This window comes from Ictidomys tridecemlineatus, chromosome 1, assembly GCF_052094955.1.
Source record: "Ictidomys tridecemlineatus isolate mIctTri1 chromosome 1, mIctTri1.hap1, whole genome shotgun sequence".
Taxonomy (NCBI): domain Eukaryota; kingdom Metazoa; phylum Chordata; class Mammalia; order Rodentia; family Sciuridae; genus Ictidomys; species Ictidomys tridecemlineatus.
Genome location: NC_135477.1, coordinates 6908897 through 6980266, shown reverse-complemented (window position 1 = coordinate 6980266; position 71370 = coordinate 6908897). Strand labels below are relative to the sequence as shown.

General features: G+C 49.5%; 1 protein-coding gene across 2 annotated transcripts; it reads right to left on the bottom strand.

The window, feature by feature from the left end:
- Positions 1-50640: 50640 nt before the first annotated feature.
- Oat (ornithine aminotransferase) lies at positions 50641-70597 on the bottom strand. Of its 2 annotated transcripts, XM_005320751.5 has the most exons (11): positions 70459-70597; positions 65468-65553; positions 63060-63287; positions 59365-59589; positions 59165-59260; positions 56933-57060; positions 56021-56143; positions 55158-55286; positions 54149-54262; positions 53172-53316; positions 50641-51792 (listed from the first exon to the last, which is right to left on the bottom strand). In XM_005320751.5, exons 3-11 carry the CDS (start codon positions 63256-63258, stop codon positions 51632-51634), a joined length of 1320 nt encoding a protein of 439 aa, XP_005320808.2. In that variant the 5' UTR covers positions 63259-63287; positions 65468-65553; positions 70459-70597; the 3' UTR covers positions 50641-51631. The 2 variants fall into 2 exon arrangements, with proteins under 2 accessions (XP_005320808.2, XP_077880814.1); XM_078024688.1 differs by lacking the exon at positions 65468-65553 and having other exon boundaries at positions 70459-70544.
- Positions 70598-71370: the final 773 nt, after the last annotated feature.

Sequence of the window (71370 nt, the reverse complement as noted above, 5' to 3'; positions counted from 1 at the left end):
TCCCAGCCACAGCTGCAGGTGCTGCCCCTAGCCCTCTGTCACTCTGCAAAAGACCAGTCCCGCTTTTACCCAGAAATCTCCAGGGAGGGCTCATCAGAGCGAGGACCTGTGCACATTGCAGGGGCTCGGATTCCTAGACCTGCCGGGGCAGCAGACCCTTAGGCTGGTGCTGTGAATGGACTTCTTGAGACTCCTGCGGAGGGGCACTCCTGCTGGGAGGCCCCAGAGGACACTTCCAGGGTGAAGTCAGCAGGCCCCGGTGACTGACTAAATGAGCTCAGAGAGGCCTTGGGCATGCACAGCAGGCTCCCAGGACGAGATGTCAGCAGTGGGCAGAGCCAGGATGCCAAGGGGGACTGACATGCTTTCCAAGGCTGCAGCCCCAAGCCAGGCTTCTAGAGGATGCCTCTCTCTCTCTCTCTCTCTCTCTCTCTCTCTCTCTCTCTCTCTCTCTCTCTCTCTCTCTCTCACACACACACACACACACACACACACACGCTCCTCCCAACCCCCACCTGGTAGATGCACCACGTCACTCACATATGAAGATGCCCCCCTCATGGGCAAGCCTTGTTCACTCACCGTCCCAAACAGAAAGATGGCAAAAGTGGCGAGCTCCACCCGCCCGTGGGACTGGGAGCCAGAGTGGAGCCAAGTTCCAGGAATAAAGAGAGACTTGGAAACCCAGGAAGCCCCGCCAAAAAGAACAGGAAACTCACCCGGACACCAAGGGGCCAAGGAGGGTTGTGATGCTGTCTGGGAGTTTTGTTGTTTGTTTGGAGCACCAGGGATGGAACCCAGGGGTGCTCCACCACGGAACCACATCCCAACACTTTTTGTTTTTTATTTTGAGACAGGGCCTTGCGAAGTCGCTGATGCTGGCTTTGAACTTGCCAGCCACCTGCCGCAGCCTCCCGAGTTGCGGGGACTAGAGGCCTGCAGCTGTTCACTTGTTGAGAAACAAGGTCTCACTAAGTTGCCCGGGCTGGTCTCGAACCCCTGGGCCCAGGGATCCTCTCCCACAGCCTCCTGAGCAGCTGGGACTGTCGGTGAAGGAAGCTTTCTAAGCATCAGTGTGATGGTCAGAGGTTCTGATGGGCTTTCAGGCCTGTGCCCCGGGGAGCATGGTGGAGGGAGAGGTTTGTCACAGTGACTAGTTCCCTGGGGAGAACTGTGGGGCCCCAGCAGGCCACAGCTACAGAAAAGGAGAGGATGGAGGCCCCAGAGGACACGTCCAGGGTGGCGTCAGCAGGCCCTGGCAGCTGACTAGATGCAGCGCAGAGAGGCCTGGGGCTTGCCCAGCAGGTGGGGGACGGGTGCTGACAACCCAGCCGGGGGCGCAGGAGGAGGGACAGGCTTGGGGACTAGCTGGTCCAGGTTGTGAGTCTGTCTGTGCTGCAGCCATGAAGGAAACACCTCCCGCTGGAGGTCAGGCCCACCCCCACCCTGCAGCAGGGGCCAGCAGGGACAGTGTGACATGGCTGCTGATGAACCAGGAGACCTGGCGAGAGGGCAGGGCCAGGTCTGCCTGGGAGCCCTGAGGTCCTCATGGAATTGGGGTGCACATGACATCACCTCCACTCCCTCCTGTGGGCTGTCTTGCTGGGCTTTTGTCCTCCAGGCCTAAGAAGCCCCTGGTGTGCTGGCCTGTCACTTGCTGTCCCTCACAGTCTACCACAAAGCTCTCCAAGTCTCGCCCGTCCCTCAGCAGTGACCCAAGCCTGTCCTCTCCTTTCCTGCCCAGCTTGGACCCACAGGCCATGCACCACATCGACTCCCTGTCCCCGTGGAGGGTGAGCCCGCATAGATCCAGGAGAGGGATTATTTTTGAACCTGTTTGCAAGGCAGATTTCTCACAAGCACAGAAAGGCGTAGCGCACCCTGAAGATGTTTTAAAAGCAACACGACGGTTCAGCACTTTCCTCGCCTCTTCGCCCTAAACGTTTAGACTGCTGAGTGCCTCCCTCCCCGAACCAGCGTTGGTGCCAGGCCTCGGGGACAGGTGGCATGGGTTGGGCTGCCATGGCATTTTGGGGACCCTAGAGATTCAGTGTGTCCTGAGCCAGCTGGCAGTGGCAGGCCCAGGACATACCAAAGAGAGGGGCAGAGCCCTGGGCCCCAGGAAGGGCCATTTATCCACCTCGGGGTCAACAGACTTGGGCTCTCTCTCCTCTACGTCCTGCTGTCCCCTCCTGGGCTCCCTGTCTGCACAGCCTGGAAGAGGGAAGGAAGGCCTTTCGCACTGCCATCTTCCCTTCCTCACTGTCCCTCTGTCCCCAGATCCTGAGGCTCTGCCCTCTTAGGGCTTCTCCCCTTGCACAACATTATCCTCTTCCATATCTAGCGTTTCCTGCTCCACTGGAAGGACCTGCACAAAGCAATGCGTGTCCGTCATGCTCTCCCCAAGAACCTTCTAGAGCCCCCGCCTGCACAGTTGGCCCACCTCTTCAGCCTTGCAAGTTCTGGCCCCACTACCCCAGGTCCTCACACCCCTCTCCTGGGCCTCAGCTCTGGTCTCTGCTCGACGGGGGGCTCCGTCTCCTCTCCTTAGCTGTTCTGACGCATCCTCTGCCTGGCCACACTCTGATTCTCCCTGATCCCTGAGGAAACAGCCCCCAGGCCCCCGTCCTTTCCTGCTGCTCTGAGGCGTCACCCACTTGAGCCCAGCTCTCCCGCCTTTGCCTTTTCTCCTCCTACCCTGCTCCCCCCCAGGGAGGAGGGGCCCTGGTCTTCATCTCTGAAGCCCCCTGGACAGTCAAGGCCACAGATCCACCCAGAATCTCAGGAGCAGCTTCCGTCTCAGGGCACGCACAGCATCTGCCCCTGAACTCGCGTCTTCCCCAAACTCCCCGGCACCCAGCCCCAGGCATCCTGCCCCTCCCTACGTGGCCCTTGGCGTGCTCTGTGGGACAGCACACCCATGTTTTAACCACGTCGCCTATGACGCGTGTCTTTCCATTCACAGCGTATTAGCAAGAACTCGCCACACGGCCTCTCCCCGGGCAGTGGGAGATGCAGCCACTGGGTGAGGACCCACTGCCCATAACAGGGCTGCCCTGCACAAGGGACCTTCGCCCATGCCCAGGAGCAGGAGCAAATGAGGGCCCTAAGGGTGTTGACCTGAATGCACCCAGGGGTGGAGGGAAGGGGGGAAGAAGAGGGCAGAGGGGAAGGATCCCCTTAACATTTACTGAGCACCTAATACCTGCCAGGTGCAGAGCAAGGCACCACACTAGAACCACATGGTGTGAGAGAGGGGACCCCGACTTGAAGCCAGACAGGCCAGGTTCGATTTCAGTCTCCAGGTGTAGGTGAGCCCACGGCTTTTCCCACGGCCTTGTCTGACTTCTCCACAAAACGAGAGCATGCCTATCCCCAGGACCCAGCACCCAGGAGGTACTCGAGGGCAAGGAAGTACTGTTTTGGAGCTTAAGTATCTCCATGATAGGAAAACTGAATCACAAGTTGCCTGGGCCACTTGCCCAATTAATAGGTCGCCTGGTCAGAATACACCCCCAATCTGCCCTCTCACCAAGAGAGCACACAGCTCCCCAGGTCACCCCAAGTCATCCTCCAGCTGGGACCTTGTTGACGCTCAAGGAGCTGGGCCCCTCCTGAACTTATGGCTCCCTCCTTCATCTGACCTCTCGCCTGCAAAGTCCTACAGTATGGGCCTGGTGCTGTCACCTCCAGCCACACGCTCTTGCAGGAGATCTGCTAGCAGTTCATAAAAACCCACCATCTTCTTCTTCCCAGCCTTCTAGCATACACCCTTCATTGCCTGCCCCAAGTGCCCCACCTTCCCCTGTGACCCTATCCGAGATTTGGGGGCCATTGGTCCCCTTCCGCATGCACCATCTTTCAGAGCCAAAACTGCAGACAAAAAGTCTCCCAGCTGCCCCCTTCCAATCCTTCCTTCAGGTTGATGCCACAGATGAGCCACAAGGGGCACAGAGACACACACACACACACCCCACTACAAAGAAAGCAAATCAAAACCCATGTCACCAAGAGCCAGCCTCACATCTTCCCTGCAGGATTCCAGGGGTCCCTCCATGTGCTTCCATGAAGGGAGAGGCATGGTGGGCTCCCAGACACGGGGGTGCAGACCTGACCCAGCAGCAAGCTCAGAGCAGCAGGTCCAGAGGCAGCAAGTAGGTCCCAGCCCTGCAGCTGGCAGCTCCCTAAGTACTGCCCATGATCAAAAGAGAAGTATCGGTCCCCTCCCCTGCACCAGGCCCGCTGCAGGCCTTAAGCTTCAAGGATCTGCGGAGGAGGTGAAAATGCAGAAGGCACACGTCCCTGCCTGGAAGAGGACCTGCCACCCCCAAACCTGCTTACCTCCCTGGCAGCTGGCCTCGTTGGTGTGCCGGTTAGTGGACAGCTTCTGGCACAGCCGAGCTCGCAGGTTGTGGGGTGTGCAGAGAAGGCCTCGCCCACTGCTCCCCTTCCTGGGTACATCTTGCCTGTGTTTGATCCTCCGCCAGCAAGGCTGGGCCTGGGCAGGAACCATGGGCAGGAGGCCAGGCCAGACTGGGCACCTATAGCGGCACACCTCCTGCCAGGCCCTGCGGCTGGCTAATGTTTGATGCCGTGTCGTCTTTCATCTGCAGAGGCGCGCCCAGTGTGGCTGAGGCGAGTTCAATCACCGGAGCACAGGAGGGAGATGCACCTCAGTGCTCTGCATCTGCACCCGGGCTGCTGGCAGGTGCAGTCCTGCCAAGGAACAGGCGCCCCCCAGCCGCCCCGTGGACACGCCCAGCTCAGCTCTCCCAGCCCTAGCCTCGGTCCCTCCACCATGCTGTATGGGGGAGGGGGACATCTGTCGTCTTCAGGTTCCCAGGTGTCATCTTCACGTCCCAGTACCTGGCCCCGCCGGGCCTCCTGGCTGCACACGTTTGCTAGACGTACCACCTTTTGCCAGGCTTCCTGGGGCCGGGTCCTGTCTTGCAGCTGCAGATGCTGTGGCCACAGGTCCCCACAGCACCCTGGGGCTTCAGGGCCAGAGTCGGCCCCCTCAGGAGTCAGGCTGACACCCCAGGCCCACAGCAGAGCCACCCCAGGCCTTCAGCACCAGGAGAGGGATTATCGTCCAAGGCCAGGCAGAGAGAGGGATCAAACTTCACTCAGCTGCCAGCCAAGACCCAGAGCACAACGCGACCTGGGCTCCTCTCTCTGCCCCCAGGCTGGGCTGTTCCCTCTACAGCCGACACCCCTCCCACCCTTCTGGAGGCTCCTTCCTGGTGGCCTTTCAGGTCCTGCCTGCCTGTCGCCACCTCCAGGCAGTCTTCTCAGACCACCCTCCAATCAGGGATAAACGCCCCCACCCGCTCCCAGGAAGCCCCCTGCTGCACCATCGCTCTGTAAGGAAGAGTTGCCTGCCCCCACTGCAGGCTGGGAGTTCCACAGGGACTTGCAAAGACCTTGCCTGCTGACCACAGGCCCTGACGCAGCACTTCATAGGTCACTGCTGCCCAAGTAAAAAACAAAAGAATAAAAGATACTGGTGGATGGGTGAATGGGTGCTGGGCTGGCCGGTCCTTCCCAAGGACCTGTGAATCCAGAAAGCTCTGTCCTCTCCCGCAGCTGCCCTCGATAGCATGTGGGGCCACTCCTGAGCTCCAGGCCACCCACTCCTCAGAACCAGAGCTGGCTGGCCAGGGCTCAGGCCAAGCCTCTCCTACAAGGGGATTGGCTGTGTGCCTGGTGACCCAGGAAGGCCAGTCCTACCACCTCCACAGGTACAGGGACGAGCCAACAACTTCCCGCACTCACTCTGCTGCGCACATGTCACTCCCATCCCCATGTCCCCCTGCAACAGTGCTTGCAGACCCTGTCAAGACCCTGGCTCCACCTTTATGGTGGGTACTGATGGAGCATGGGGTTCCCTGCCCCAACCTTCTGCTGCACCTCAGGTCAGGGCCTAGGGCCTCTATGTCAAGAATCAGCCACTCATACCTGGGCCCACAGCTCAGACCTCAGGGCCCAAGCTTCCCTCCTAGACCATTCTACACTCCATCCAGTAAATAGGCATCCACACGCTCCCATCCTGTGTGAAGACCTCCACGTTCCCCACCTGGTGTGAAGACCTCCACGTTCCCCACCTGGTGTGAAGACCTCCACGTTCCCCACCTGGTGTGAAGACCTCCACGTTCCCCACCTGGTGTGAAGACCTCCACGTTCCCCACCTGGTGTGAAGACCTCCACGTTCCCCACCTGGTGTGAAGACCTCCATGTTCCCCCACCTGCTGTGAAGACCTCCATGTTCCCCCACCTGCTGCCCAAATAAAAAACAAATGAATAAAAGATACTGATGGATGGGTGAATGAGTGCTGGGCTGGCCAGTCCTTCCCAAGCACCTGGTATGAAAACCTCCACGCTCCCCAACTGGTATGAACTCCATGTTTTCCCATCTGGCATGAAGACTTCCATGACCCTCCCCACCTGGTGTGAAGACCTCCATGTTCCCCAACTAGTGTGAAGACCTCCATGTTCCCTACCTAATGTGAAGACCTACCTGTTCCCCCATCTGGTGTGACATCCTCCCTGTTTTCTCATCTGGTGTGAAGACTTCCATGTCCCTCCCCACGTAGTGTGATGACCTCCATGTTTCTCCATCTGGTGTGAAGACCTCCATGTTTCCTCATCTGGTGTGAAGACCTCCATGTTTCCCCATCTGGTGTGAAGACCTCCTGTTTCCCTATCTGGTGTGAAGACCTCCATGTTTCCCCATCTGGTGTGAAGACCTCCATGTTTCCCCATCTGGTGTGAAGACCTCCATGTTTCCCCATCTGGTGTGAAGACCTCCATGTTTCCCCATCTGATGTGAATCATTCATGCTCTCCCACCTGGCGTGAAGACCTTCATGCTCTCCCGTGAAGTATAAAGACTTCCATACACTCCCCCTCTGGTGCCCTCCCAACACTCCACACTGTTCAAGCTGTTTCCCTGGCCAAGAAGACCTTCCAATGCCTCTCTGACTGCTGATGTCTACAGACCCTTCAAGGGCCTGCCCTGACCTTCTCCTTCCTGAACCCTCTGATCATCCACCCAGAGAACCTCCTCCTCTGTCCTGACTCCTCCCTCCCTGGGATCTTCCCATGAGGGCATCTTCTCCCCTCCTTGCTTCCTATGGAACAGGCAAGATCTCCAGGGAGCACCCATCTGGTTCCCTACCTGAAAGCCTCAGCCTCACCCAGCCAGTGCCATCACAGTTGGCTCTGCCTCACTCTCTGACCTGGACCTTGCTGCCCAGGCCTGGCACCCCTGTCCACCTCCCACTGCGGGTGCCAGGTTCACCTCCGCTCAGCTCAACAGATGGGTGACTCAGCAGCTGTTCTCTGTTTCTGGATTTCAGTTTGGCCCTGGATCCACCCCTCTGATCGGTCTGTACCCTGCAGATCCTCCACTCGCAGCCCAGTTTCTGCCTTCAAATCCTCTACCCTATTCCAAGCCCTAGACTCCTGCTTATTAGGGAGGACAGAAAGTGGACCTCCCAGATGGGACACATGCCCTCGGGTCAATGTTATTAGTTCAGAATTCCTTAGCCCTCCCCACCCTACCACGGATCCCTGTGGACAGAGGTATTTTATCCCTCCCTGTGGCCAAGTTTTACACTGTATGGACATATAGTCACACAGTGATGAACAGAGATGGGTTCTGAGAAACACGTCATTAGCCACACAGCATAGAGCATAGTTTACAAACTCAGATGACCCTGATGATGTCATCAAGCGACACGATCTTAAGGGACCAACTACATATGTGTGGTCTGTCGACTGAAACGTCCCTCTGTAGCACAGGACCAAACCACACTGCCTCTCTTCATCCATTGATAGGTACTTGGGCCATTTCTTCTTTGAGCACTGTGAGCACCCCTGTGCGTGTCGGTACGTGCCCAGGTGCTCCAGTTTCCTGGATGCACACCTGGCGTGGAAGGCCATGTTAGGGAACCCCTGCTTAACTATGGGAGGAACTGCCACTCGGGGGCTTTCTCTCCCTCCTGCTGTCCTTGACTCAAGGATGGTTTTGAGCCCAGACCTGCTAGTGGCCTCCCCACCCACACAGAGACTGAGACAGAGGCAAACCAAGGCGATAAAGGGGGAAGGGAATACTAAGCCCTGAAGACACTTGGACCAACTAACCCCTGGGGGTACCAGGGTGGAAGTCAACACTGCCTTCTCCATGCATTCCCTCTTGGCTCACCACCGAAACTAGCCTGAGCTGGTTTTCCAGCGCTTGACATCCAGAGTCTTTACTGAGCCTGGGCCAGCCTTCAACTGTGCTGCCTGGGCTCAGTGCAGATCTCCTGGCGTCTCTGGACTTCCTCACTCTGGTTGGGATCCCAAGGAATCCACAGTGGGTATCCAGCCCCTGCTCACAGACTAGGCTTAGATGAGGGGGTAACCAGGAACCACCGTGCAGGTGGGAGGTAGTCCGCAGCCTGCCTGGCCTCTGCTAGACCAGGTCACTTGCAGTAGTGCTCGTGTCTCAGGGAGTGATGTGTGGCCCTCTCTGTCCATGTCACATATTTGACTTTGACCTCTCCTCTGCCCAGTGGGTCTTAGCTCACTTCCCATACATGGATGCAGGCCTTGTCTTGCTTGTCTGCACTTCCCAGGCCGGGGGAGTCTAGCCCAGGCCAGCCAGCAAGGCTGTCTGTGGCCTGCAGTTCCGTCCGTGAGCTCCATGACTTTGCCCAGAAGGAATTCACAGATGAGTTTCCAAACCTAACTCAGGTCTGCTCCACAATTACTGGAAAGGGTTCAACTTGAGACGGAGCAGTGGCCAGAATCCAGGGTTGCCATGGCAGTGTTTCCATCTCTCAGGCAGAGCCAGCCTCAGCCAGGAGAAACACCGGCACAGCCTTGCCAAGCAGCTATCTGTCTCTCACCACGACTTGCTTGGTCACAGGAATGCAGGAACCGCCCCTGCCTGGATTTAGGCTGGAAATTCCCGAGCTCTGTCCCCCACATAAACCTTCTGGGCCCTGCTGACAGGCAGGCACAAGTGCTTCTGCAGAAGGCACAGCAGGACAGCCTGGAAGGGAGCGTTGGGAAGCACCATCTCGTGCCTCCCCAGCCCACCTGGGGAGCGGGGCACAGGCACTTCCCTGCACTTAGACACACAGGGCCCATCGCTCCACCATCGAGGGCAATGGAAGGGTCCCGCGAGGCTGGAACCTGCAGCGCACCTCGTGCCCCCAGAATGGAATTGTTGGCGAAGGTTCCCGGGGTTAATTAAAAGTATTGAGGAGATGCAGCGGCAGGAGTGCCAGTTTCCTCCCATGTTCTAGGCCACTCCTAGAGGCGAGAAGTGGAAGGAAGCCACGCTGGCAGCGCCCCACAGAAAATCCACGCGGAGGACTCGTGACCCAGGGTCTGTGCAGAGAGAGCTCCTCGTGGACAGGAGTGAGTCCCACCCATTTCCTGCCCCTGTGCCTTACTTAGCTCACAGGTGGACACAAACGACTCCTTCCATGATCTTTGGGGAGTGCAGGGTCCTTTGCTAAGGAAGGGAATATGCCCCCCAAAAGCCTCCTCCAATGAGACTCTCCAACACATTTGGCAGTCGGGAGGATAAGGGCCAGTAATCCTGCATCCCCAAATCTCCTCCTCACCCCGCTGCGCCCCACCTACTCCTCACCTCGGTCCCATCCTGGCCAACCCCTCTGCCCAGACCCCCCCCAAGAGTCCCACTTCTCCTTCCTCACCCCTAGCCTAGCTGGTCCCTGAGTCCCCCTGAGCTAACCCCGAACATGTGACTAGGAGGGGAAGGAGCAGGGAGAGTTGGGGTCCACCCAGGTCCAGTCTCAGAGGGGGTGTTCCCACCCGGCCCTGCCAGACGGGCTGCTCTTGACTCTGGAATGTCCACAGGCCTCATCTCCTGGCTCTGTCCTCCCACAGGCTCCCCCCGTCACAGCACTTAACCCTCAGCCATTCAGGGCACCAGGGCCCCAAAGGTAAGGAGGTAAGCAGAAGGGCCTCATCCCAGTCTGGGCTCAAAGGAAGGCCCAAGGCCTATTACGCCTGGGTCCCCAAACAGCACACACGCGCACCCACACACACAGAACTGAGATGAGCAGAAGGCTCTGGAGAAATGAAAAAAAACACATCAGCACTTTACACTTTACCTTTCTGCCTTCTAGAATCTTCTCTGCCACCTGCCCATACAGCCTCATCCTGTTTCTTGTTTGGAATGCTAATCCCCAGAACCTGGGTTCTTCCAGGGCCTGCCCATGACTGAGGCTCCATTCTGCTGATAGAAAATAGACACCATCTCTGTGTCCATCCAGGGGCAGGGAGCCACTGTCCCCAGGTTCACTGCACAGACCTGCTTTCTTCCTTCCCTGGAGTCCCCTGGGCCTTCCCACCAGCAATCTTGCAACAGGCCCAGACACCAATTGGTTCCAGTGCTTCCAAGAAGCCACGAAAGTTTGCCCGTGAAGACTTGAGCTTCAGGAGCTACGGCAGACTAGGTATCCTAACACTTTTCTGCACTGGGTTGAATAATGTCCCCCCAAAACTCATGGCCACCTGGAGCCCATGAACATGGCTTTATTTGGAAACAGTCTTTTCAGGTGTAACAGTCTTTTCAAGTTAAGATGAGACATGCTGCAGAGGGTGGGCCCTAAATCCCATCACCCATGTCATTATGAGGAGAGGGAGATCTGGGCACAGACACAAAAGAGAGGCTGAGGTTGGAGGCCTGCACCCGTGAGCCAAGGAAAGCTAAGGTGGCCAGCAGACACTGGGAGCTAGAAGAGGCAGGAACAGGCCTCCCTACCACCTCTGAGAGAGCACAGTCCTGCAGTGCCTTGGTTCCACACTTTCAGCCTTTAGACATGGAGAAGAGAAATTCCTCTGGCTTTAAGCCACCCACGGTATGGCTCTCTCTACCAAAACTCTTGAAATGCTGGTTAAATAAAGCAGCACCTACTCAGATGAGCCCACAGTGAATCACAAGCCAGATATAAAAGGGGATTGGAAACCAGAACAGTGATGATGTCGTCACAACTACCTGGGGGACAGGGCTGAAGTTTTAAGAACCACACAGGGACAGAGGTGAGGCCCTCAGTCCCACACTGAGGCCCACGTACACCTCCACTTACATCCAGGACTCTCGAAAGAACTCATCCTCAGTGAAAGACCAGATGGAAAACAGAATCTGCCCCTGACAAAGGGAGATGACAGAGAAACTTGCCTCTTCCCCTGTAATCTAGCCTGCCCTCAGACACGATTGGGATTAAAACGTATTACATGTACTTGCAGAAAACTTCAAGACAAGAAATTAAGCAAAAGTCATTCCCAGATATGCCTGGGAGGGGGGGAAGCAAAAACAAATACCCCCAGTGAGCACATCACCGCCCCCACGACCCACAGGAGCCCACGACCCGGAATTAGGAGCTACATGAGAAAATGCATGGCATGCAAGAATCAAGACAGAGGACACCCAGAGCTAGACACCAAAGTCAGGAGGGCTGTGAGACAGCAGGACAAATAAGCATGTTTAAAATGTTCAGAAAAATAACACAAAATTACATGAAGAATAAGACAACTCTTTGCGGGGGGGCAGTTTCTGGGGATTGAACTCATGGGCACTTGACCATTGAGCCACATTCCCAGCCCCAAAAGAGACCAGGCAGACTTGAATTTGAAAAGGAATCAAATAAAACTTACAGAGAAGTGGGGGTGGGGGGGGCGATAGATGGAGCTAAAGAGATAATTAGTGACCTGAAGAGAAACATAAAGAAAGTACCCAGGATATACAAAGAAAGAAAAGTTGAGAATAAGAACACATGTTGAACAAGATTTCAGCTACAGTCCCAGAAAACAAAGAATAGAGACAATGGAGAAGAAGTGATATTGGAGAAAAGAACTTTCCAGAATTGATTTGAGACATGAATGCTCATATTCACAAAACTTAACAAATCCCTTGAAGAATAAATGCAAAGATTGCCATGTCAAGACAGACATCAGAATTCCAAGAAAAGAAAAAAATCTTACAAACATTTAGGGAAAAAAGGCTGCTTACTACAGTTAGACTGGCAATGGACTTCTCAATGACAACAGCAGATACAAGGAAGCCCATGGAATGTCATTTTCAAAGATCAGAGACCAAATGTGTCTTCGCTAGAAAAGTACGTCTAAGACACGGCTCAGAAATAAGGGCAAAACGAAGATAGTTTCTAAGCAGAGAAACACACATTTATCCATGAGGGAGTAAGGGTGGTGGCAGAGACTCCCCAAATCCCTTGAAATGTAGACACTGGACAGAACGTGGGAAACAGATGTCCTAGGATGACCCAGGTGACTGAGAAAAAGGAAACAAAAAAGCCAGACCCCTGTTATCCAGGCTGTGTGCCCGCAGGTAACCGCTGTCTGCAGAGGAAGAAGAACCCAGAGATCTTCAAGTTCACAAGTTGAAGAGATGGAGGTTCAGGAAGACGGGGGATTTGTAAGGAAGCCTACTCAACAGGAAGAAGCCTTAGAAGGAAAGAAAAGTCAGGATCTGGAAAGGGTCCACAGGAGCCTGGGCTGCACAGTCACTAGTGTGTGAAATAGATGACACCGAGCAAGGCCAACAAGAACAGCTTCTGCAGAAAGAGAACTTGCTGGTGAACTGTGGGGTGAGCAATTCCAAAGGCTTACCTGGGCCAGGCTGACCAAGCTCCCGTCAGAGCAAAGAGATGCTCAAGGCATGGGGCAGTCCATGGAGGATGCCGAGGGCTGGGCCTTCAAAACAGGGCCTAAAGCAGCCTTTGAATAGAAGATATTTGGTACTTGCATAAATACCATAAAAACACACTCAAACAGTCAATTAGTTAACTGCAGGTCTGAAAAAGTTCAACACTGGTTAGAGGAGTACAGCAAATCCAGGACTCCATATAAAATCCACAGTCCATTATCTAATCAAAAAGTATTACATACACAAAGAATCAGGTGAATGTGCTCCTAGACTGAAAACAAAATCATTTGATGGGCCCAGAAAAAAGAGAGAGGATAGAGCAGAAAAAAGACATTAAAACAGCCACTAGAAAGGTCTCAAATCAGTAAATTAAACTCCCATCTTCTGAAACTAGGAAAAGTATACAGAATAAACTTAAAGCCAGCAAAGGGAAAATCCTAGAGATAGCAGAAATCAGCAAAAATGAAAGCATAAAAGCAAGAAAGAAAAATCAATGAGGCCCAAAGACGGCTCCTTGAGAAGATCAATAAAATTGATAAACCTCCTGCAAGACTGACGAATTAGAATAGAGAGAGGACCCCATCACTCCATCGGGAATGAGGAAGGGACACCATTGCAGAGTCCACAGGCATCAGAAGAACACAGGCCACTCCACACAGAGAGGTGACAGTGGCAACACAGAGCCACTCCTGAGAACCGCTCCACCTCCTCCAAGAGGAAACAGTGTCCTGACCAGGCCTATCACTGCCAGAGGGATTGAATGTGTCATGTAAGAAAAATCCTTCCGTAAAAGAATTTTCCAAGCACAGATGGTTTCACTGGCAAATTCTACAAAACATTAAAAAAAAAAAAAAAAAAACCCTCGATTCTGCAAAATCACTTCCAGGAAATAGAAGCGGAGAGAACATTTCCCAATTCACATTACGATGCCAGCTTTGTCCTGCTACCAAAACCAGGCGACGGCAATACAAGAAAGAAAAATGCAACATGAACATAAATGCAAAAGTTCTCAACAAAACCTCATCCAGTCAAATCAAGCAATATACAAACCAGTTACACAGCAAGACTGCCAGCGCCTTCAGAATGTCCCCCGAAGGCCCCTGTGTTCAGGCTTAGTCCCAGCTTGGTGCTGCCGGAGGTGAAGGAAGCTTCAAGAGGTTGGAATTAATGGGAGGTTTCAGGCTATTGGGGCGTGCCCTTGGGGGGCTTATGGCACCCCCTCTCTCTTTTTTCATGTCCTGGCCATGAGGTGGACAGCTTTGCTCCAACACACACTCCCACCATGATAATGTGCCACCACAGGCCCAAAGCAACAGAGCAAAATGGTCATGGACTGAAACCTCCAAAACTGCAAACCAAAATAAACCTTTTCTCTTCATAAGTTTATTACCTCAGATATTTTTTATAGTAATGGAAAACTGACTAATGCAATGACAAAAGTGCCATTTATCCTGAGAATGCAAGCCTGCTTCAATATTTCGAAGCAAGTCAGTGTGATCCACCATATTAACAATGTAGACAAGAAAAATTAGGTGATTGTATCCCTTATGGGTTGATCTGCTTCCCCCTCAATTCATATGTCAAGTAACTCAATGTGACAATATTTGGAGATAGGGACTTAAAAGATATAATTAAATAAATAAGGAAATGCATTTTGCTATCATATATAAATTTTTTTGAAAATTAAAATTAAAAAAAATTAAATGAGGTCATTATGAAGAACTTTAATAAAAAATAATTGATGTCCTATTTAAAGGAAAAAGAGATTTGGACACTGTCTTAGTCAGTTTGAGCTGACAAATGACTGTAGCCTGGGTGGCTTAACAAAAAGCACTCATTTCTCAGTTTTGCAGACTGGAAGCCCAAGACCGGGGGCCAGCATGCCGGATCCCAGTGAGGGCCCTCTTGCAGGCTGCAGAGAGCCAACTTCTCCCTGTGTCCAGAGAGCCAGCTGCCTCCCTGCCCTCTTCTCATGAAGTCTCACGAGAACTCAGCTCCTTGCCTCATCACCTCCTAAAGTCCCTAGGTCCACACAGCCTCAGGTTGTAGATGAGAATGTTACCATGAATCTGGGGGAAAATGCACTGGGCTCAAGAGACACAGGCACAGGAGGACACGGCCACCTGCCAGTCCTGCAGGAGGGCCTCGGAGGGAGCCTTCAGCACCTAGTCTCAGACTTCCAGCCTCCAGAACCATGAGAAAATGAGCTTCTGCTGTCTAAGCACTGGGTCTGTGGTTCTTTGTTGTGGCAGCTTTAACAAATTAATACAATATCTACTAATGCAGAAAAAGCATGTGAAAAAACTCAACATTTATTTTTAAAAAAAGCTTGGCTAACAAGAAATACAAGGGAAATTCCTTAATTCCCCAAAGAACAAATACAGGGAAAGTGCTGAGCATGCATCCCAGGACAGTCCCAGCTTCTCTTCCCCAGGACACTGGGGATGTGGTCAGTTGCAGGGTGGCCTGTCCTTCTAGTCTGCCAAGCCATACCCCAGTGTCAGACAAAGCCTAAGTTTGGTCTAAGGGACAAGTACAAAAATCCTACATCTAGGATCATATTTAATGGTGAAATATTGAGCATTTCCTCCCAAATCAAGAGCAGGCAGAAGGTCCCCTCTCCTCCCTGCTGCTCTGCACCATCAGGAGGCCAGCTCACTGATGCCTCTTCACATACGGCACTGATCCCACCATGAGGACCCCAGTGCCAGGTCTCACCTCACCCTAGTGGCCTCCCAAAGGCCCATCTCCCAGCACTGTCACCCTGGGGGGTCAGGGCTTCAACACAAGAAGTTGAGATGACACAATCCAGTCCTCTGTGTGTGCCTGCCTTCCCACACCTGGCTGAGAGCTGCAGCTAAGCTGGGCATCCACCTGGGCTGGTTGGCAGAGACCTCCTGCCTGCTGTAACCCAGGGCAGGGGACACACACCCTTCCTCATTGGAGGGAACCTGAGCCACCTGAGGTTCACCAGCCTTGCAAGGGGGGTGAGAAGTAGGAAGCTGACTTGGCCATGGGTCAGCGGCTTCCCTCCTGCTGAGCTGCCCAGAGCACGCCTGCTGCACGGGCAGAGTTGGCTGAGGGTCCCCGACAGCACCAGGCAGCACGTGGAGGGCTCCCTGCACTGTGGGCTTGCTGGGCACCCACCGTGTCCTCTGCCCATCCCCCCGAGGGCTCCAGAGCCCTCGCTTGGCTTCATGGCTTTACAACAGGCTGCTGCAGGGCGTGAGCTGGACAGGCCCTCCCAGGCTCCCCCAGATGTCACTGTGATGTCACAGGCACCATCGTATACACCAGCACTTTCCAGCACAAGGTTTGGCAGCGGCCTCTCCCTGGGCCCAGGGCCCCCTGCCACATACCTCACCTCTGGTGCCAGGCAGCAGCCACCCATGGCTGATGTAAACAGTGACCGTGACAGCCGTCATTCAAATGCTAAAAGGGCCAGCACTGAATAAGTAGCTTTGCTTCCTGCTGGGGGACAATTATACCGCTCTAGGGCATACCTTTCCACCCTGTCCTTCCCATCAGGAAACTGAGGCTCAGAGACAGGAAGTAACTCGTCGATCACTAAACCAAGACCTGATCTCGGGGCTGAGTCCAGACCCTAAGGAGCCTGTTTTGCTGCCCCACCTTCACTTTGAAGCTGTCCCCCTCCTGACAGGGCACTGCCGATGTTGTTTCCCGTTTCCCCACCACGGGTCTGTGCTCCATGGTGACTATGGCAGCTCGGGGGGCAGCTGGTCTATAGAGCTGTTTAAATCTCATCCCATCTCTGCAGCTTCTACCCAGCTCTGCCGTGACGTGCCGTGACCTGCCGCTTCCCATGGCTTGACCAAGTGTTTCTGCATCAAATCCTTTACTTTCAAAACCTGTGCTCCTCTAAGGCTCTCTCGCAAATACCTTCCTGGGGCCCATCGGCTTCCAGAAAGAAGCTAGCTGTAGACTCAGCTGCTCTCCTGAGGGTCCATGACACTAGTGCTGCCCATGGCCACTGGGTCACAGACTGCTCACAGCCCTTGGGAACATGTGTGTGCAGGCCACTGTGACCAGGGCCTGGCTTTTCACTGCTGCCACGGCTGAGGATGGTCTGAGGCCACCCCAGAGCAACACCCTAACCCCACTTCCTTCCCAGTCTGGATGATCCAGCTCCCTCCTGCGGTCACTGTGGCCAGCTGGCTGGAGATGGAGCCACAGCCACAGGAGGAGAGCCCCCACCTGCAGCCCAGGGGCATCGTGACCAAGGAAGGTCCATGAGACATGGCCCATGACAGCAAGGTCCAGAGAGGGACTGTCCTGCCTCCCACCACCGTGCCCCAGGTAACAAGCCCAACAGAAGGGGCCATACAGGAGTGGCAGGGAGCGCATGCTGGAGACCTCTGCAAGTCACTGGAAGTCTCTGAACCCCGTTGTCCTCCTCTTCCAGTGAGCCTAGACTAGAACGTGCCCTCTGCACGGCTGTGAGGACTAAATTCCACAGCGAGTAGCACCCACCTGGCACTGCACAGGGCCCATCGTCAGTGCCCCTTAGACACAGCTGTCACCATTGTGGTCAGACCCAAGAGACCAAGCAGAGTTCTCAGACTCCCGCGCCCAGCCTGGCTCCCGTGGGTAAGCACTACTTCCTGCTCACTCCAGGTCTTGGCGGGGGGTCAGCAAGACTGGTGCTGAGGCCAGTGCTCCCAGAAAAGCTCGCCCACCCTCAGGATGCCATCCGCAAGCCCAGGCTCGGTGGCTCTGAGCCGATCTCAGTGGCAGGTCCACACAGCACATGTGCATTAGCATGGGGCGGGGTGTGCTCCCTGCCGCAGCGGCCCCGCACCAGCAGGTCGCCAGCTCTAAGAGCTCCTGCACTAGGTCTTGCTTCATCTCCCCAGGGCAGGAAGAGGCTGGGAACACTGCTATAAAACCCATGTGATGGCGGAGGAAACTGGGGCAGCCTCCAGGCAACCCCGGGTGTACTCAGAATCCCAGGTGTGGCTCCGAGAAGGTGGGAAGCCAGCAGACTGGCCCGCAGCAGGCAGAAAGCAGCAGGCAGAACTGGGAGGGGAGGCTGCAGGCCCAGGCCCTGCCCAGGGCGCTAGGATCACACCGGAGGGCCGCACAGGGACTCCACACCCTCAGTCTTCCACTGTGCACCCCCACCCAGAGTGGGGCCCTCCCACAAGTCAGGGAGCAAAGTCCAGAGCAGCTGTGAGGATGCCAAGTCCTCCTGTGCTGTGACATGGGGACTGCAGCAGGGGGACCACGTGGGTGCCTCCTGGAGAGCTGCCAGAAGACAGCTCCTCCCGCCAGGGTCAGGGAGCTGGCCTGGCCTCTCCTGCTGGTGCCAGGCCCATGGCAGTCCCAGGGGCAGAGCAGGCAGCTAGGACAGGGGCCAGAGGGCAGGGCTTACCTGGCCAGTCAGGGATCAAAGGGGAGCAGGACAGGCCAGCCTGGCCAGCAGGGGCTCCTGTTTGACCCACAGGCCTCCAGACCTCTCAGGCTGGTTCAGGGGAGTCACAGCGTCACACTTCACACTGCCCCCATGCCACAGTGTGACCATGTGATGGCATCACACATGAGCCCGCCAGTGTTACTGCATCAGAGCACCACTGTCACACCATTACCCTGTCACCCTGTCACCACATCACCATCCCTGTGTATCACCATGTCACACCGTCACAACACCAGAGCAAAACCGTGTCACATCACTGCCGCACAGTCACCACGTCAGACTGTCAACACACCATTTGAGCCTCCCAGGGGTTTTGTAGGCCAGTTACCTGCTGCTGAGAAAATATTCTCAGGAAAATCCATCAATGTCCAATGACCCGCTCCAAACCCTGCTGCCCCCTCCATTCCCTGGCTGGGTGTGTCTTTGCCCTGGCCGTGGGTGCCTCAGCGCCCGTGTGAGAGGCTCAAGTAAATCCCTAGAGGGTTCAACTTTGAATGGTCTCAGAAACAGGGGTAGGTCTACTTCTTGTATCAGCCTGTGGGTCTGGGCCGCTGCTCAGACAGAGCCCCAGCCCAGAGCTCGAGGGCCTGCGGTCACCTCCTGGCCCTCCCCCCTTGGATGATGATCCCTTGGGGCAAGACAAGTATGTCCAGAGTCACCTTGGTTCCCAGCAGTCATTGCCAGTTCCCTTGACCCGGGGCCAGGACCCTGCCATGAGAAGGGGCCACTGCTATCTGCGCAAGCGCTTCCCTGAGGACCTGGCTGCCAGCTCCCTCCCTAACTGCCCCTCTCCCCACCACTCAGCCCAGACATCCGAAGAGACCAGAGAAGGGCCTGGGCCTGAGTTCCAAGACCCAGCCGGGCAGAGCCAACACACAGGCAGACGGAGTCCAAACTGGAGCCCAACTAGGAGGAGAAAGAAGACTCTCTTTTTTTAAAAAAAAAAAAAGCTCATTTTTATTGGTGCAGATTAATTATACAGAAGGGTGGGCTTCGCTGGGGCCTAGCCATACACACTTAGGAACATAATTTGATGGATTTCACTCCCGAGCATCTTCCCCGCCCTCTCCTCCTCCCTCCCCAGCCCCTTTCCTCTACCCTAACAGGCTCCCTTCGGCTGTCACCGTTTTTTATTTTTCTTTCTGATTTTCCCTCTTGTTTCCACATAACACTTCTCTAAGTCTGACTTATTTCACTCAAAATTTTGGTCTCTACTGCCATCCATTTTCCTGCAAATGACATAATTTCATTCTCCTTTATGGCTGAATAAAACCCCATTGTGTCTGTGCACCACATTTTCTTTATCCATTTGTCGGTCGATGGACACCTAGGCTGGTTCCATAACTTGGCTACTGTGAACTGTGCTGCCATAAACATAGCCATGCCTGCGTCTCCGTGGTACGCTGACTCTCATCCTTTGGGCTGAATGCCAAGGAGTGGCGTAGCTGGACATATGGTAGTTCTATTTCCAGCTTTCTGAGGAGGTTCCATACCGATTTCCAAAGCGGTCAGGCTAATTTACACCACCACCAACAGTGTATAGGGTCTTCCCCACCCCCAGCCCCCACCAGCATTTACTGTTATCTGTATTCCTGACGATTGCCATCCTAACTGAAGTGCAGTGGAATCTCAGCATAGTTTTGATTTGCATTTCCCTAATGGCTAAAGATGTTGAACATTTTTCATATAATTTTTTGGCATTTTGGAGGTTTGTTTTGTTTCTTTGTTTTTTCAATACTAGGGTTTGAACCAAGGGGCACTCTACCAGTAGCTACATCTCCAGAGCCCCTTTTCTTTTTTTTCTTTTTGGTTGTTTTTATTTATTTGGGGGGTTTTTTTTTGTTGTTTGTTTGTTGACAGGTTCTCTCCAAGTTGCCATCTGGCTTCAAATTTGCAGTCTTTCTGCCTCAGCCTCCCAAGTCACTGGGATTATAGGTGTGTGCCACCACACCCAGCAATCATGGTAGTGCACATCTGGCCAAAAACATTTTTTAATGATGAATTTGTTAAGTTCTTTCTGTATTCTGGCATTGATCTTTTGTTGGAAGAGGATCTGGCAAAGATTTTCTCCCATTCTGTAGGTAGTTTCTTAACTCTGTTAGTGTTTTCTTTAATTTGATGCTATCCGGCATATTGACTCTTGCTCCTATTTCCTCGCTGAAGGAGTCCTACTCAGGAAGTCGTCACCTGCATCTGTATGTTGAACGGTTCACCCTACTTTTTCTCCTAACAATTGCAAAGTCGAAGAGCTTGAGAAGAAGATTTACATTAAACAGGGATGAGAAAAGGGAAGGGGAGGGGAGGGGAGGGGAGGGGAGGGGGGATAGTAGAGAATAGGACAGACAGCAGAATACATCAGACACTAGAAAGGCAATATGTCAATCAATGGAAGGGTAACTGATGTGATACAGCAATTTGTATACGGGGTAAAGTTGGGAGTTCATAACCCACTTGAATCAAACTGTGAAAGATGATGTATTAAGAACTGTGTAATGTTTTGAACGACCAACAATAAAGTAAAAAAAAAAAAAAAAAAAAAAAACAATTGCAAAGTTTCAGGTCTTATACTCAGGCCTTTGATCCATTTAGAGGTGACTTTTATGCAAGGGGAGACATGGGATCTAGTTTCATTCTTCTACATACAGATATCCATTTCCCAGCACCATTTGTTTAAAAGGCCATCTTTTCTCCAGGGTGTTTTTGGCACCTTTGTCAAGGATCAGGGGACTGTGGGTTTGTCTCTGTCTTCTGTACTGTTCCATGGGACTACACATCTGTTTTTATGCCACTGTTTTAAGGTAGGGGAGCTTAAAATAACGTCTGGACACATGCAGAGCCCACTGCAGCTTGTTCCCCACTGGGTAGCCCTGCCTTCCTGCTAGGTCACTGACAGTGTCCTTGTGTCCGTGGTGGCGAGGCAGACACATACAACATGCAGGGCATCCAAAGGCCGAGCCCGCACTATCCCACTAAGCTGCCTCCCATCTGCCCTTCGGCAGGGGTCTGACCATGACTCCTGCCTCCTCCTGTCCACCATCCAGAAACAGACCTCTCATCCGCCAACCCCAGCCTCGGCCACTCACTTCTTTCACTGGCCACTGGCTCTCCCTTTGGAGCTGGTGAGAGGTGCAGATCAGAGCACCTCAGGGCCTCCTGGGTCGGGAGGAAGAGCCCCCGTGTGACTGTCCTCCTGGTTAGGTAGCAGGGACCAGGAAACCGCTGAGGACCAGACACTGCTGAGGTCTTTGGTGAGAATTTCCTTTTCTCCCCCAGCAACCTCTGGGGAAGAGCTTATCTATCTCAGTCCCATTTTCCGGGTAAGAAGGGAGCACTCAGGTAAATTCTGGCAGCTTAACCGACCCCAGCCTCCCAGCCTCTCTGGAAATGGAGTGAGGACACCCCCTTCTCCAGCCAGCTCAGCCAGGCCACTGGAAGTCAGATGAGGCCCAGCTCACTGGCCCACAGGAAAGTGGGTCCTTTGGCACTGGCCCCTCTGGGCCACCCTGTCTGAACACTAGAGAAATGGCAAATAAAATGAGGCCTTCCCTTCCCTCAGCAGAGAGGCCATTATCTTCACAGCGTGAGGCCCAGCCTCCCAGGAACATCCCCGGGGCTGCTCAGTCCCCCCCATACCCTCTGCAGAGGGAAATCTGCCAGAATGAGGCTCCAGCTCCAAGCAGAGGCCTCTGCCTGCCAGACCAGGGGGGCGGTGGGGGGGGCCTCTCCAAAATGCCCCTCCCTGGGACAGTGCAGAGCCAGGGTCCTGGTTCAGTAGGAGCTGGGACTTGCAGACACCAATCTTCTGAGAAAGAAATAAAGCCAGGTCCCTTCCTGCTCTGACCTAGAGAAGGTCACTGCTGGGCCCCTGGGAGATGAGTCTCTGGGGGGGGGAGGAAGCTGAATGCAGAGGGAACGCGATGGCCCCTGTAGGGGCTCTTCTTCAGATGGGTGGTGGGCCTGGGAATAGCTCTCCGAGAAGATGCTGTGCCAGCACCTGCAGAGGAGAGGGGCTGCCAGGTAACTAGCAGAGCAGGGCCCTTCCAAGGGCAGAGCCAGAGCACCAGTGCCATGGTGGAGGTGAGTTCCCACCCACCCCGTGCGCAGGGCCCAGCGCCCCACGAGTGACGTCTCTCTGCCACTCCATGAGGGAGGTACTGTGACTTCACTTTATAGAAACTGAGGAAACTGAGGCACAAAGGCACAGGACTGACTCACCCTACAGCCGGGGAGTAAGGACCTAGTTCTACAGGTGACACCGCATCTCCCCCAGGGGCGCTCCTGGCCTGAGAATGGCCCTGCTTGTCTTTATCTCATCACAAAAGCCAGCCTGGGCAGCTCCGGGTAGGGCCTGAGCTCCAGACTCTGAAGACAGAATCCAATTGCTCCCAAAGATTATTTCTGAGATAACCGTCTATGGACTTGGGAGAAACTTGGACCTTGTCCACTCATCGTAACATGGAGCAATCCCCTGGCTTGGAAAGGGACTGAGGCTATCCTGAGCAGGCAGGACTCCCAGGTCCCCAGCTCAAACCCCTACTTCTGTGTGAGCCAAGATGAGGTTCAAATCTGCTCTGCCTGATGCCCTCATCTGTCTGAATCCTCACTGGGCATGCAGTGCTACCTGACCGCTGGGGGACACTGAACACGTGGATCATGGCATAACAGCAGCGTGGAGATGGGCGGAGCGGTAACCAGCACGGCTCAGCAGAGCAGCCCCGGGAAGTGCTCAGCACCTCTTCTAGAGTCTGCTTTTTCAGGGGGCAGCTCCTGGCCCCCACAGCCACCTGGGGTCTTCATTTGTCTGTCACACACATTTCCTTGGAGTTCAACTCGGGCAGCATCCAGGCCACAAGAGACACCACAGCAGCCACTTGCAACCAGGCCTTGGTCAGATGTCCCTGGACTTTAAAGACCCCAGGTAATGACAGGGAACCCCTGGGCTGAAACCACCAGGCTCAGCAAGAAGAGGCCAGGCACCCTGGGCCTGCCATCCGGTACCCGGCAGCCATGAGCACAGCCGTGGGCAGCTGGGCTGTGGCAAGCCTGCGCGTGGGGAGTTCCTCCCCCAGCTCCTCCTGCTCCTCCTGAACCCTCTCCTGAGGCTGTCCTCATGAGCCATGCTGCAGGGGCCCCCCTCTGTCCCTCTACCCCCACCTCAGAGCCAGAGACCAGGTTCACCTGCAGCTCCATTCTGGACGTGGCCAATGGCTGTGGCTCTCTGGGGAGCCACTGAAGAATTCCAGAACATGGGCCCTGCAGACCCCACCTCCAACAAACACCTGAGTCTCGCCACCCCACCCTGAATGCAAGATGGAGAGGGAGATGGCACCGGCCAACCTCAGGTACAGCCTGAGAGCCACCTAAAGGAAGACAAAGCCCTTTTCCCATGAGCACATGGGTGGGCACAGCCTCAGGGAAGTGCTGGGAACACGAGAGCAAATCTAACCCGACTCCAGAAGCATGGCATCCTATCTTGCTCCGGGGACCCCGCCTAAACAAAGGTTCCCAGCTCCTCTCTAGCTGTGTTCACTAAACTAAGCAAGGACTTGAGCCAGCGCTGAGCCCAGAAATGGAAAGCCAGACACACCCCAGCATCGCAGCGCAGGCCACTGAGGGTACCTGGGCACAGGTCTCCCTAAGCACAAGCACTGCAGGCCCAGAGCATTGGAAATGGGGCCCCTTGGACAGTGCGCACCCAATGGCTGGCAAGGGCTGGCACTCAAAGCCTGCAGAAACCTTGCCTCTCACATGGGATGCCTTGGACCTGAGGTTCCCAGACCCTGCAGTGGGTTGGGACCCTACTGACCGTCACTTCCTCTGGTTCGGCTCACCTGCCCACCCAGGTGCCTCCGGGGTCACCTCCCACACACACCACCTCCCTCCATCCCGGGCTCAGTGTCTGACTCTGGATGGGGAGGGCAACCCAAGACAGAGGGCACAGGCTCTGGCAGGGAAAGAAGGGGTCTCCAGACGCCTTCCACAGCCACAGGAGAAGCAAGGCACCGACGGCACTTAACCCTCCCAGCGGGGCAGGTGTTATGATGCCCCTCTCTCCAATGCAGGAACTGGGGCCCAGTATGCCCAGGTGCCCAACCAGGGATCCACCCCAGTCTCCTGCTGCAGGGCACAGGTCCCAGCTCGTGGGCCACACCAGGGCTTCAGGCAGAGCTGGAGGAGGCGGCAGCTTCTCAGAGTGAACATTTTCCACGGTTCCACGAAGGCCACCAGAAGCTGATCCATCAGTCCATGAGAGTGACAGGAAGGTGGCCGAAGGGCAGGACCAGGTTGTGTGCTCATGGTCCCCCTGGCCTCAGTCCCCAGGGACCTGGATGAACTGTCCCTCCTGCACACTGAGCAGCCTCGTCTCCCAGTATCTCAGAAGCTCGCGGCTCAGCTGGCGGTTGGAAAGCTCGGCTGGTGAGCGGCGTGCTGGATTTTCTCCGGGAAGTCGGAAGCGCAGACTCCGGCGGTGGATGAATCATCTCAATGCTTTTTATTAATTTTTTTACAGCAACGTTTTTATGGTTTTCTCAAAACACAGAAGAGTAAGGCTCATCTCTCCTGCCATTGGCAATGTCTGGAATAGAGCTCAAGAGACTAACGGAGCCACGGAGATAACCCCAGCGATGAGGGAGGCCAGGTCCAACCCGGCATCTGTCACACTGAGACCTGGCAGAGGAGGGCAGAGCACCCATCAGCACCAAGCCACTATTTGAGTTTTGTTTATCTGTTGCGGTGCTGGAGCCCAAACCTCAGGCTTCCCAGGGCTGGGCAAGCGTCACCCCTGAGCCACACCCCAGCCTGGGCAATCGTGAGTTCTACAGTCCTTCCGTGTTCAATAAAGACTTAAGTGAATGGATTCATTAATTAAGCAATACAACTAAAACCTTCCATTGGACCAAGGAAATTAAAATAATTCACCTACTGTGGTTCATGGTGAGATGGAATCTGATTTAGTCATGGACTTAATGTTCAGGAGAAAAGGTAACAACAGTGGTCAGGCACGCCCCTTCTGTTTTTAAGTGAAAATAATGAAACAGTAGAATAGGATCCAATCTTCATTTTCAAAATATACATACACAAATGCAGAGAATTACAGCCGTGAGGTGGTGCTAGGCGTGATGCTAGGGAGTCATGGCTGAATGAGAGGCCACACCGGGTTCTTCAGCGCCCCTTCTTGTATTTCCCAGTTTTCAATAATGAACGTGTGTGACTCCAAAGAAAACCAATGAGCTCAATTCAAGGGGCCAAGAAGCATCAACAGAGCTACCTCATGACACGAAAGGCACAAAGAAACACAGAGGATAGCTGGGCGTGGAGGCACACTGCAGTCCCCGCTACTCAGAGGCTGAGGTGAGAGGACCACAGGAGCCCAGGAGTTCAAGACCAGCCTGGGCCACACAATGAGATCCAAGGAAGGAAGGAAAGGAGGGAGAGAAAGAGAAAGAAAGAAGAGAGAAAGAGAGAAAGGAAAAGAAAAAGAAAGAAAGGCATAGGAAGAAATGGACAAAGGCAGAATTCAATAAAAAGGGAAATAATTGACCCAAACACAGTACAGATCCATTCAAACACCACTTAAGGACAGAGCCCTCTCTGAGAAGTGTGTGCTTGTGGGAGCACCACAGAGCTTGCTTATTGGACCAGTGCCACCAGGCAGGGTACTGTTACAGGAGCACTTAGCACACGCAGCCTGCAGTGAACAAAATATTCGCATGTCACCTGTGATTATGATAAACTATAAAATAAAAACCAAGGGACAACTCAGATATAACAAATAGTTTTACATTAAATATTTAAGGAATATTATTTGTGACTACAAGCCAACACTTAAAAACAGATTTAAATGCATACATTTCTGGAAAAAAAATAATGAAGTGCCAAAATCGGTATAAGAGGAAATAGAAAAATTAAATAGACCAATCACCATAAAAGAAAGTTAAGAAGAAGAAGAAGAAGAACCAGCAGATGAGGAGCTGGTGTGGGAGTCCAGTCCATTGCCAGATGCATATTCAATAGACAAAAATCAGCCCTGCTCCTTCATTCCAGCAGAATCTACTGAAAAAGGCAGTCAAAAATATAGTAGCATTTATCATAAGCAGCAAAAAATTTATGTGCTTATCTAGGAACGAGCCCACCAAAGCAAGCCTGAGATTTAATGGAGAACATCTCAAATCTACTGAAGCCACCAAGAATTGGGAGGTGTGGTGCAGAGGAAGGCACATGCCTGGCAGGCACAAGGCCCTAGGTTGTGTACCCAGCACCCAAAAAAAAGATCTGGGCCCTCTTCTTGGGCAGCGCACTTGACACTATCTGGGCTGATATTCCTCAAGCTGATCTACAGATTAGAAGTCAACTAAACCCAGTCAAAAGCACGGCAACATGTTTTGAAGAACTACAAACTGATTTGAAAATTCCTATGAAAAATAAAGATTCATGAATGGCTAAAACCATCTCTTCATTAAAAAAAGATCAAAAAGAGTAGTGCTGACAAGGGAACAGATGAGAGGATCAAAGAAATGGAATGGAAATTCCGGAATCAGGTCAATACAATGGAAATGGCAGCAAAAACCCCAGGGAAAGATGGAGGATCAGGTGAGCTACGCTAAGGATACCAGCTCCCCAGCGGGGCTTTGGCTCCACCTTGCCCAGGCCACAGGGCCCATGGAGCCCATCTGGCCCCAGCAGGCCTCTCCTGGCCCACCCACAGCTGTGCTGCCTAGGTAGTCTGGTGCAGCCGTGCGTCCTACAACTTCAGCATATATTTGTGACATTGTCTGGTGTTTAATGCATATTAAGTGCTTACTTAATTCAAACATTTCCTACATGCATGTTCTAAATGAAAAGCAAATTCTTGAAATCCCTACCAAACTAAGCAGATAATCAGACCAACAAAGGAAAGGTACGATGGAAGCATTCAGCTTCTAAAACATACAGGTGAAACATTCAGCTTAACCAGTACCCTCCCAACTCCAGCAGGTCTGCCCAGGCAAGCAAGAAATTGAAGGAAGGACCAATAAAAGATTCATCCTGGGTATCTACTTCCTTTAGAAATGGATAATTTGAGTAGGGCACAGCGGCACACACCTGGAATCTCAGGAGGCTGAGGCTGAAGCAGGAAGATTGAATACTGGAGGCCAGCCTGGAAACTTAACAAGACCCTGTTTCAAAATAAAAAGAGTTAGGGATGTAGCTCAGGGGTAGAATGTTCACCTAGCATGTGGGAGGCCCTGGGTTTAATCCCCAGTACCACTAAAAAATAAAAATAAAGAACTTTGAAATTCTTAGTGCAGATAATAAAGAAGAAAAGAACTCAAAAGCTCTATAGGTATAATTATCCACGGCATTTGGATACAGCATTTGAATAGTTGTACATAAAGACAAGAATATGAAATCAAAAACATCAGGTATGTATATAAAGTAACATGAAATAATGTGATATACATTATAGTATATCATTTACACACACATGTATATGCAAAATAGTTTAAGGAATAAAAATTAAATTATAATTTATAGAAGAAAAGAGATAAAGCTTTAAGATCTCAGGAAGAATTTCTTTTAAAAGTTGCCAAAAGAACAAACTATGAGAAGAAAGATGAAATCTTCAACTTCATCGAGATGAAAATTTTTATTTGAACGGACCTCAGACAGAGAAAACGGGAGGGATACGCAGCAGAGCACCGTGAAGATTATGCAGATGACACCAGGAAGCCCACAAATCAGTGGGTGGAAGACAGAGGCCCCTGGGGGAAGTGGCTCAGGTGGGGGACACAATGCACAGCGAGGGACCCTGGCATCCAGTAAGCAAATGAGACCACCACACTCGGGACCAGAGACGGGAACGAGGAGGAGTGGCCCCACCTGATCTGCAGGAAACAGAAGAACGGCCAAGGCCAAGCACAGCCACCAGGTCCGGCTGGTGAGGGGACAGACTGGCCCAGGAGTGCTGGCTGAAGATGTGCCTGGCCCTGCGATGCTGTCATATCCCTCCCACCCAGAGGCCCCAAAGGTGCTCAGCCTTTAGGAGACTCAGAAGGGTGCTCACTGCAGCCTCGGTTCAAAGAGTAACAGAGTCTAAGGGGCCATCACTCAGGAATTTAAAAGGTGTGCAGGGGGCTGCAGGTGTAGCTCAGTGGTAGAGCATGTGCCACCACGTGCAGCAACTTGGTCTCAATCCCCAGCACCACAAGAAAAAAAAAAAAAAGTTTGTGTTTGTTTTTATTTTTAGAAATTCCAAGCAGTAGTTAGCTGCACTGAGCCAGATGTGGGTACGGTTACAGGGACCAATCTCAAAGGCACAATGTCCAGAAAAAGGAAAAAGAAGAGCAGGACAAGATGACAGGCCGATACTATTTATGCAGATTTTAACACACACAACAAAGAACTGGATACTTCTCCAGGAATCGCATATTTTAAAATAAGTGTCTGACATCTTGAAAGTGGATTGGAAGAAGTGGCTAAATGCACAGAAGCCAGCGCAGTGTTACTTGAGGAGAGAGGATGAGGGAGAGGAATTAAGAAATAAAACTGAAGCACAGCTGTTGAGAGGACCTCAGCTGGGGGTCAGCTCCACTCCCTGGACTGATGAGCCTAAGAAAGAAGAAAGGCCTGGAAGAGCTGCACACTGGCAGGTAGCACCGACCACAGGCACGGAGTCCCCCAGGAATCCATGCTCTGCTCTGCAACAGCCTGAGCCCTGCTTAACCCAGGCCCACCTGCGCTCCCCACCAACTACAGGTCTCCAGCTGGCGATCCACAGCCCACCCCCCAACCCTGGGCTAGGGGACCAAACCCCACGGAGAGACAGAGACTCACAGGCAACCTTCCAAACTGGACCAGGGGACCAAACCCCATGGAGAGACAGAGACTCACAGGCAACCTTCCAAACTGGACCAGGGGACCAAACCCCATGGAGAGACAGAGACCCAGGTGAGGTCATACAGGGCCGGTATCCACCTACACACCTGCCTATATCCTGCCCACGCCACCCTTAGCCCTCCCACACCCAGGATGGGCCCTAGAGGCCTTGGGGATCAGGAGTCTGGGAAAGATGCCCTAGATGTCACCCAGCTGACACCACCAGTCTCAGCTGCTGTCTGAATGGCTCCTGAGTGTTATTTGCTATTAATTAGATTTCAGTCCTGATCATCACAGAAGGAGAACAGAATGACTGTCCTCTATTTCAGGGACTCCCAAAGGAGCTCCAAGAGGGAGGGTGGAAAACCCCGCCTCCAGCACAATGCGCCAGGAAACTAACCTCAGGATCTTGGGGAGGGGACACCGACAGGGTGGGTCTTGTCCACCTTCCCTGCAGTGCCAGGGTGCAGAGGCGGCCAAGACGGGCTGGCGCACCCCCAGCAGCACAGGTCCAGAGAGAGGAGGGAGAGGAGTGGGTGGGGACAACCCCAGGTGCTCGCAGGAGCCAGGTCTCCCAGGCGCCCCGGCCAAGCAGAGGAGCAGGAAGGCCCTTGCGCTAGCTGTCCTCTACACTCAGCTGGCACGGGGTCAACCTGAGTCCTGGGGACATGAAGCCAAGTGCGTCCTGACTCTTCCAGTGAAGAAGCCCTACCCTGCTCTGCACCAGACACTTCATTCCAACCTTCTAGGATAAACACGCCTGGTGAGATGTGCTCATGGTTCCCAGGAGACTGAATGGCCTCTGATGTTTTCTGCAGGGAGTCATCCTCTGTTCTGTGTCCCTATGTAGCTCTGGGACAGCCTCTGAGCCCACTTAGCTGTGCAGCCCCCCTCTCTTCTATTCCAAACCTTCTTCCCCCTGAGCTCTGGGCCTACACATGCATTCTCCCTGCCAGGGCCACTGTCCCCTGATGCTGGGGATGGTTGGTTCCTCACCTGCGTCCAAGTACATCAGGCCAGTCAATGCCCTGCACCCCTGTGCTGCCCAAGAGCTCGCCTGGCCCTGAAAACCTGCTCCTCCCTGCCTTGAGGGCCCCACAGGAAAGGAACCGCTCTTTTGGTTATTCTTAAAATGTGGAGAAAGAAACAGTCTCATAGAGGGTGGGGAGGAGTCGGGGTCACCTGCAGCCAGCAGAATCTGTGCTGTTTCCTCAGTGCCCCCCCATCTCCTCTGTGCTGGAGTCCGACCCTGACAGCTGGACTGCCACTCCCCTGCCCTGCTGCCACCGCGGTCACTCCTCCCTGGCAAGCTCTGTCCTCTGGACCGGGCATGGGAAGTTCTCACCTCAGGCTCCCCAGGCCCCACCCTGTATCAAGCCCTTCCTTCCTGGGAACCGGGATTGGAGCTGGGAATGCAGCCAAGACAGCCGTGAAGCAGACAAGAGCCAGCCATGGCGGAGGGCGCTGCTCCCGGGCACACACGGGGACGCAGGTGCCTGGAGGAACAGGAGATACTGGACACTATCAGCTGGAGGCATGGGGCTGGGAGAGACCAAGAAGGACCTCCACGTGGAGCTGAGGAGCAGAAGCCCTCATTAGGGCCCACAAAGGGCTTAGCCCTGGGATCACACAGAGCCTGTGAGTGCCACCCCAGCAGGCCAGCCTCGCGTCGGGAGAGACTTAATGGCCTGGGCTGCAGCCGACACCAACATAAAGTGCGCTTGTTCCCCAGCAATTTTAACAAGGTATTTATGGACGCGGGACAAGCTCGGGACAACACTCGGCTTATGCGCCTGGCTGCCCAGACAATCGGGGCAAAGAGGCGGGTCAGCACAAGGGCCCAGTGATAAAGGCCACAAAGGCAGGCAGAACTGAGGGACCATTCACCCCACCGCCTAGGGATGGCCCACCCTGCCTCGTTAGCATCAGCCAGATGGTCTCCCTGGGGAGGACCTTCACGCTCACCAAAGTGAGGGACACAGCATCGTCCCAGATTGTAGGCCAACACCTCTCTCTCTCTCTCTCTTTCTCTCTCTCTTTACTCAGAAGATTGGACTTAGGCCTCAGAGCATCCATTCCAGAGTGGCCCTGAGGCCATGGGACAGGCTGAGGTTCCATCCTGGATGTGCAGAGGGCAATGCCAGGTCCCTTCCACCCACCACATCCACACTCACATGGCCACTTCCTGTCCTCAGCTCTCCACTCAGTTGCCCCTGGCTCAGAGAGGCTTCCTGGAGGTGGTGGTGTCCATGGGGCCTGGAAAGAGGAGTTGGATCTGGCCAAGGGAGGAGCAGAGGGGAAAGGAAGCATGCGTAGGGCCTGAGGCCAGCAGGCAGAGACAGAGGAGTCCTGGGCCACAGTGCATGTCCTTGGAGAGAGAGACCTGGGGTTCTGCCCTATTGCAATCAACAACAGGAGCCCTGACCTCATACCCAGCATTTATTGTATGCTTTATGAGTTCCATTTTATCTTCATGAACACCCTATGAGAGAACTCTAGTTATCTCCAGCAAGCAGGCACAGGGAGGTTAGAAACTCAGAAACTCAAATGGTGCCATCTGAGGCAGATGGGGTCAGGTCTGTGACGTGGGTTTCATTTGCTGCCAGTGACCATGCCCAGTAACCATGCAGGAGCCTATGGCAGGCTGCACTGCATGCGCTAGCAGAGGCAGCTCGGGACTTGGAGAGGGGATACCTGGTTCCACCCTCAGCTCTGACTTACTTTGGGGTTCCCCAAAGATAACTGAGATGAGAACATGGCAGTTTATTGGGAGGTGGCCCTAGATGACAAGGGAAGATGTAGGGAAAGTGAAAGAAGGTGATATGGGTTGAATTATGTCCCCCAAAAAGAAATGTCAAGGGGGCTGGGGATATATCTCCATTGGTAGAGTGCTTGCCTCGCATGCTCAAGGCCCTGGGTTCAATCCCCAGCACGAAAGAAAGAAGGAAGGAAGGAAGGGAGGAAGGAAGGAAGGAAGGAAGGAAGGAAGGAAGGGAGGGAGGGAGGGAGGGAGGGAGGGAGGAGAAAGGAAGAGAGAAGGGCTGGGGTTGTGGCTCAGCGGTAGAGCGCTCATCTAGCATGTGCGAGGCCCTGGGTTTGATCCTCAGCATCACATAAAAATAAGTAAATAAAATAAAGGTATTGTGTCCAACTACTTCTAAAAAATAAATATTTAAAAAAAAAAAGAAAGAAATGTCAAGTGCTAACCTTTGGTACCCAGGAAAATGACTTCATTTGGAAATAGGGTCTTTGCAGTAATTAAGCATTAAGGGCTTTACATGTGATTAAGTTGTAAATTTAGTTCCTGAGATTAGGGTGGGTCCTAATCTGATAGAACTGAAAGCTTTTTTTTTTTTTTTTTAATTGGGGCCTCTCCATGTTACCCAGGCAGGTCTCAAACTATCCTCCCGCTTAGCCTCCCAAGTAACCGGGACTACAGGAGTGCCATGCCTGGGATCCTTCTAACCACAGACACACACACAGAGCAGTAGCCACATGAGGGCAGGAGTCTGGCTGCAAGCCAAGGGACACTTGGTAAGTGTTGCGGGAAGCCACCAAGGCCAGGAGAGAGCGCAGCCCGAAGACGTCTACCCTCCAGACCTGAAACCAATGAATTGCTGTTCTATCTCCCCACTGTGGTGGTGTGTGACTGTGGCCCTAAGAAACTCTACAAATGGTATTTACTGGGGGCATGTGTGTGTCATGTTCTGCCTCGCTGAAACTCAAGGGGCTCACACCACTCCCTTAGGCCACCCAGCATCCTTGTACACCCATCCCCACTCCGGGGACCTTGGAGGAAGCAAAGAACAAGTCTCATTATAGAGGCTGGAAAGGCTGGAGGCCATCCCTCCCTGTGGCCAGATGAATGGGTGTTTTCAGAGTCATGCTGATAGAGACACAGGGGAGTCAGGGACACAAAGTGCCTGGGGGTATGTGGCTGCCAGGCTAGGAAGTCTGGAGGCAGGAGAGACACCCACGTGTCCTTTCTGTGGGCTTCCAGATCTGGGTTCAAGCAGCAGAGGCAGCTCTTGCACCAGCAGCCTCAATAGCGCACCTACAGGTGTTGGTACCTACTGGAGGCCCCGGGGCGTCTCCCTGAAAAACATGGCATTGAGCATTGCAGAGCTGCAGAGCCTCTAAACCTAGATGTCACACCCATGCAGAGATCCCAAGACCTGATGGTGCCTTTAATACAGTTCTGTTTTGCTTTAATGAGCAGAACCAGCTTCTGCAATTTGCAGCTAAGCTCCGTGATTGGAGTGCAGTGTGGTCCACACAGCACCTCTCACCTGTGCTTGCAGCCCCTCTGCCTCTGGGATTCTGGTGGAGGCCAGGAGCAAAACAAGAGAGTAATTTTAAGTATAGCCTTGTGGCCACATCTGGGTTAGAACCCTGACTCCTCATGGCTGTGTGTTCTTGGTGAGTTGCTTAGCCTCTCTGTAGAATGAGAACAGTAATACTGAGGACTTTTAACAGATATCTAGGACTCTCTTTCTTCCCAGAAACCCTTCCTCCTCCTGATGATGGAAACTATCCTTTTGGGGTAAATTCACTCTAGTGAGGGATGAGCACAGGTCTCCAGGGTTTCATCAAAGTTTTCCCAGGACTTTTCTGGCTCATAAGGCCCATGTGTTTGGGCCAGTACTGCTGGAAAGGAGAGCTGTATCTATCTCCTTTCAGGCAGCCATACTGGCTCTGCTGCAGGGATGACAGAGGGTCAGAGGACCTGGGACACCGCCTCTAAATGCAGCCAGGGATGTGGGGTTCTGACGACATCTCTGGCTCCTGGATCCAGCTGGGAATGAAGCTAAACCTGCTGCTGCACTTTCTAGTTACGTGAACCAATTGGTTCCCTTTTTAGCTTAAGCTAGCTGGAGCTTGGTGTTTTCATCCTGGTGAAGTCTCTGCATAGGATTAAGTGAGAAAGCACAGGACAAGTGCCAAGCCTGCATCCCAAGACGGTCCACCAGGGTTTTTTTTTCTCCCAGAACACTGAGGAATTGATCAGACGCTGGGTGCCTTGTCCCCTGGCCACAATCCTGGGACACGACAAAGCCTAGGTTGAGTCAGGCGCCCTAGCTACACACGATTTTGTACTCTGCTTAGCATTTTGGTGTGGACATACTTCCATGTCACCAATGTTCTTTGAAAGCCTGTCTGTAACGTCATGGGATTGAGGATGGTGCCATCTGCCTGTCATCTGACACTGGGGCTGTTTTTTGTAAGTTGTGCTGCAAAAGCTTGTCTGTGCCCGGGGCCTCTGGCTGCCTGAGGACTTTCTGGGATGGCTTCTAGGAATGGAAATGACTGGTCTGGGCACTTTTAAAGCTCTGGACAGGTATGGAGAGCTTTGGTTTGGGGACGGCATCTGTAACACCCCATTCCTCTCTTTCTAAATCTTCATCACCATAAGTTTTTCCACAGCCGTCACTGACCTAGTGCTGAGGGCCGAGAGCCGTGGAAGACTCGCTTCTTGTTTGTAACAGCCCAATCACAGACAGATGGCTACTGCTTGGTTTTGGAAACAAAGAAACTGAGGCTCAAAGGTTTGCAATTTGACAAAGGCAACACAGCTAGAAAGGGTGGAGGCAAAATGTGCTCTAGGTTTGTGTGACAAAATCCTATGTTGTCCTCTGGCACCAAACCCTTGTGGGAAGAAGCAATCACTTCCTAGAGTCCCACCTGAAAATAATCCCCCCTAGCCAGTGACTGACATTTCCTGTGTAACGTTACAAGATATCCTACTGGAAGCATATTCTAAATTATTTTGGGGTCCTAGATCATCCAGGTACACCTTAAGAACATCAGGGCTGATTGCATTGAGGACCTTTCTGACCAAAGCACAGTTGCAAGTACTTATAAGGCAAGGTCCTGTTTGGTGCAGGAAGCCCCATGAAAGGAGGGTCTCTCCATCTGGAGTTTTGGTCACCTTGGGCACTGATTTAATGTTCCCTCCAGTGGCACTGTCTTGTCCCCTCCTGGACAAGGTCAGGGTAACAAAGCAAAGAGCAGGTACTAAGCAGGCAGCATTCACTGAATTTCTCTCCAGGACAGAAGGAGAGAGAGAGAAGAGCCTTGGGGGGTTGGAGCAACTATGGGGGTGAGGCACGTACAGAAACCTCAGGGAAAGACAAGGGCTCAAAGGTCCTGGAGTGACTCCCCAACCTTACCTCCATCATCCCTGAGCACCTGCCAAGGTGCCCTTTGACCAGAGACCATAAACGTGTGACCCAGACTTCAGTGTGGTCCAACTCCCTGCTGTCTCCAGTGGGCCTATTTACCACTCACTCTCCCAGCCCCTCCACCTGGACTAGGCCTAGTGGTCATCTAGTAAATGCCTAGAGACTGAGGCCCGGTGTATCCAGGACCAGTGCTAGTTGATTCCAGAAAGCTTCCAAGAGCTGGTGTCCAGAACCAAGACTTACTAAGAAAGGAAGGAGGGGCTGAGTACCATTTCATGGCAAATAAACAAATGGACTCCTTTCTTCATGGGCACCCCTGCCACACTGCATGCCTGTCCCCTAACTGGTCGTGACACTATGATCTAAGGCCACTTTCCCTCTGGTCCCCTTAAAGCCCCTCCTTGAGTTTCTGAAAAGTTGAAGATAGCTGGGCCCAGGCCCAACTGTGGGAGATGCTTGAACAGTCGGTGGGAGATGATCCTTCTGCGTGTGGGGCCTCAAGTCAGAGAGGGGAGGATGGACATAGGCCAGTTGGAAAACATGGATGAAAAGAGGCCACAGAGGTCTCTCCCCACCCTCAATCCCCCTAGCTGCGATGGTGGTGTGTCCTGCCTGCACTGGGACCTGCCTCACAGTTAAACATCCTGGCCCAGGGGTTGGGAAGCTGAAGGAGGAGAGTTGGCAGGAGCCGCTGGTGGGCCTGTAGGTGAGTGGCCATGTATGCAAGCTGTGGCGGGGCCCTGAGCCCTGCACCAGCCTCCTGAGGAGAAAGGAACAGGGCCTCTACCTCACTCTGCCTTCAGAATCTCATGCAAAACAGCTCCTGTGGCCCTGACTGAGCAGAAACTATGGAGGGAAGGAATTCTGGGAAACACATGTACCACACACAGATGGCCACCAACCTGCGAGACTTTGGGCCACCAGGGATGCTGTAGCCCCGACCCATGGACTAGAGTGACCAGAGGTGGCCACGGAACATTCTGCTTGCAGTGGACCTCAGCTCTCCAGTCCAGATACCTACTTTCCTTGAGTTTTGGAGGCATCATCATTTTACCTTAAGCCCGGAGCCAGAAAGGGGCCACCCAGGGCCACCCTAGAAGTTCTCCTTAACCTGGAACCTCAGGCAGCAAGGACTGGGACTTGGTGCCCAGCTGCCTCCCCAAACCCCTGGCCCCTCCACACCTTCTCCCCAGGAAGCTCCAGATTCACAGCCTCCCTGTCCACGTTCCTCATCTGCACAACAAAGGGAGACTCAAGTCCAGGAAAATGCAGAAGGCAGCTCCCTTCAGCTCTGGAACTCTGGGCCACACATCCAGTTCTAGAAGGAGCAGCGCTGAGGGTAGGAGAGACAGCAGGAGTTATGCTCACCCAGCAACAGGAACTCTCATGAGAGAGGGGACTGTGGATGATTTTTCCACCCTCCTGTGTGTTTTTCCATCATTAAGCGTTTCTCCATGAGCATAATTACTTCTGTGATCAGGAAAAAATGTCTAACACGGTCCAGTTTTCATCTACTCCCTTGTTAACTTAAAGCTGATCTTCTTACCAGGGCAAGGCAGTGGCAGAGAACTCGGCCCAGTTGTCCCCATGCTGCTTGTGTGACATGGAGGGAACATTCCCTGTGTAGACTAGCAATGACATCGTCTTCTCTTGGCCTTGGAGACTCTGAGAGCAAATGTGGGGCATGGAACTTCCAAAAGGTCTCATCAGCAGCCCCAGCCTCCCGGTGTGGCTGATGGTCAGCAGATCCCAGGGCAAGCATCTTCCCCCGTGCAGAATCTGCCTAGGACCATGAGGGGACAGCCGGCCACCCGCTTCATGCATCAGAACTCACAGGTGCAATGTGCAGAGTCCCTGCTGCAGCCTGTCCCAGGGCAGGAGTCCTCGCACAGTGGAGAGACTTTCAGAGGAAGGAAGGGCAGTGAGAAAGCCTGGCGGAGGGCTACGGCCTGCCCGCAGGGCCACCGGATTAGCCAGGAGAGGCCGGGGCTTGGTCCAGATCCTCTCAGGCCTTCAGTCCCAGACACAGGCTGACAGCCCCTGCTCAGCCTCCTCTCTCCAGGGATGCAGAGTGAGCTGTGGATGGCCGTCAGGGCCTCCAGACCCTTGGTTTCAGGGGCCAAACCATTTCCTGTAGCTCAGGGCAGATGCCCTACTCCAAGGGCCAGAGACAGCAGATACCCATGAAGGCTGACCATTTGGTACTTTCTAATTCATCCATGAGATGTCTGTAAGATGTGTCTATTGACTTCAGGGAAGGAACTAATACCACCTACACTGGGTGCACGCTCCACCAGTCATCACATGAGATTGCCAACGCAGGCAGCGACCCAGAGCCCCCCTGAAAGACTGCTCATCTCTCCCCACCCTGAAGGGAAGAGCTGATGAGAGCCGAGCTGGCTGAGACTTGGCCGGTCAGCTCTCTCTTCCCAGGTGCTGCTGTGCCCTCACGGATAGGTGCCCAGGACAGCTGCCCATCGCCTCCTTTCATCCTGCTCTGCCCGCTCCACAGCTGAGCAGAAGCATCCACGCCCCGCCCCAAGCCCCAGGCTCCTTTCCTTTGCTGGCCACCCTCCTGTCCAGCCTGCCAGGGCCCACTTATTTTTTTTTTTTTTTAATTTTGAGACCAGGCCTCACTAAGTTGCTGAGGCTGACCTCCTCTCTCAGCCTCCAGAGTTGCTGGGATGTGAGGCCCCATCTATAGGGCACCCCAGCTGCTCCGTGCTGGCGCCGGCTCCTCGTTCCTCCCCACTAGCAAGAGTTCCCATTTTCATCTCCCTTCCCCACAGCCTTGAGATTGCCACCTATTTTTTCTTCACTTTTGCCCTCCAGCCCCTGGCACAGTGCCTGGCAGCAGAAGCACCCTACAAACTCTTTTTTAAATTGCTCATCAATTTCCAAAATTAATCTACCTCCAGCTTTCTTGCCAGTCGTGAGTAAATTGATTCAAGATGCCCAGTTGGGCAGAGGCCAACGAGCTGGGAGACCAAGGAAGCCTCCCCAGCTGGCTGGGGACCTCCACGCTCTTGCTCTTCCATTTTCCCTTCATGCATGTATGTTGGGGGAACCAGCTTCTACGCTTGAATAAATATGCAGTTCCTTGTGACAGTTGATGTGGAAGTGCAATAAATCACTGCAAACAAGAGACACCCCTCGCAGGGGAGGATGGGCACAGCTTTCACCAGGCAGTAACATCAATAATGCCACCCGTCAGAGATGAGGAAGGAAATCAAAGCCCTTCCTGCAGAGGATGCTGTTTAATTGATGCACTGTATTCATGGGATCACAGGCTCTGATCAATGCAGACTGGAGAGGACCTAAAGGATGCTGAGCCAGGGTAGAAGCAGGAGTAGAGGTTAGGTGGTGCTCAGGCCACATCGCCAGCAACATCAGGGTCAAGCAGACACTGTGGGCACAAAGACAAGCTCCACCTCCATCCCCACCCTGCCCAGGCTATTCCGCTGATGGGGGCCTCTTAGTCCACTTTTTGTTGCTATAACAAAATACCTGAGACTAGAAACTATAAAGAAAAGAGGTTTATTTAGCTCATAGTTTTGGAAGCCAAAAGTCTAATATCTGGTGGTCCCATCTGTTTGGCATCTGGTGAGGGCCTCATGGCAAATGGCAGCACAATGGTAAAAGCTCATGAAGAAAAGATCCCAGGGGTAGAGGAAGCCAAAAGGCTTCAGGGGCAAGGTTCACTCATTTTATGTGTTCTCGGGAACGAGTCATGGTCCCACAAAAGCTGTATTCATCCCTCCAGTGGCCTCACCACCTTCCATGAAGGGTCCACCACCTCAACAGCACCAGGCTGGGGACCAAGCTTCCAGCTCGCGAGCCTTTGGGGACCGACACGAGCAAGCCGTCGCGCAGGAATGTGCAAAGCTCAAGCCAGGCGCCCGCCTCAGAGTGTCCTCTGCAGGACACAGTCCAGCAGCCCCGCCAAGTCGGATGCACTGGGGATCTAAACTCTCCACAGGCAGTGAGCCAACATCGGCACATCACCAACTCATCCAGGAAAATGGCCTGGTGAGCAGCTGAGACCACGCACCACTCCTGGCCGTGGGCGGCACTTCCCTTCATCTGCTCACCCACCACCTTCTTGGTTCAATCATTAAAACTCTGCCCCAGGCCTGTGCAACCTGGCTGCAGCAGAAGCTCCGGGGAGGTCTGTTCATGGTGGCTCCACCCCTGAGTGACATGCAGGCACTGTAGAAGTGCCCACGTGTCCCTGGGAGAAATCAGGCCTGTCCTCCAGAGCTGAAGACCCTGAACTGTGTCTCTCCCTCATCAGGAGAGCAAGGACTCAGAGCAAGGGCTGGGGACAGTGCAGGCTGGCTACAGGGGGCTTGCTGTGTGCACCAGGGGCTTGAAGGTTGGGTGGCCAGGCCAAGGTTTGTCAGGGGACTTGGCGAGACTGAATTTCATTTAGGGAAATTATCAAATGAGATTCAAAGACTGTGGTCCATTAAACTCACATGGGGCAACTCTGCCAGCTCAGCCACTGACATCACATGAGTTGGGTGGTCACATGACTGGTCAGAATCTCAGCTTCCTTCTCTGTAAAACAGATATACTAAGACCCTGGTGTCCCTGCTGACCACACAGGTCCACCCCAGGCACAGAAATCCACTCCACCAAATTAGTAAAGCCGCTGTGGGTTTAAAATGATAAAAATTGCTTTATTTATGTAATGAGCATGAGTGTGCTCCAGGACACTCAGATCTGAGGAGCATCTCATTTGGTCACTCAGATTTCCCCCTCCAGAAAGAGCCCTGGGTGGAGAACCAGAAGGCCTGGGTTCAAGTTCAGCTCCCTTGAGGAAGCTGTGATGTGTCTCTCAGCAAATCCTAGCTGCTGGTAACCCAGGGCTGGCCTGACTCTCTCTGCCCTTGCAGCTCTGAAGTTCGGAGGCTCTAGCTTCAGCAATAGGACCTCACAAGGCAGAAAAAGTCACATTCACTCCCAGACTTTCTCTTCTATTCTATCTGCCCAGTGACGGCTCATTCAAAACCAATGCAGAGTGGGGAACCCACACGGGGGTCAGAGTCCCTGCAGGGAGGAGGCCCCTCTGGGCTCCGTCCAGCTTCACAGGGCCCTAGTCGAGGCCTCTTTCCTGCTTGAGCAGGAGTGAAACACCTAGCAGGCCTCCCAGGCCCAGGTCCCAAGGGTTGTCCTGCAGAGCAGCAACCCACTTCTTCTATCCAAACTGGGAACTACCTAGGGAACAACCTGCTCGCGAAACAAGCCTGATCCATTTTGTACCTGTTCAAGTGCATTCTTCTGAGTCCTTGAGAAAGAAGCAACAGGATCCCAGCCCTCCCTTCCCCATGCTCCCCTGGTAATGCCCATAGAATTCACTGTTGGAGGGCTTCTGCACAGAGGTCTCTGCTGGGAGGACAAGGAGCCTGCAGTAGGGACCCCCCCAAACTCCCTTCCTGACTCCTGTAGGCCACATGAAGTGAGAGTCTTGTTCCTCCCATAGCTGGTGTGCTCCTGCCCAGGTCAGGGACCCACTGAGCCATCACAGGGAGCAACAAGGACCAAGTGGAGCCCCAGCATCAGCCACAGCCCCAGATCAAGCCACGGTCAGCCTATTGCTGCACAGTGCCTCATCCCCAAGACACTGGCACTGCAGGCCTGAGTGCCTGAGAGGACCCCCTGGCTCAGGATCCCTCTGACTATCTCCCCGATCACCCTCTCTGTCCTGGGCAGGTCCAAGATACATGGCTCAGCCCAGGGCCTAACTAAAGCAGTAGCTGCTCGCCTCCTCAGCCCAGCCTTTGGGACCATTTACCAAACAAGCCCAGGCAAGTGCCACTAAGGGCCGGGCTCCAAGCCAGACACAGAGTGGAGTGGGCACAAAGTCCACCAGACCATTCTTTTTCTCTTTCCACGTTTTTTATTGGTGTATTATAGTAGTACATACCAGCGGGATTTGTTGTTACCTATTCGTGCATGCTCACAATATAACAATAGAATTTGGCCAATATCACTCCCCAGCCCCAATATCACTTCCCCCTCCTGTAAGGGCCCCGCGAACGTCAGAGGAAGAGACCACCAAGAGACCAGCTCATGCAATCAGCAAAAGGGGATTTATTGAGGATCCAATCCAGAATGCTGGGGCTCCGTGCTCACTCAAGAAGGGAGAGCAGCCCAGAGCCCAGAGCAGAGGTTAAGTACACTTTTTGGGGAGGGCGGGGGCTTTGCATACATCAGAACAAATCATCATGAGGCACAGGAAAATTGAACAACAACTCTCATACATGATTAGCACATTCACTGGTGGGAACAGGTCGGGCAGGGGTGATTGGTCATTCCTAAAGAGGGGATACATTCAAACTGATTGGTTTGGGCCCTGAATGCCTACGTGCCAAACTGCACAGGGTCCTAGGTTATTAAACAACTAAGTGGTCAGTACCGGGCATTGTCTTAACTGCCTCAGGAATTTCAGGTTCTGTGTGCAGTTCAGAAACTTTACAATACCTGGTCCTTTACTTTTTAACTCAGGCTTTGCAGCTTAGAAACTTTACCCTTTCACTCCCTCCTTATCCCCCACCCCTTGGTCCCTTTTCTCCACTGATCTCCCTTTGATTTTCATGAGGTCCCTGCTCCTCCCCCACCTTTCTTTCCCTTTTCCTCTAGCCTCCACATATGAGAAAAACATGTGACCCTTGACCTTCTGAGTTTGGTTCATTTTGCTTAACATCATGCTCTCAAGTTCTACCTGTTTTCCTGCTAATGACATAATTTCATTTTCCTTTATGGCTGAATAAAACTCCATTGTGTGTATAAACCACACTTTCTTTATCCATTCATCCACTGACGGACACCTAGCTTGGTTTCATAGCTTGGCTATTGTGAATTATGCCGCCATAAACACGGGTACACAGGTGTCACTGGAGTGTGGTGACTTTAGTTCTTCAGGATAAACACCCAGGAGTGGAGTAGCTGGGTCCTATGGAGGTTCCATGCCTGGTCTGATTTCCACAGTGGCTGTACTAACTGACAGTCCCACCACCAGTGGAAAGTGCCCCTTTCCTCCAGCATTTATCACTGTCTGTGCCCTGATGGCTGCCATTCTGACTGAGACGAAATCTCAGTGTAGATTTGATTTGCATTTTCCTAATTGCTAATGCTTTTGAGCATTTTTTCATAAATTTGTTGACCACTTGCATTTCTTCTTTTGAAAGGTGTCTGTTTAATTCATTTGCTCATTTATTAGGTTATTGGGGGGGTTTTGTGTGAAGTTTTTTGAGTTCTTTATATATTCTAGATATTAACCTGTCAGAAGAGCATCACAGATTTTCTCCATTCTGTAGGTCCTCTCTTGACATTCCTGATTGCTTCCTTTACTGTGCAGTAGCTTTTTAGTTTGATGCCATCCCGTTTATTAACTCTTGGCATCATTTCCTGAGCTCTAGGGGTCCTGTGGAGAGGGCGTTGCCTGCCCCTATATGCTGGAGTGTTGACCCTACATTTTCTTTTGGCAGTTGCAAGGTTTCTGGTCTAATTCTTTTATATTTATTTATTTATTTATTTTAGATGTAGTTGGACACAACACCCCCATTTTATTTATTCCTATGTGGTGCTGAGGATTGAACCCAGGGCCCCGCACACTCAAGGTGAGTGAGCCACAACCCCAGCCCTGGTCTAATTCTTAAGACTTTGATTTTGAATTGATTTTTGCACAGGGTAAGAGATAAGGGTCTAGTTTTATTCTACATATGGGAAACCAGTTTTCTCAACACCATTTGTTAGAAATGCTTTATGTTTGGGGATCCTCTGTAAAGGGTCAGATGTGTTGGTGTGTCTCTGTGTTTCTATTTCACCCAGACCATTTCTAAGCAAACAAGCCAATACTGGGAAGGATCTAGAAAGGACTCTCAGCTGCCACCCTTGCCACATGGGACAATGATGTCATGGGCAGGCCTGGATGTGCTGCAGAGTAGGTCCCTTTCTCAGAAGCCCAGGGCCCCTTGTGGTCCTGACTTCATGCTACAACTTTAAGAGACTCTCCCTCCCCACAGCCAAGTGACCCCACATGTAAAGGCCATGTGGAGTGGTGGCAAGAGATTTCCGGGCTGTGCCTCTGAGGGAGTCACACAGTCCAATCCCTGGGAGCTTCTCATAGCATCATGTGCACAGGCCCCACTCACCCCCAAGAAACAAAATCCAGGCAAAGGCCCGTCCCCAGCATGTGTGACCTGTGTGAGCCAGTTAACCCGCCGAACCTCAGTTTCCTTGACTGTGCAGTGGGGATAATAACAGCGCCTTCCAACATGGCACAGGGGACTCATGATGGGGTAAAGAAAGGACCTGAACACACTTACCAGTGTGCTGCACAGGGGGAACAGACTGCTCCAGCCAGGCACAGGAGTTGAGGGGTTCCACTGCAGGCAGCAGGACGCTGAGGGGGCGGCAGTGGGAAGGCCGGGCAGGGGTTTGGCATCCGCGAGGTCCCCGCTCAGTGCTGGCTTGCCCGATGTGGAGCCTCCAGGGTTCCACAGCAGCTGGTCTGCAGAGCTAGGGGTAAACTTCCAGTTCTGGCTGGTCAGAAGCAGCAGGCTCTCCCCAAGCCGGGTCACTAGCTTCCTGCAGCCCACACACCACTGAGGTACTCCCTGCCTGATTAGCAGGCGAATCCTGTCCTGGGAGAACTGAATGGGCCCTTCTGCTCCCAGGGCAGCCCTCACAGTGTGGCTTTGTGGCTGGGCAGCCAGGCCAGGCCTCAGCTGTTTACTCTCCCTGCAATTTTGACTTCATCTCCTGGCTCCCAGGCCAGGCCTCAGCTGTTTACTCTCCCTGCAATTTTGACTTCATCTCCTGGCTCCCACCTTCAAGGCACAGGCAGGGCTGGGGGGTGGGTTCCAGTGTTTTCCTCTGGAAAAGTCACTGTCCCTGGATGGGGACTGCTCTGGCCACCACAAGCAGACCTCGGCTGGCTGTGTTCAGGGGCATGCGGACCGCCACACACGCTGGAAGGAGGATGCCCAAATGACCCGCCAACAGGGAAAGCTCAGTTCTGGCAAATGAGGGCAGAAGCAGCCCAGCCGCTCCCCAGGGAGCCAGAGTCTCCTGTACCCTGGCAATGAAGCAGCCTAGAGAAGGAGATCTCTTCCTCCCTCCAAATGTCCAGCAAGGCAGACACTTCTCCAGGCAGGGAAACATGTCCCTGCCCTAGTCCAGCAGAGAACACTGGCCATGCCCACAGGCAAACTGGCAGATCCCCTCTAGAGACGGTGAGCCTCCAGAGCAGGCAGGGTAGAGTCATGGCTCAGGTGGGGCTGGGGCTCTTCCCTTGTGCCAGAAACAGGCGAGGATGGTGAGGGAACCAGGGGAAGAAGACGAGCATCCCTCAGCCCCCTGCCCCAGACATGCTGGCCCAGTCCCACCCTCAGCCACACTTACTAAGCCAGTCGGGACACTCTCGGGGTGGAGAATATGAGGCTGGGAGCTCTCTGAGTTCCACAGTACAGACTGGGCTACCTGGGTAACACTTCCTTGATGTGAAGCCTCGGATCCCCACATTAAGACTGTGGCCTGACTGCTACCAACTACTTACTGCTTTGGAGGGCTGATAACCAGCCTCCTGTACTAGGAAGCTAGCTTCTACCTGCAGGAGGAGAAAGAGAAGCACCTTGCTCCTGCCTGGAGGAAGAGAGACACCCCTTCAGGACCCCCATCCAAGAAGTCCTGCCCAAGTCTGAGTGTGGGCTGAAGGCACTGGCCTTGGCCTTAGCATTGATAGGATTCAGGATATGCCACCCCAACAGGTGGCACTTCAGCATCGGAGAAAACAGCTGGAGCAGGAAGTCAGCTCACCTCCAGTCCAACTGCCCTCTTCCTGAAGTAGGCCAAGGGCCTTAAGGGAGGGAAGTCCTATCTTCCTTATCTCTGAAGACCCAGGGACACAGAAGAACCTGAACCAATGGGCTCCCCCAGAACATAACCATCAGATCACAGGCTTCTACCCCCATCACACTTCCCCAAGTCTGTCCACTTCCTTACCAGGCCTTGCATAAAAATATAGTTTCTTTGGGTCTTCATTTCCTTTGAATTCTCCAAGCCCCCTAAAAGGTATATGTACACCTTTCTCTTTGTTGTTCTATCTTCTGCTAAAGAGGCCTCGGCCATGAACCAAGATGGGCAGGATCCACACACCCAGGGCCTGCCAGACCCAGCTGGCCAGGATCATCATTTCAAAGACCCATGTCCAGAGGTCAGCAAGGCTGCACAGACCAAGGCCCCACATCTACCCACTCACTGCAAGACGCCCCTCCCCTCCACCAGGACAAGAGTTAGTAACCCCATTGTAGGACTACCCCCACCTTCAGAGCCCTGCAGGCTGCAGATCCCTCCAAGAGCGGTCCCCAACAGCTCTGGGGGACTCTAGAAGGCCCCAGCAAATAGAGATGGAGGACTGCCCCCAGCCCCTCAGTTGCACAATCATAGGATGCCCAGGCAGTTCCCCCACACCACCAACACCACCCCCTCCCCCGTTCTGGAGAGGGCTCCTCTGCTTGGGGAACCGAGAGGGGCGCAGCGGCAGAGTTGGTTGTGTAGTGGGCAAACACGACTCATACCCCCAGGCTAAAGCCCAGAACCCTAAAGCATTAGTAAGTGAGAAAGGCAGGAACCCAGCTCCAATGGCCACCGCAGCCCGAGGGCTTGTTTCTGCATTTTCAGACTGTTTACGAGGAGGACCTTTAATCATCACAGTAATAAACAACTTGTTAGAGTGCATTGCACTGCAGCGCTGGGGGACACCGGTCCTGCAGAGAGACAGCGAGCTGAAAGCGCAGCAGAAGGGCCCGCCCCCAGGTCCAGAGCCGGCTCCGGGACCCGGGTCCGCCCTGCGCATGCGGCTTTCAGGCCCCGCGTGAAGCAATGCTTTGCCTGCATCGCCCCCTGCCGTCCCAGTGCCGAAGCTGCGTGGGCCAGAACCCCCTGTGCCGGCAAGTGAATCACCCGGGGGCTATGGGCCTTAAAGACCAATGGCACCTCGAGAAACCCCTGTCATCCTCCCGAGACCCCGAAGCCCCTCTCCGCGAAAATGGGGCCTGTTTTTCCCAGGAATCGCTTTGGAGGAAGCAAAATCACAAGAAGATCTTCAAACCCAAGATGGGGAATGGGAACCTTGCTCACAGAAGGTGGTGGGCAGGCTCTTGTCCTTATGTAAAACTTCCTGCCTGGCCCCGGGATGGCTTCTTTTTGGGTTCCCAAGGCTGTCGAAAGACCACCTGAGCTGGATGCCCACTGATAGGGGGTTCAGGCTCATGGGGTTAGCCCAGGCCACACCTCCAGAGGCCACTTGACCAGATCACACTAGAGGTACTCCCTGATTAGGGATATGGCCCAGTGGTAGAGCGCCTGGCAAGCTAGAGTCCCTGAGGGCGATCCCCAGCACCCCCCGGGGGCGGGGAAGCAGCACTGGTCTATTTTGACTCCCTCTATGTAAAGAACAGAGAGGCATGGACTTGCCACTTACATGAGGTCACCCAGCTCCTCGGACAAGAGCAAAACTGAAGCTGCCACCTACCTCCACACTCATGGGCACCTGCCAGGTGCTATCCCAGCAGTGCATCCTTGGGCAAGTCCCTTCCCCCTCTGTGTCTGTCCCTGCATGCCCCTCCATGATGCTAGAATTCCTGGGGCAGAAGCAGACCCTCACTCAGGGTTCCTGCCCCCAGGTCACCCCACTGAAGGTGTGCAGCTTTGTGTGTTATTTGCCTGCATATCATGAAATGACTACAGGGTGATTTCTCCCAGAGTGTTAACAGGTTTAAGACTTGGCCCCCAGGAGTCACAAACAGTGGTTTTGTGATGAAAAAGAAGGCACTGGGGTTTGAACCTAGTGGTCTACCACTGAGCCACATCCCCAGCTCTGTTTATTTTGAGACAGGGTCTCACTAAGTTGCCCAGGTTGGCTTCTAACTTGCAATCCATCAAACCTCTCAGCCTTTGGGGTGGCTGGGGCTAGAGGTGTGCCACTCACTGTACCCAGCAGGAGCTGGCATCTCACTAGCATGTTTCAACCCCTACCCCAAGGAAGAAAGCCCTGTAATGCCAGATTTGTGGGACCCCAATAGATCTCCAGGAGCTGAATCCGATGCAATTACACAACAGTCTTTATTGCAAGCTCGAGCCTGGACTCACAACCGTTTCTGACTCAGTGGTCCCAGGGAGTAAGTCCCGGTCCTTTGTTCAGTGAGATTTTATAGGTTTTTGGGGATTTTATAAGTTCTATGTGTCACAACATCACACAGCAAATCATTTCATACCGTGGGAAAATCAAACAGCAACTTTTTTTTTTTAAAGACAGAGTGAGAGAGGAGAGAGAGAGAGAGAGAGAGAGAGAGAGAGAGAGAGGGAATTTTTTTAATATTTATTTTTTAGTTCTCGGCGGACACAACATCTTTGTTGGTATGTGGTGCTGAGGATCGAACCCAGGCCACACGCATACCAGGCGAGCGTGCTACCGCTTGAGCCACATCCCCAGCCCAACAACTTTTAACATTGATTAGCACATTCACTGGTGGGAACAAATTAGGTAAGGGTGATTGGTGAGTTCAAGAGGTAGATACATTTAAACTGATTGGTTTAAGCTGGGAGGGGTGTACTGCTAAACTATAGGGTTTCCTAACATGTTATCAATCACCGAAATTACTGGGAGGGTCACCTGGCATTTCAGATATTTTCCCTGTCTCATGCTGATTGGTGGTTACTAGGGTGTTGCTGTGGGTCCTCACCTAGCGAAACTGAGTCAGGGACACCTGGCGCTGCAGATCTCTCCTGTTAAACAACTCAGCAGGGTACATGCCTAGGAGAGCTCAGTGGTTTTTTCAAGGACAAGGGTCACACCCCTCCCTCTGGACAGGCCTTAAGGTAGAAGCTGGTTTCTCAAAAATGGAGTCACATCAGTTTCTCACCCCACCCCGAAGGCCTGAGGCAAAGCCACCAAGACCAGCAGGCCCCTACGTCCTATTTACACAGCAGTACTCATACTGAACCTCTGCTTTGAGCCAGGTTCTGCTCTTGGGGCCCAGAAAATGAAACCCTAAAATATGGTTTAGAGCACGCTAAACAAAGTGAATTGCTTCCGCCCACTCCAGTGTGGAATTCCCTTATCTGCTTTAAGAGCAGACTGCAAAAGATGCCTTCCATCCCCACCTGAAACCATATGATTCCAAGACTGAGGAATGAACCACACCTGGTCACTCCAGGTCTGGCCCCCTGGCTTATTCAGATTCCAAAGAGAAATTCTACGAACTAATTTCTATCCCAGAAACCATTCCCCCCACCCCCAGTAATCATTCACAACCCCTCAAAATTGTCTACATCCCCCATTCTCCCTCTCCCCGGCTTCTGATAGGGCTGAGGCAGCACACTCCTGTGACTTCTCCCAGAGCTGTGACTCCATTTCTGCACACCTGCTGTTCTATTTAATTTTTGTCACTTTATTGCAACAAACGTTCACAGGATGAAGGGAAACGACCCTCTGCCCTGACAATGCCCTCCACCCAGGCTCTTCTCCTTCGCTATCATCTGCTCTACACTTAAGTACTGTGATGCAAATTATGAAAACCATGTTAGCTCAGCTATTTCATGAACAATTTTTAGGACTGGACTGATGCAAAGAGGGAAAAAAAAGTCTCATTTTTCAAGTTAATCAAAATAAAGGCCAGTTTAGCCCACAGCCAGCACAGGCTTCATAAATGAAGGTTCAGCTACATGAGAAATCAAAAAAGGGAGTTTGAATTAAAGAGACAGACTCTAATTACCTTTAAACCAGCTCCAGGACGGCTTCTCCTACCTCCAGCCTCAAGCTACCTATTATAGTTGTGAGGTTTACTGAAGAGACGAGAGCGAGGAGAGAGAGAGAGGAGAGAGAGAGAGAGGAGAGGGAGAGAGAGAGAGAGAGAGAGAGAGAGAGAGAGAGAGAGAGAGAGAGAGAGAACATGGCAGGAAGTGGACTTTTATTGGGGAACAAAAAATTCTGGGGAAAATCCCATCCAATGAAGATTAAGGTGGGCAGTGTCCCAAGGTCAGGTGCAACAATTGGGTCTTCAGGGTAGTGGCCAGACACACCTCCACATGGACAAGCCCTCAGACCTGAGAAGGGTGGGGAAAGCTCTGGACACAAAGATCTTGCCCAGCCAGGGAGATAACTCAAATCACGTGGGAGGATGGCCTCCCACAGGCCAGGGAGCTAATAAAACTCCTCAGAGCCATTATGCATCAAAAGTCCTGAAATTTGTTTTAAGGAGTTTTTCCTAAAAGCAGTAAGCTGTTTTGTGTATTTATTATTCACTCCAATGATTCCCACTAGTATTTTTAAGAATCCCTCCCAAATGTTGAAGAAAATTAAAATGTTTTACACATACCAGGGGCATCTCAGCCAGGCTCCAGAGACAAAAGGAGAAGCTAGCCCGAGACACCTGGGGCCACCTTCTGTCTCCCTCAAAAAATTTGTCCTGCCTACCCAGGGCACTCAGGCAACATCACTTACTATTTCAATGACCTCGGGGAAGTCTGTCCTTCTAAGCCTTGGTTTTCCCATCTGTCAAGGGGGATAACAGTACATATGATGAGACTTAACATTTTTGAAATGCCCAGCACAGGCTGTTTTTAAAAAGCTATTTCTTTGAACCACTGCCTATGCTCAGGGCCAGACCACGTGGTACTCAATAAACAATTTTTCCAATAAATATATCTCCTAACAAGCCCCATGAGGTCAGAACCCATGTGTTTCCACCAATGGAACTGGGCACAGGCTCATGCCTGGTAGATGACACCCTGTATCTATTCTCAACACCCATTCTACAAAGACAGGGTGCAATACAGTCCCTTGGGAGCATTTACCATGTAGACACCAGGGCCCCACCCCCAGAGATTCTGTCCTATTTGATTTGAAGTAGGCCCTGGATATGAACTTTAACTTTTTAAGTAAGAAAGTCAGAGATTCTAAAAATGCAGCCAGCATGGAGAAGCACAGATCTAAACCTACAAGTGTCCCAGTGGGATGTCCTCATCCTGTGGGGCTGCACAGCAGAACAGGAGGGGAATTAGATTCCTGGCTCGGGCATCCCCAGGAGCTGAGGGGAAACCGACTCAGGTGCATACCCTGCATCAGGCTGCCTTTTAGCACCATTTCAAAAGATGGAGGTCCTCGCCTTTGGCTGTACACCTAGCTGGCCCCAGTGCCACCCAACTGCAACTGGCCTCCGTGTAACTGCCCACACGTTTGAACCTCCTCTGTAGTGACAGGACACCACCCAAGAACCAAAGACCTGTTCCCATGCTAGGACCTGAGGGAGGTAAGGAACAATGACACCACTGAACTTTAAAAAGTCCATTCACTTTGATAGCAAGCACCTTCTAGGGATTTACTCCACAAGAATGCTCACGCCAAAAAGAAAGTCAATGAGATTTAATGAAAAGAAAAAAAAAAAAACACACACACACACACACACTATGTGACAACATGAAGTAGTCACAAGCTTTATTTAAGAAGCGAAAAGCCTGTAACAAGCTAAAAGGCCCCAATATGAGATGGAATTGTAACACATCCACACACACAGAATAGATGAATTTATAATGACCAGAAATACAAAACTCTGGGTAAAAAGAAAAACAGTAAAGTTGTAAAACATTACGTACATAACTTTAAGAAAAATGGTATCTATGCACAGGAAAAAAGCCACTGTTCTGAAAGGGGTATGAGAGTCTCATATTTTCTTTTTCTAATTCCTATATTTCCACAAGTCACCAAAGAAAGCTGAAATGCTCTTAGAAAACACAGGAATAAAGCAAGGTAAGAACATTCCCCAAGAGGTTGACATTGTAAATAAAAGCTTTATTTTAAATTTAAAGAAATATTTAAAACAAGCAATATTTTTACAAATTATCATCAAAGACTTAAAACATAATTTAGGAATGAATTCTTAATTGAAATGATGATATCCGTAGAATACTCTGGTGTTGGCCAATATGAAGTTTACTTCAAACTAGTTTTTTACATATGTTTAACATTAATCATCCTAATATTCAGTGATTACAATGATTCAATGTTATAAAGTCAAGCAAGTCTTTTGTGTAATATCTCAGATAACTTTTTCAAATACAAAACATTTATGCCAGGCAAGGAAATTAAAAAACGTATATAAATTATACTGAAGGACTTGATTTGAAGGCTGTCTCTATGCAGATAGATGCAACTCACCTTAGAAAGCACATACGCCTCAGAACACTAAACCACATGTAGATGCCATTCATTCTCTTAGTTGTGCCACAGAGCCAACTGCAGGTTCATAAATGTCACTCTACTAAGTGTCAACTGAAAAAAATATATGTCCCAAAACAGTCTCTGAAGGCATGTGGGAGTGGAATGTGCTGGCATTCAGAGCTGGGCTGTCCCAGGACCCCCATCTCCAGCCAGCCCCCAGGAGCCACTAAACAGGTCCCACCCTCAGAAAGACAAGATGGTCTTGTTAATGATCTCCACCGCCTCCAGGATCTCGTCCTCCTTGATCACCAGCGGAGGAGCAAGCCTGATGATGTCGCCATGGGTGGGCTTAGCCAGAAGCCCATTATCTCGAAGCCGCAGACACACCTTCCAAGCATCATAATCTACAGAAAAATAGTCACACACATGTGCTCATCAGAGACAGATGTCTGAACATCCTCTTCATGTACATGGTGACAGCTGGCAAAAGAGAATCGCAGTGCCTACTCAAGAAGGACGCACCAAGCTGCAAGCTAGCTTTATTCAGATTGTTTAATTTTTGGTGGTAGGGATAGTACCCAAGTGCTCTACCACTGGGCTATACCCGACCCTGCTGTTATTCTTAAAAATTAAGTTACTCCTGGCTGGGTGCGAAGCTCACTTGGCTAGCATGTACAAGGCCCTGGGTTCAGTCCCCAGTACTGTCAAAAAAACAAAACAAAGCAAAAAATTAAAATTACATGAGCAAAAAAATTCTTTCCAGGTGTGCTTGCACACACCTGTACTCACGGCTACTCAGGAGACCGAGACAGGAGGATCAAAAGTTTAACACCAGCTTTGGCAACTCAGCAAGACCCTCAGCAAATTAGAAAAAACCCTGCCTCAAAATAAAAAGGGCATGAGGTCAAGTGTGGAATTTTCCACCTCTGGTGTCATGCTGGTGCTCAAAACCTTGAAATTCTGGGGCATTTCATATTTTCAGATTAGGAATGCTCAACCTGATTATATAGGAACTAACCCCAGAAAACGTGGTGTGACACGCAAAGTTCACTCAGAAGGAGCAATACTCAAAACTTGGTGATCACCACACATCCCTAAAATGAACCTGCTGCCCGAGCTGTGGGACGAGACTCATCCCTTCACGGCATGTTCTGAACCCTGACTGCACATCAAAATCACCAAAGAGCCACTGCTGGAGCCAGTGCCCCACCCTGACCCATCAAATCAGAAATCTCTGGGGCGAGGCCAGGCTTTGACTCTTTTTAGAAAGCTCCCCAGGTGACTCTATAAAGTGCAGTCGAGCCTGGAATCACTGCTTTAAAAGGAAATGTTATCACAAGAAAATCCAAAAAGGAGCCATGGAAGGTTATTTCCAACATACTCTGGAACACTGAACCCTCCATTAAGTGACAGCTGGCATTATTTTTATTATCAACACCATCCTCATTGCTATTATCATTACTGCTCCGACAGGATCTGGGTGAGGGATAAAAGAACAGCAAAGAGGAGACTCCCAAGCACAGTGTTTTGTCCAGACTGACAGAAAATAACTCAGAACCTCCAAGTGCTGTGTGACCCTGAAGGCAGAAAAACTGATGCCTCAGACGAGTGGCGGCAGGTCAGTCAGTTAAACGTGTGCTCGCACTACTCCACTGGCCAGCGGACAGTTCAAGCAGAGGGTCCCTATACCCAACTACAGTGGCATCCAACTAACATGTCACACATACTCTAGGCTCTTCCTTTAAAGAAAAAAAAAAAGGAGTAAAATGTGTGCTTGACATACCTTTGGTTTCTCTAATAACAATTGCATTTAACAGCCCTTTCCCTCTCACAGCAGTCACAATATCAGAGGGCAGCTTCATGAGTTCGTTTCTCAAGACAATACCCATCTTCTCCGCATTTGCAGCAAGGTTTTCTTCTTCCAAAACCTATAATTAAAGAAAAATTTGAGGAACGTTAAGAATGCCCTTTTCTGGTTGTTGAGGTTGAGGCTCAGTGGTAGAGTGCCTGCCTAGCACATGTGAGGCACTGGGTCGATCCTCAGCACCACATAAAAAAGTAAATTTATAAAAAATAAAAAAAAAATGCCCTTTTCTAATTGTTGCTTGGAGGGCAACATGGACTACAAGCAAAGGAAACATGACTACAGAGTAACTTAGTTTTCTTTCTTTTTTTTTTTTCATTTGTTGTCTAATTAAACAGACATCAGCTCAGAGCTTTGCTTTTAGTCACACACCTGTTGTTAATCTGACTTCACAGCAAAATAAAGATGTATTTCATGTATATTATGATATACTATCATTTGGACACAATAATTTGTTGTTAATTTGAAGACTTTAATTTTTAAATTGCAGAGTTTCCTTTCTTTCCTCTAAAAAATCCATCCTCAGAGACTATGTAATGATTTTATGCCTAAGTCTAAAAGCACTGAAATTCTACATTTTGTGTGTGGTGCTGAGGACTGAGCCCAAGACTTCAGGCATGCTAAGCACGGGCTCTATCTACCTCCAGACCACAAAATCCACACTGGGGGGTACCCTTGCTTGCTAAGCCAAAAGTAGATCAGTAGATTAGCATTCTCTTGGAGGCTCCTGTAACTGGTAACCCAAGGCAACAGGTTAAATTTACCTTTGGAGAATGCTGTGCTCTTGTACTTCATGTTCTCTAATATTTTACCATCTTATTAAATTTCTTATTTCATCATGGGCCCAAATTAAAAATCACTTCAACACTACCTAAAGAAGTAGTTAAGTGTTTTACCTCAAGGGCTGCAATGGCCACGCGGCAGCCTAGTGGATTACCACCGTATGTAGAGCCATGCTCCCCTGGTTTAATGGTCAGCATGATTTCATCGTCACACAACACCGCGGACACCTAGAAGACAGTGAGTTCTCCCCGTCATTTCTCAGACTAAGTATTCTCATTCTTAGCATACCAGGAACACGAATATTTTTACAAATTTGATATTAAAGATACACAAAACCTTCAACAAACAACAGTTTATATCTGTCACCCTACCACCAGCAGAGTGATAACCGAAAACATTGCAAATACACTCGGTGCACTTCAATGGCACAGAACGAGACAACTTTGGAACTAAAAGTGAAAAGCTATTTCTGTAAGATATAACTTAGATCTCCAATTTCAAGGGGAAATGCTCTGTCTGGGTGCTTAGAAAAAAAAGCTGCACACCCCCTCAAGCAAGACAAGCCAGCAGTGACTCCTCTCCTCAGAGCCTTCATCTGGACCAACTATTAGTTCTGGAGAGCAAACCCAAGAACTATAACAAAACACCACTGTTTGCAATCTCTGTGTTCATTAGGCATGGTTCTAAACAATTAGTTATACCATATTTCTACACACTGGGAAAAAAGGACAGACATCTACAAAAGGAGGTTTCAGGTAAAATGCTTCCATCCAACCAAATGCCATGGCAAATTCCAAGGCATGCTCCACTCTTTAGGCAAAATCAACTAAGAAAGAAACAGAAAACGTTTACTACAAATATTCCGGGTGGCCCACAGTGCTGTTGGTAAAAACCAACCACCTATCCTAGTAAGTTATATTCCGTGTATGTACAATATGCCAAAATACACTCTACTGTCATGTATGTCCAAAAAGAACAAATAAAAACATTTTAAATTTTTAAAAATTTTAAAACCCCATCATCTGAAAGGCATGAATTGCTACAATCAGTAATGTGAAGGTATTTTAGAAGTATGCTTCAGGAGAGCAGAGAATGGAAAGAAAAACTCAACACTAAACTTACAGGGTATAAGCCACCAGAAAGGGCCTTTCCAAGAAGAACCAGGTCAGGCCTGACATTTTCATGATCGACAGCCAGCCATCTGCCAGTCCTGGCCAACCCTGTCTGAATCTCATCAGCAATAAACAGGACCTATTAGGAAACAACACAACAGCATTAATTCTCATTTTTCATTTCCACAGAGAAGATAGTGACAATTTATTTCATTTCCCTCTCCCAGCAAATGTATAATTCCGCATGCCCTCCAATCTGGAAAAATATCTTTATTACCCACACAACTTCAAGAGTACCCTATGAATCCAACACACACCAGCAGTCTACGGCAGGGGGCCACTACCTCCCCAGGAGGCCATGGGGTACTGCTCTAAACAGTGGAGAACACTTATGCAAATATGAGAGAGTTGGACGACTTTTCTGGCGGTAGCTACCCTATGGGAAAAAAAAAAAATCACTTAACTGCCCCATGAACGTTCCTCAGATAGCTTCCATGAGACAGAAACTGTCAATGGCAAACAAAATATACTAATATCAGCCTTGGTGGGAGAAGAGGTTGGCCATAACTTTTGGAGCAGAGGGACACAGCATAAGGTTTGGGAGACATTAAGAGTGCAAGGCTCCTGGGGAAGAGAGGAGGGAAACAGTGAGGGCCTGGAGGTCTGCAGCTCTGCCCACAGCACTGGCTCTGGCCCAGGGTTCCAGAAACTGTCAAAAATTAGCCTCCCGAGCAATCTCTAAGTACTTGCAAGTTCCTAAACTCTTGGATTATGTCTCCCTCTAGTGGAAAGGCGATTTAATCTCCACACTTATCCCAACTAAATTCCGAAAGAAGTAAGGCAGGAGCCTCTAGATCTGTTAGGGTAGACAACCTGGTGCCTGGTGCAGAGTTCTCTCACTCCCACTAAGTAGCCTGGATCCGGAACAACAACGCCAGCTTCACCCTGAATTGGTTCTACCATGAAGGCAGCAACATCGGGATCCTGAAGAGCACGCTACAAAAGAAACAGGAGTAAGTTTTAACAACTTTCTTTCTACCATATATGGAAATCTAAAAGCATATACTACACATTTTCCTGTCAACAGTTTTAAGTATGCAAATCAAGTTTTTTACACTTATATTCTACTTCACAAATGTAACATTTCCCACTGGCATTCAATTCCCGGACACTCTATTTCAGATTTAAATTATACTATCCTATATTTTTCTAACATATAAATATATTATAAATAAAACCTATAGCAAATGGCATTTTAAAGCTATTTTAAGGCTTTTTTACTAAAGTACTCCACTTGGGAGCCAGGGATGTGGCTTAATAGTAGAGCATGGGTGAGGCCCAGGGTTTGATCCCCAACATCACAAAGAAAAATAAAAAAGACCCTATTTGATGACTTTAAAAAGCTGGCTGAAAAATGAAATTTTATCTAGGAATTAAGCAGGTAATACCCAAGATATTAGGAAAGATACAAACCTGAAGAGGCTGTTTGGTTGGTTGGTCCTAAGGATTAAGACCACAGAACTGTTGCAAAGTACTGATCATTACAGAGAATGAGTCTGAAACTTTGACCCAACTTGAATAAGACAAATTTTCACTAAAGTCACATAACTTGTTGATTTGCAGTGCTGAGGATGGAGCCCAGGGCCTCACACATGCTAGGTTAGCACTCTCACTGAGCTATCTTCTCTGTCCTCATAGCATATTTTTAATCCACATATTCAACAGAAAATCATTCAAAATAATTTGTATTCACTATGAGCTAAGCACCATGATACACTGAAGTACCTCAAGTGCAGGAAGATCATTATATGGGATAATTTCAAAACCCGGCATAAAGGGTCCAAAGCCATCATAACTGGTTGGGTCTGTGGAACTGGAGATAGCAGATAATGTTCTACCCCAAAAGTTTCCAGCTAGAAAGGAGAAAAACAGTGATTATTCCAAAGAAACCCACAAATTTGATAAGTATTACCCATACAAAATACTTTGGGAATTCTGACTAAAAAAAGAATTCACTTTGGAGAACCTCTGATGAGCTTCTACTACTAAAACTAGTCCAATATTAAACATCTTGGTTCATCTGACCTAAGGCTACTAGGTCTGGCCTTGGAATTCCTACTGAATTCCTCCTACTGAGAGGCCTTCTCCCTGAGCCTCCTGGCTGTCGTATAGAGCCCTAAGGATAAACTCACTCACTTTACCTGGACTCCTCCCAACCCTCATCTGCAGTGCATATTTTCTAGAGAAGGCACATTTATGATGCTGATATGAGAAAGAGAATACCTTCCACAGAGGATCAGGAGTTTACCTTTTAAAACCCTAATACTGCAGGGTAACTACCAACAGAATGCATTTTCAATTTCATTTGTAGAAAAGATCCCGAGGCAACCAATCACTTTCCATTTTGCCTTCCTTGCTATTATAGTACTTTATCATCTAAATGACAGACCACTGCCTTTCTTCAGGACCACTATTCTACCCACTAATAAATGTGACTGAGGACCTACTAGATGTCAGGCACTATTCCAGCAGCAGAGGATGGAGGGAGATCACACTAGCAAGCTCCCTGGCCCTCAGGGAGCTTCCTTTCTAGTAGGGAACTAACACCATAACACATGCCAGCAAAGTATCTCACTAGGTAACTTCAGATGGGGCAGAATTCCAGAAGGAAAGGAATGTAGAATAATAGAGAGGTTAGGGGTTCACCTACATTAAGGATGTTTTTATATCTTCCCACCACCTCTGCCAGTAGCAATGCCATTAATTCAGTATTGGATTATTTTCTCAATGCTTCTTGGCATCTCCAAGTGCTACTCTTGCAAGGGCCTCCTCCTTTTCCTCCTCTTGCCCACAAGTAACCCTGTCTTTTGCTCATCTAAAAACAAGAGTGTTTTGATTCTGACCAGGCTTATGAAAAAATGCACCGATAAGACCGGGAGCCTGTCTGTTCTCTGCCTAACCTCAGGTGTCTCATCCTCCACAGCTCACCCTGCAGGTATAGGGGACTTACAGTTGGGGACAGTCTTCCGCTGTCTCTCCACCCCACAGACTCACCAGCTTCTTTCAATACTCGGGTGAAAACATCTTTGCACCCTTTGCTAATATGAAAGAGACTGGAAACAGTCTGTAAGAATGAAAATCACCAAAAATACTATTTTTGTTTGCAAGAGACAGTTATGTTGTCCTAAAACTAAGACATAAGACTTTAAAATGGCAAGTTACAGAGTTATATAAAGATTTTTTCCTTCGGAAATACTAATCTGTCACCTCAAATACCAATTGCCTCTGTCCATCAAATGAACTCTGGCTTATACTGTGTTACGGGGTTTATAATTCAACAGCATGTGTTCACAAGTTAAAATATTAAAGATTTCAATTATTAAGAATTAACACAAGAATAATTTTGACCAGAGTGACAAATCAATATATACTTTTTAAAATTAAAATCAAACCTTAAAAAGTCAAAACCTGTTATTTGACCATCATATAAAGATTCCTAAAGTTAGATGACATCACCTCAATTCACTGTTAGCTTCCCTAACCAGAATTCAAGTTGTTCCTCTCATTCTCAGGAGTGTAATGGGACAACCCCAGGCCTCCTCTCCCTATAGCATCTAAGAAGGACGTGGCACAATGGTACATCCAATATTAAGACTCAAGAGTCACACAGTACATAGAATGTGGCCCTGCTAACATATCCTCACCCCAAAACATAACAAAATCCCTCCAACATAGGCCATCTAACTGAAAAACCGCTATGGAAAAAAATCTGATATGCAGATGAGAAATTTAATCATAGGGTCACTCACTTGGGGGAGAAAGAGTAGGCGTTACGAAAATCTCATATATGAAGAAATAACTCAAATCCAACAAGAGGAAATTCCTCATTGATTTTTATGAAACATTCAGCAAATAACGTATCATGTACCAAGCAAGCACATTAGAAATATTTCATCAGTAATAAAATGGAAAATGAAATTATATGTTGAAATCATAACAGCATTCAGTGTCACGTACCTGCGAACACAATCTTGGCCTTGTATTTCTGAATGCCCTTCACAGAGTAGCCCCACCGGCGTGCGAGTTTGCAGGCAGTCTCCCCGGCCTCCACTCCTAGTTGGGGGGAAATGCTCAGATTTTAAAAGGCTTTAAATTATCAGGAATTAAGATGATTTTCTTGGGGATTTAACCAAAAAAAAAAAAAGGAAATGCTTTACCTGTATTCATAGGAAGAACTTTGTGGTAATTGAACAGTTTGGTAACATACTCCTCATATTCACCAAGTACATTATTGTAGAAAGCCCGCGATGTTAAGGTCAGCTTGTCCGCCTGAGTCTTCAGAGCATTCACGATCTTGGGGTGACAGTGCCCTTGGTTGACAGCACTGTAAGCACTCAGGAAGTCAAAATATTTTCTTCCTTCTACATCCCATACATAAATACCTAAAATATGTCAGGAAGAAAAACAATTTTAGAAAATGACTACATGACATGAAGTCCAAAAATTAAGACTGCTAGCAAGCCCTCTAATGCCTACGTGTAAAACTCTACGTATTTTTTTATGGTTAAAGTTATTTTAGTTCAAGCATAATAAACTTCAGTTTATAAGGAATTATTAAGGATATATTTTATCTATTCAGCTTCAAAATACACATTGAACAAGAACAGCATGAAAAGGTTATGAATTCTGGAGTGATACCTTTACCTAATTTTAACATTTAGCAGGCAAAATTAGGATTTAAGAGTAGAAAAGTTAGCCAGGCATGGTGGCACACATGTGTAATCCCCATGAGACTAAGGCAGAAGGATCGTGAGTTCAAAGCCAGCCTCAGCAATTCAGTGAGGCCCTAAGCAATTCAATGAGACTATTTATAAATAAAATATTAATAAGGACTGGGGATATGGCTCACTGGTTTAGTGCCCATGGGCTCAATCCCTGTTACTAAAAAATAAAAAAAGTAGAGAAGTTACACATGATAGACAATAATTATTAAAGGACATATAACAACCCATAGGAATGTTTGGCTGGGTTAATTGGTGCACACCTGCAATTACAGCAACTCCAGAGGCTAAAGTAGGAGGATCACAAATTTGAGGCCAGCCTCAGAAATTTCATGAGACCCTACCCTATCTCAAAAAGTAAAAAGGGTTGGGGATATGGCTCTGTGGTAAAATACTCTAGGTTTAAATCTCCAGTACCAAAAGAAAAAAGAAAAAAAATAGGGATGTATTTGCAAATCGTGTATCGGTAAAGATCTAGTATCCAGAACTTTTATACTCAATAACAAAATTCATTAAAAAAAAAATAGACAAATAACTTGATAGACATTTCTCCAAAAACAAATGGCCAACTAGCACAGGAAAAGACTCTCAGCATCACGAGCCATTAGGGAAATGCAAATCAAGACCACAATAAGATACTGTTTCATGCTCCCTAGAATGTTGATAATCTTAAAAAAAGAACAAGTTTGGGCAAAGATGTGAAGAATTTGGAATTGTCATATATTGCTTGTAGAAACATAAAATGGTAAAGCTGCTATGAAAAAGTTTGGCAGTTCCTCCACAAGCTAAGCACACAATTATCACATGACCCTACAATTCCACTCATAGAGTATACCAGAAAGAACTGGAAGACAGGTGTTCAAACATAAACTTGTATGGCATTCATAGCAGCCCTATTCCACAACAGTCAAAACCAATCCAAATGCCGTCAGCTGTTGGATAGTAAACAAAATGTAGTACAAACATTATTCAGCCATGAAAAAGAATGAAATTCTGATACAAGCTACAACATGGATGAATGAACCTTGAAAACATTAGGCCAAGTGAAAAACTGGACATACAGGGCCACGTAGTATAGATTCCATTTACATGAAACATTCAGAATAGGCAAATCTATAAAAAGGCGGAAAACAGCTCAGTGTTCCATCAGCTGTGGGAAGGGGGAAAGGGGATGAATGTTTAATGGATGTGAGCTTTCCTTTGAGGTAATGAAAAAATTCTGGAATTAGACCAAGGTGGTGGCTACACAACATTGTAAATGACATTTTATGCCACTGGACTGGATGCTTAAAATGGTAAATTTTTACATTAGGTGCATTACAGTTTTTTTTTAAAAAAAACCTTGACTGTAGACATTAATACTCGTCTTTTACCATGTGCCACACTGTGTTATGGGCTTTCACACCTTATCAAAAACCCCCTTATGAGAGTTACCATCTCTATTGTACCTAGGGCTAAAGAAATAGAAGCTCATGTTTTAACTAGCCTGGGCTGGCACAGGAAACAGGAATCAGAACTCAGGGAGCCAGACTTTCAGGGTCCACACTCTGCTAATGTATGTCAAGAAAATTTTTGACAAATTGTTTCCAAATACGTAAAACATAAATCTATATTTTCATTAGTCAAAAGAAAATATGTCTATATTATAGTACTGGTCCCAAATAATACTGGTAATGACAAAATATTTAATATATTTTCATCTTCTGGCACAAAGCCAAATAATAAAGTTTGGTCTAATTTGTTAAGGCTATTATCTCATTTGACAAGTCGCCATTTGACAATTATCACTGTAATAGTTTATTTGGACAAGAATCATAGGTATTAAAATTAGAAGTAAAAGTTTCATGAGTAACAGGACACTTAACAGTCTCAAACTATGTCCCCAGAAAATTCTTAATACAAAGTGAGAAATGTAACTTTGCACTGGAGAAGCCTGGCAGACACCACCTTGTCAATTGATGGAAATCAACACCAGCAGTAAATGGGCATCTCTTGCCGTGATGCACTGAGAAGGGCAGGACACCACTGCACACAGGTGTCTGACCTGACTGCCATCATAAGCAAACACCAGCACAAACGGCAGTGCACTACAAAATCATCAGCCAGTGTACTTCAAAACATAACAAGATCAAAAAGATAAAGATCGAGGAACTTGTTCTGGATGAAAGACAACTAGACCTGCCAGGCACAGTGGCACACACCTAGGATCCCAGCGACTGGAGAGACTGAGGCCGGAAGAATGCATTCCAGGCCCACCTTAGCAAGGTAGTAAGACCCTGTCTCAAAATTAAAATTAAAAAGAGCAGGCAATGTAGTTAATGGTAGAGTCCCATGGGTTTAATCCCAGGACCAAAAAACGAAAAAGACAATAAATCTGACACCTGGATGTAACTCATAATCCAAAATTCTTTTGTTATAAAGGACAACTAATGAATCTGGATCTTTTGATTAATAATGGTGTTATACTAGTGTTAATTTCCTGATTTTAGTAAAATTACACAAGATAAAAGTCCTATATCTTAGGAAGACACACTAAGTATAAAGGGGTGAAGATACATCATGTCTGCTACTTGCTCTCCAACAGCTCAGGAAAAAATGTACAGTACATAGTTGGGAGGGGATAGAAAGCATTCCAAAAGCAGTAAAATGTTAGCACTCAGGGAATCTGAATAAAAATAAAAGTAAAAGAAAATATTTAGTATTGCTGTTACAACTTTCCTTTATGTCAAAAATTAGACCAAAATCAAAGCTAACAGGGAAAAAAAGACAGCAATATTATGGTACTTTCTGTATTTCTCCCACATTCCCTCTAATGAGGCCCACCATGAGGAAGAATAGCTGCTCATTTTTGTGGACCCATGGCAACACTGGATGCCCTGCAAGGCGGAATGAACCTCACCTACAACATGGGCATTCAGTGCATCTGGGCAAATAGAGAATATAGAAGCAATTCATTTTTATAAAAAGTTTCAAGCAGGGCTGGGATTGTGTCTCAGTGGTAGAGTACTTGCCTAAGATGTGTGAGGCACTGGGTTCAAGTCTCAGCACCAAATATAAATAAATTAAAAATAAAGTCCACTGACAACTAAAAAAAAATATTAAAAAAAAAAAGTCAACTACCCAATACATACCTCTCCCTTTCTCCAGGGCGACAGGTAAAGGGTGGTAATTGTGTGCACCATATTTAGATTCCCGTTCAAAAATGTAATCCGAGGATGGAGGTCCTTGGACTGTCTTTTTAGTTGCAACAGATGTGGCAGAAGCCACTGAAGAATGAACTCCACGGCGAAGCACAGCAACAGCCTGCAGATGCGCTAGCTTAGAAAACATTATGTCCTCCAAGTAGGAAAACCACAGACCTGTCCAAAGAAAAGACAAGGCATTGAAGACAAGCCTTCCCAGAGTCAGCCTCTGCTCACTGAGCATCTGTTGAGCATCTAAAAAGGGACACAATCAGAGAAGGCTACTAGAGAACACACTGGGGCAGGAGCCAGGACCCAGAATGATTTTGGGGCTCGGAGGTTTGTGTTCTGAGACCTGGAATCATCTGATCTCTCTGTTCTAATGTACCTTGCCTTGGAGGGGGTTGACTTCATGGGCTCAAGTGCTCCTCCCACCTCAGCTTCCAGAGTAGAAGGAACTACAGACCTCAGCTGCCACCACCACCCTCCCCAGCCCACCCTACTCAGCTGGCTTCTTTTTTGTATCTGACTCTGTACTTTTCTGTGGGGAGTGAAGCAATTAAGAAAGAACTTAGTTTATACGAAGATATTAGGGATCATCCTAAAGGAAAACTAAAAGATGTGGAGAGGAAAAGTTGACTTTAGCGGGATGGGAAGAGCTTATACCTAAAGAAAGAAACTATAAAAAGTAAAATTTTTATTAGCCACAAATATATAAAAATTCTGCAGGTCAAATTTATCATAAAACAAAGGTGAAAGGCAAAAAGACTAGGGAAAATGTTCTGTAATTTAATTTGTGAACGTTTTAAACAGCCTTTTATAGTCAGACCAAAAAATAATATAAATGAAGGAGAAAAAGACAATTAGGGCCTAGAAAACATCAAACTACAATTAAGTTAGTTGTTTGAATTTTAGTACTAAAACCTGAGCAGGTACATGATGGCATACTCAGTACCTATAGTCCCAGTTACTTGGGAGGCTGAAGCAGGAGGATTACAAATTTGAGGCCAGCCTGAACGACACAGAAAGACCATCTCAAATAAATACATCCATTAACTGAATAAAACCTTAATAGAGAAAGGGGTACAGCTCAGTGGTAGAGCATTTGCCTAGCACGAGTTCCTGGGTTCAATTACCCAGCACTATTTTTTAAAAAAAAGAAAGAAACTCTGAGCATCTCTGAACACATACTATTCACTCACATATATTTCTGCATATTTCAGAGTCACGATACTGTTTCCATTCCCTACCAGTCCTAGTGTAGTGGCACCCCCTCCTCCACAGAAGATCTTCTTCAGAAATCTTCACCATAATTGATTTTAGGACTATCAGCAAGAGTCTCTACAAAGAGTTCAATGTAAGCAAACTTCCTATTTTCCTGTTGTTCTATTTTACTTGGCCACTGGCCTGGAAGAAATCTGCACTCCAGGTGCTAAATGCCCCTTTACTGGTTTTTCACAAACATTTACCCAGAATAGTAGTTTGTAAAAGTGTTTGCAAATGCAAAATGTAATAATAAAAAGACAAATCCTTTAACAAGGCCTCTGGCCTTGAAATGGGCTTCACAGAGATGTCTACATTTCTAAGATAAGAGAAGTTACCAACTGGGCTCCATGGTAACAGCTGGGGGGGGGGCAGGAAAGAAAGAGGGAGAAAAAGCTCTCCCCTTCTCAGGTGTTGTCCTTGAAGGGTTAACTTGCCCAGAGGAGTGAAAGAAAAAGCTGCTTTTATGTGAGCTTCTGCAGACTGTGAACTTCTAAGCCCCTCTCCTTATGTGCTGGGTATAAAGTTCTGAAACTACCTGAACTTGGGGTTCAAAGGACTAACTGATTACAGCAAAAGCTGTACCCTCTGAACCTGGCTGCAGCCAAATAAAACTATTTCGTGCTATCTTCGGTGCCCTGTCTCATCTGTCCCCTTCAACAGTAATACTAGACCCACCCACCTCTATATACAGTTTACCGCAGGATTGTGACAAGTCATGAAGTAGACTAAGGTACAGAAGAAACTAAGAACAAAAAGGAAATGCAAAAACATGGACAGAGATCATGTCTGGGGGAAGTTTTCAAGATAAACTCAAGATTAGGAGAAAGCTGCCAAAAACTAGGCATACTTAGTAGGCCTATACATACTTATTTTTTTAAAGACTGGTTAATTCATGTTTCAACAGAGCCTGTTCATGACAAGTCAAACCATGCACAATCTTACAGCATTCATGACATGAGCTGCCAAATTAGCAAAACACAGTCCTTGGGTTGGCTCACTTCCCTTTCAACTTGGCACCACCCAGCAAAGCCAGTGTTCAGAAATTTACAAATGCTAAGCAAAATCAGAGGTCTGGTTTGCCAAAGACTCACCAACGATTCTTATTTCTCACGGTTCAGACTAGAATACAGATTTTCCACCTGAGATCCAAGGATGTTTTTCGAAGGTCCAATAACTCCTAAAACACAATGCAGAATTTTAGGCAGAGGTTTTCATTTTTCTAAGGAGAAGATCTATAACTTTCTCAAAGGGCTCTGTATTAACAACCAAAAAAGTGATATAAGAATCATTAGACTAGAGGTGGCTGCTTACAAAAACATCCACTTGTACTGGACAGTACTTCCCAGAACATCACTAAGCTTAAAATGCTCAGTTTTCATTTCTTTATGCAGTTCTTTATGTGCTACTCAGTACAATTGTTTCACCTACTTGTTTCACCTCCTAAAATATTTCAATGACATTAATTTTTGCCTATCAAATTAATAATAAAACAGCAATGTATCCTCTCAAGCAATAGTTTGGTGGCACTCTAAACTTGGTGCAGCTTTCTAAAGAGATCTACAGCCAGAATAAAGCCTTAGGTGTGTTCAAACTCCAACCAACAATTTGACTCCCAAGACTTTATTTTAAAAAAATGTTCAGGAATGTGGAGAAACGTCCATGTATAAAAGATGTTTCATTATGAGGACGGTTCAGTATTATTGAAGCCAGATTTAAAGATAGGTAGTCAGTGTAGTTAGGTAAATCGGATCTAATATCAAGTAAAATCCAAAATGAAGGCCATGTTACCAATGCCCAGGAAAAGCAGAACAACTCTTTAGAATGTTAATGTCCCCAAGGTCCAGAGCCCATCCCAAAGAAGTGTTAATGAAACAGCTCCCAGCAAACTTGAAGATGCTGACCCAAAGTCCTTTCTGCCCAGATTACTCCTTTGGCCCACCTGTGCCCCACCCTTAACAGGACAGGAACAAAGGACAGGAATGTGACAGGAATGTGGGAAAGCTAAAAGCTATAAAAAAAAGCTATAAAAAGGGGAATACACTTGCTCTTCCACAGATTCCACCTCTTGGATCCCCTTCTTCCTCCGGAGAATAATAAAGCCTCTACTTTCCACTCTAAACTTGCCTCGGCATGCTTCTCTGGTGTTATACTTCAACATTGGGGAAGCAAGGACTCGTCACCGGTAGACAACGGTAACATTATCATATACATAAAGTGTAGCCACCTAAAATAAGCATTGGATGGTACGTTGGGGTGTCTCATGTCAAATGAAGAAAATAAAATCACACATGTGGGATACAAAAGATAAAAGGAAAAAAAGATCAGGACAGGCACAAAAAGGTCACCATGGCCAGTTTACACTATTCTGTGCCTTTCACATTTTTTGCAATGACCATGAATTACATTTATAATCAGAAAAAAAAAACACTATTGAGAATGAAATTGAATGTCCATCTGGTTTTTACATTAGACAAAGAAAAAACTTAGGCCACAAACAAAGATAAACTAGAATACGGGGTTTCACAGACTTTGAGAAAACAGCATGGTTAAAAGAAAGATAGAAGCCACTACTCCTAGGATGTGCAACCTTGATTATAATTAAGTCCAAAGGTTCATTTGTTCCTTGGGGACAGGGTAAAATTATAAGAAACTATGCTCTATGATGATTAAGCTATCAATGACGACAACTGTGACTTTACTAGTAGCAGACAGAGAGGCACTAAAAAAAAAAGGCCAGGGGGGTTATAATTTACAAAGCATTAAACACACACTGAACAACATCATTTTTAGTTAACAGACTGCAAGTGAAAAGAATCTTTGTGATTATAGAAATTCCACATTCTTTTGTTATACAACAGTTATCTGTTCAACTAATTCCCAACCGAAATGGGATCAAAAAAATCCATTTATGAGCAGAATTCAGGTAGTTTTATTAAAGGGTAATCATAAATTAGTGACATAACATTAAAATCATCCTTAAAGATGAATTCTGGATTCTTAGTTGGACTGGGAAAGGTCACAGGGCACACACACCGTGATGTACCAGAATCCTGTAAACATGTTTCTATTAAAGAGCCTTCTGTGTTCAGGTTACAGTGCTTGGCACTATATAAGAAATATTAGAACAGAATTAAGATGACCTTAAAAATAGCCAACATCAATAATTCCTCCTTCCAAATGAGTCTGGAAAAACCAAAAGAGTCAAATGTCCACAGTTTGGTGACCAGGATTTAAATTCTGTGATTCTGAAGAGTTTCTTTGGGTAATTTTGTCTATCCTTCTAAACTTCAATTTCTCCATTTGCAAAATGAGGCTGAAGCCATTCAAGGTCACCACTGAGGATTAAGGCGTTCACATGCAAACTCAAAGCTGGCACAAAATAGCCATTTAGTTCCCTTCTGCCCTAAATTCACAAGGAAACTAGCCAATTTCTACAACATAAGTCAACAATGCCATATTTTAGGTCTTAAACTGGATTTTTTTTTCTCTTAAAAAAATAAAATTTTCTAGGGGCTTGGGATGTGGCTCAAGCGGTAGCGCGCTCGCCTGGCATGCGTGCGGCCCGGGTTCAATCCTCAGCACCACATACCAACAAAGATGTTGTGTCCTCTGAGAACTAAAAAATAAATATTAAAAATTCTCTCTCTCTCTCCCCTCTCTCACTCTCTTTAAAAAAAAAATAAATAAAAATAAATAAAATAAAATTGTCTTGACAAAAATTTAGAAAACACAGACAAGAAACTTACCTGTAACCCCATATATATGAGACAGCCATTATCTTTTTTTTTCTAAAAACACTATATACACATTGTTATTATTGTTTTCTACCATCCCCTACAGAATTTACCACACAAGTCCCTCCAGAAGGGTCCCGGAATTTTGCAGACTTTTGTCACAGGTCCTAACACTTCAGGACACTTGTTTTCAGGCCTATTCCCCTGCTGGTCAGTGACGTGTCTTAGAATTTACTTGGCCCAGTTTGGGGCATGCTGTTGGCATTCTCTGCCTGTCAAATGATCCAGGTTATTCCTAAGTAGACTCAGAACTCCTAAAGTGGTCCAGATGGCAACAGAAAGTGACTGAGACTACCAAGATGAGACTTAAGTCACCCATCCCTGACCAAGCAGAGGTAACTAAGGAGGCTTTCACTCTCTGCATCCGAAGAAACTAATATTTTCACCAAGAATCCACCCTACCAGATCTAATGACCTTTGAAGATCAAAATAAGGTTACAAACTATTGTTGTGCATTTCATCAACACTCAGAACCTGGAAATGAGAACAAATTACTAATGACAAGCTAAACACTTTCAACACTTCATGGCTTAAGTAATCTACCTAATTAACACAATCCTTCAGGCTACCATTACTCACTCCCCCTCATCAGCCATCTCATCTACAGTAGATCCTTCCTACAACAGAACTGCCATAAAAGGCCACATTCTGGAGTTAATTTGGCCTGCATTATTAAATATGATTTTCTTAAATTACTCTGAAAGAATCATCAGTGTAAAGTCATCAAAAAGCCATTGAAAATATTTACTTTTCTGAGGTAACCATTCACAAACACAGGCCTCTTTTTTTTTCTTTTTTAAAGTTCTGCCAACAAAAGCTTTTTAATGCAATATTCTGGCTAAAATTCAACTCAAGTACGTCAATGGCAAACAACTAAAGCATTACTACTGAGAAAAGATTGGGTAAGCCACACCGCACCCTTCACACACCTCCAAAATCCACCCATTCTCTGGTATTTTAAGATAGGACATTCACCATCCTCAAGATCTCAGTAAAGGGCATAAAATGTGCACCTAGATAATTGTAGTCAAGACTGTGCAGGAAAAACATATGAAACAGCCTCTTTGAGAAAAAGTATCTTTTTTAAGAATTTTGAGTACTTATGTTGGGAGGAATGCAAAATTAATCTTAAACATCATGAAAAACTGCAAACCCCAAACAATAAGTTCTGTATTTAAATCTTGTTTTTATGAAAAGATTCTACTTCCATCTTCTTCAGAGTCAAGAACTAGATTCTCTACTGCGAGAAGAATCCGGATATTCTAATGGAAAACATCTAAGGTTTTTTTTTTCAAAGTAATAAGATAAAGATTTGGGATCACAATTTAAAGAACTGCTCTGGGTCCAAGTTAAGGAACTAATTTACCTACAGAAACTCTTATAACCCCAGGAGAGACTGAGAATGGAGAAACTGGGAAGTTAGTGATGTAAGATAAAGCCAGTTCGTTCCAAACTCGCTCTCCCTGCCCCTTAGTTTATCTAAAACACAAAGCTGAACGCCAAGAAGGCAAAATTCAGCAGGCCCAAGGGGACACGGTGGTTCGCCAGGAGCAAGAGTTCCGCTGAATGCAGCTGGAATGCACCATGCTGAGCAAAGGACCCTGAGAATGGGGTCTTCACGCTGAAAGGTCGTTGGCCCCCAGCCCTGGACACCACCCAGCAAACGCGCACGTTACTGCACGGTAACGACCTACTTCCGTAATTCTTCTATTTGGACAAAGGCTGAAGGGGGAAGAACTGAAGAGGGGAGGGATGGGCAGGGTTAGCGGCGGGGCGCCGGGGCTGCTCGAGAGGCGGCGGACCCGCCCGTAGGTTGCATCAGCGACCCCGCCCGAGACCAAAGTCGCCCGCCGCCTGCGGCGTCCCCGGTACCCACGAAGCACCCTGCTCGTCGCCCGCAGGAGCCCAGGGCGCCCGGGTGCCCGCGCCCCCAACGCCTCCTTCCCGGAAACCTCGAGTCCGAGGGCCCGGGCGCTGGGACCAGGAAGGCGAAGGGCCGAGGCCCGGCCCCCGCGGGCCGCGATCCAGGGCCGGCCGACTCCGCCCGGTGCCACATCCACAGCGCGCCCAGCCCGCCCAGCCCCCTGCCTCCCGCCGCCCGGGCCGGGGATGCGCCGGCCGGGTTCCAGGCCGCCGGGTCCGAGCCGCCGCGACGCCAGTGGGCCGCGGAGGCGGAGCCCGCCCGCCCGCGGATGCCCAGCATGCCCGCGGAACCCGGCCCGGAGGAGGCCGCACGCCCGGGCCCCGACCTCGGGCTCGACCCCAGCCCCGCGACACCCGCGCGGTACCTGACGGTGCCTGGGAGGCCGGGGCCGGACACGCGGCAGCCGAGCAGGTCTAGCACAGGAGCAGCGCACCGCGCGTCATCCAGCCTTAAGGCGCGGCGTCCGCCCCGCCCCGGGACGCGCTCGCCGCCCATTGGCTGGGGCCGAGCGCTGGGCACCAATCGCGTGGGCCTCGCCCTCGCCCCGCCTTCCGCGGCCGTTTACAGAGACTGTTCCTCGCTGCGCAGGTTCGAGCCTCGCCTGCAACTGCTGAGAGGGTTCTGGTCGCTGAGCACATCTGCCCGCCCTCTGCTGGCAAGAAGACCGAGGCCCGAAGGAAAGGAAAGACTTGCTCTCCGCTGCTTTTGCGCCGCGGAGGGACCTGGGGATGGCTGTTGGGTTCGACCTCGCTCCCGGCCGGCTCCCATTCCCCACCTCGCGGAGCCTTACCGGGCCACCAACACCAGCTGTGCCCCAGAAGCTGGGCCCCATGCCCTGGTGTGCGGCACAGCTGAGCTTTGCTTCTGTACCCTCCTGCAGAATCATCGCTGCGGCCAGCTAAGGCACTGCCCACCTGTTCCTGCTGATGTTAGAGACTAAACCGATGGCGCCGCTGAGCACGAACTGTCCTGCGGGGCCCTTCTCATTCCACATGTGCCATGGAACTCAGAACTCAAAATGGGTCTCCCGAGATACTCATGTTGGAATCAGAAGAAATTTGGTTATCGTTTAGTTTACAACATTTGTTATATACTGGAAGACAAAGGCCCAGAGAGGAGAAGCCAGTTACCCAATAAGTGAGGAGCAGTCCAGTCCTGTGTCTCTCTGAGGGTTGTGGCGACAGCTACAGGTGACAAGATTACACGTCAGTACCATGTTCCACGGGCCTACAGTAGTCAGACAGGGTTTCAGTTGCTAACACACAGCACACTCCAA

Excerpts from the sequence above, each read along its gene's own strand:
- Oat (XM_005320751.5), bottom strand. The coding sequence starts at position 63,258 with ATGTTTTCTAAGCTAGCGCATCTGCAGGCTGTTGCTGTGCTTCGCCGT. Across the intron at positions 59,590-63,059 it reads CGCCCTGGAGAAAGGGAGAG|GTATTTATGTATGGGATGTA; the intron begins GTATGTATTGGG and ends GACATATTTTAG. Across the intron at positions 55,287-56,020 it reads AACTCTGCACCAGGCACCAG|GTCCTGTTTATTGCTGATGA; the intron begins GTTGTCTACCCT and ends GTTTCCTAATAG.